Source organism: Mesoplodon densirostris, chromosome 2 (assembly GCF_025265405.1).
Source record: "Mesoplodon densirostris isolate mMesDen1 chromosome 2, mMesDen1 primary haplotype, whole genome shotgun sequence".
NCBI lineage: Eukaryota > Metazoa > Chordata > Mammalia > Artiodactyla > Ziphiidae > Mesoplodon > Mesoplodon densirostris.
In genome coordinates, this window is record NC_082662.1 from 70,485,176 (window position 1) to 70,557,264 (window position 72,089).

Here is a 72,089-nt window from a genome sequence, read left to right on the forward strand (position 1 = left end):
ACAAGTTCAAACATTATTATGATACGTTTATTTCTTTTAGGAATTAAGGATGATGCAGCCTACATAAACAGGATAACAAGAGCCACACAGTAAGTTAGTTTCTTGGACTATCTATTACTCATTTCATTACTCACCAACTGTATAAATGGCCCGACAAATAGTAAAATTGAAAATTGTATCACTTGGAGTGATAAAAATCGGTTATAGTGTTCCTGACATAATGTGTTCAAGACAATTTAGAACAGCGACAAAAACAAAACCACTACCAACTGAAACTTTTAAGATCCACCTGATGACAATTTGACTTCATGTTTCACTTTGGCCCTGTTACATTCAAAGTTTACCAGACAGAGTTGAGATGACCATTTTAGATAATTCCTCTGAATCCTTTCCTTGAGAATAAAGTTTTTGGGGAATCTCGAAAAATTTTAAAAACAAAGTCCCTTCTCCCAGTTTATAGATAAACACCTGCATTGCATATATTTTATTTTTATTTCTCCTTAATATAACCTTTTTACTGAAAATTTATCTTCAGTGTTCCTGTTATTTCTTATTAGATTTATATGGTCTAAGGCTAACAGTTTAGCAATGATTTGGTTGCTGGTTAATGTTTAGCTTAGATATAGACAAGTGCATTTTCTTCAAGCACAAAATGTATAAACTTAGACACTTTCAAGTCATATGATAGATGTTAATATCAAAATAATAAGTAAGCATTAAACCATACTTTTCAGAGGGAAGAAAAGTGCCAGGAGAATTGTATTCTTCCTTATGGAAATTTGCCTGTTGTATTTAACTACTGCATTTTTACAGGCACAGAAATAGTCTCCTAGCAGACCTCAGAACCTACAGGCCCTATGCAGACTTGGTTTCAGAAATCTGTATTCTCTTGTTGGGTCCAGTGGGGTCCGGAAAGTCTAGTTTTTTCAATTCAGCGAAGTCCATTTTCCAAGGCCATTTGACTCACCAAGCCATAGTGGGGTCTGATGTCACCAGCATTACTGAACAGGTAAGTTATTTCAGGATTTCCTGAGGATTTTGTTTTATGGATTACAATTATTATTTTATAAGAAATGACCATGAGAAGCAAAACAGTGATTTAAACCTTCACAGGGGTAAATCAATCTATCAATGCTCCTATAAAGACTATCTTATTTGTAAATAAATAGATTTAAGGAAATAAGTATAATACTAACACCATTTTTTAAAATGTTACCTGAAAGACCTACCAATTACAGTGCAATATTTATCTAGAAACTTCCATTCTGTGCTTGTCAATGTTATCATACAAACAAAAAGAATAAAGGGAATGAATAGAAAATTTCATAATCAAGCTGTGTTTTTCTATGTTTGCTACAGTCTAATATTGTTATTTTCTGATTGGGAATATGCTGTACATTGTCAATGCATAATTTAGCATAAGACAGCAATAGCTCATTTTAGTTTTGTGTCACATTCAATAACTGAAAGCATTTTCTAGGACTTTCAAGAATCACATCTTATTTCTTGATGTTGGCTATATTCTATCCATTTGAGTGGCTTTATTATGATACATCAGTCTAGCCTTAGGAGCCAAGGCAAGATACCACAACAGCAAGTCAGTACATTAAGCATTGATTGAAATGTTTATGTTTGCCAAATACTGTGTTGCAATAGAGACCTAAGTGCAAATAATACTTGGTCCCTTTGCTGAGGGATCTCAGGGACCAATGCAGGTAATAAACAAATAAGTAGTATTCAATGTGATAGATGCTATATTAGTGGTACTCATCAGGACAGAATTTCTCTGCCTTCTTTTTATGTTGAAAACTCCAAAGGCATTGCTTTAAGAGAAGATGTAAGTCCTGAATTCCAAATAGAATGCAAATACTATATACACTGAAGGAAAACAGGACAGAGTATTTTGTGAAGGAAATTGAATATTTTATTGTTCAGAGACCCTTCTTTCTGAAGAATTGAAGTAAAGGAAACAGGTTAATGGTTAAAGGCACTATGAATGTACCTATTGATCTTGAAATTTTATAATGTACTTTAAGTATCTAACTCTAATGCTTCATGTAATTCCTTTCACGTTGAGGTACCAGTAAACTCCATTCACTTAGATCAAAATCTCCAGTGGGATTGCTCCTAGGCATTTCATGGAGCAATGGGAGATTTGACTCCATCACAAATTACAATAGGTTGAGATTCTTGGGAGAACTGAATAAGTGATTGGTTGGGCTGTTGAGCAGGGAAAGAAAATAACCGCTAATTTAAGATATTAGTCATTGTTCTGCCGAGGTGTGGCATGGCTTTAACTCCCGATCTGAAGAGTCTTATCTTGAGCGGTACAGACTATTGAATACCAATTGTTCAGATAAATTTGGAAAAGGAGTAAACTCGTGTTATGTTGGTCTCCACTAACTCACATCAGGTTGAAAGGATCGTTGACAAAAGGAAAAACAGAAAAGGGAAGACAGAATATTTGGTTCGGTGGAAGGGCTACGACAGTGTGGATGACACCTCGGAGCCGGAGCAGCACCTGGTGAACCGAGAGGAGTATATCCACGATTTTAACAGGCTCCACACCGAGAAGCAGAAGGAGGGCACCTTCACCAGAACCAATCGGACCCCCTCGAACAATGCCAGGAAACAGATTTCCAGACCCACCAACAGCATCTTTTCCAAGGCCTCTCCTAAATCACTAGTGGTCAGCAAAGAAACGAGCCCAAGAGCAGCCCGCTGTTTGCGGCCGGCCAGAAGTGCAGGAAGAACCCAGCCCTGTCCCTCTTGAACCAGAAGAACATAGACCTGGCCATGGCAGGTATAAAGATCCTCGTGCCCAAGAGCCCTATCAAAAGCAGGACCGCAGGGTACAGCTTTCAGAACGAGCGCCCCGAGAAACTGGACCCCGCCGAGCAAGGGCAGGAGGACACGGTGGCTCTGGAGGTGGCGGCCACAAAGTCGGTCGGGGCTCTGCCGGGCCCCAGTGCCGAGCGGCCTCGTATGGGGGGGCCGGCCTGGGATACACCCACTGGTGCCTCAGGTGTCCGGCCCCCTGACCGCGGCCATGACCACGGGGCTAGCCGTGAAGGGGAAAGGTTTCTCCCCATTCACGGACGCGCTGACGGCCAACAAGACCACCAACTTGCAGACGTCGGTCACGGGAGTGACGGCCGGGAGGAGGAAATTCATCGACGATGGACGAGACCAGCCCTTCGACCAGCCCTTCGACCAGCAGCAGTGAGGCAGACGGAAAGCACCTACAGGTACAGGGACATTGTCGTCCGGAAGCAGGAAGGCTTCACCCACATCCTGCTGTCTACGAAGTCGTCTGAGAACAACTCACTCAACCCAGAGGTGAGGACGGAAGTGCAGAGTGCCCAGAGCACAGCCACTGCCGAGACAGCAAGCCGGTGCTGCTCGGCAGCCCGGGCAGCGTCTTCTGCTGTGGCCTCAACTTCATCTACTTCATCCGGCGGCGCCTGACTGACGACCGGAAGAGGGAGAGCACGAATATGGCCGAGGCCTTCAGAAACTTCCTGAACACTTTCATTCAGTTTAAGAAGCCTATCATTGCAGCCGTCAACAGCCCAGCCATTGGACGAGGAGTGTCCATACTGCCTCTCTGTGACGTGGTTTGGGCCAATGAAAAGGCTCTGTTCCAAACACCCGATACTATCCTCGGACAGAGGCCAGACCGCCGTACCACCGTTATGTTTCCCAAGGTAATGGGAGGAGCATCTGCGAATGAAACGCTGCTCAGTAGGCAGAGGCTGACGGCGCAGGCAGCGTTCGGCAAAGGCCTGGGTCCTCAGGTGTTCTGGCCGGGGACGTCCTTTACCCGGGAAGTCATGGTCCGCCTTAAGGAGCTTGCCTCCTGCAATCCGGCTGTGCTCGTGGAATCCAAGGCCTTCGTGCACTGCAGCAGGAAGCTGGAGCTGGAGCTGGAGCAGGCCAAAGAGCAGGAGTGCGAGGTGCTGAAGCAGATCTGGGGCTCGGCCCAGGGCATGGACTCCATGCTCAAGTACCTGCAGAGGAAGATCGACGAGCTCTGATGGCCGGGCTGCCCCCAGACGACCCTGGAATCGCATGGCGCAGGGCGGCTGGGGCTCCCCGGGGCCCGGACCCACCCTCACAGCCTGAAACATGTTCACTCGGTGCTCACGCTTGGAAGCAGCACTTGAAATAGACAAGCAATTAATTACCAAGGAGTTTCTAAGTACTGTAACTTTAAAATAAATAACTACAAAGCTCCTTTGTCCAAATGTCATTATTTTATACTTAATACACACACAAATATAAAAGTATAATGGAGAGCTCTGGGCTGCTCTTTGAGACTCTAATTTTTGTTATCTTTGGCTAGGACTATATAAAAAAGAAGGGTGTTTTCCTGGTTTGGGTGTCAGAAAAGTCTGGAATAATGTTTGTTTTCTTTGTTTTTTCCCCTCTAGAACACAGAATCTAAAGAGGTGTTAGCCAACCTTGCCTCCCTTGCCCCAAATAGAAATATAGAAAAAATCTGAGGTATGCCCTTGTCTCCAAGAAGGTACAAAACCTTAGAGATGGAAAATTCTAAATCAGTAGGAAGACTTATCTTTCAAGATAAGTATTTCTGATTAAACACGCACTGATGAACATACCCCCAAGACTAAAACGCACGTAGGATTCACGCTGAGAAGTCAATTGATTCTCCCTTTTTTTAAAAATATGTCCGAGTTTTACCCAGTTGACAGGAAGAAACCACTCTCTCTAGGGGAAAGCTTGTTTTGCTGTATTAGTGAATCATTGAATAGCGGTAAGTATGATATATAAGTTATAAGTTAATCTTAGTGGGTTTATAATTAGTTTTTTCTGACCCTTTTGAAAAATAACTATATAAGGGGCTTCCCTGGTGGCGCAGTGGTTGAGAGTCCGCCTGCCGATGCAGCGGACACGGGTTCGTGCCCCGGTCCGGGAGGATCCCACATGCCGAGGAGCGGCTGGGCCAGTGAGCCATGGCCACTGAGCCTGCACGTCTGGAGCCTGTGCTCCACAACGGGAGAGGCCACAACAGTGAGAGGCCCGCGTACCGCCAAAAAAAAAAAAAAAAAAACCTACATAAGTGCTTCTTGTTGCTGGGTGAAGACTACTACTTTATATACAGTTTTGGTTTTCTATTTACAGATATGATTGATGTATTACACCAAAAATAAAAGTATTTTTATGTTTATAAAGTGTAATTTTTAGTTCACTTAGAATATATTTTATTTAATAAGTTAAAATTCTTTTGGCACACTATTAAATGCAGAAACTCCTTTTTAAGAGAAAGAACTACCTTATATCGACGTTTAATGTTCTTGGTCTCTGCTTTCACGTCAACACAATATACCAAGTACAGATCGCTGTTCAAAGAGTGCCGTGTGTAAATAAACACCCTCATTCCTGCCTGGAGTGGGGACTGATTCCTGATTTCAGATGTCTACCATTCAGTAGGTTTCTGAGCTTGCAATCGTATGGAATGTATGAAGAATGAAATAAAATCAAAACCTTATTTTGTACAGTTTTGACATTTATACTTAAAATTGACCACCTCCTGGCTTCGGAGAGCTGTACAGCATGTAAATCTGCCTTTACCTTGGATTGGTTGGTGCTGTAATTTTGCATCTTTGGGACCTACTTTTTTCGTTCAGTAGTTTGAACTATATATAAAATGTACAATCAGTAAAGTTTTTATAGAATAAATATTCAGCTGTGAAACCTGGTTAAATGAAACTAATATTTCTTAACACATTTGAAAACAAACAAAAACACAAATTACAATAGGCTACAGGGGGATTCTCCACTTCCTCGTTTAGAGTGGGAGAATGGAGATTATTGTCTGGTGTCTCTGAGAAGTCCTTTTCTTTGTGATTCTTCCCAAATCTTCCACAGTTGTGTCTATGTTGGAAGTGTATTTGACCAATAAATAAATTTTTTTCAGAGTTTTCCTGAAAAATAGTCTTGGGATCAGATTGAGTGTGTCTAGAAAAGAAGCTTTGTTAAAGTAGTGCTTCTTAAAGTGAGGTTTGTGGACACCTGAGAGTCCCTGAAACTCTTTTAGGGGATCTGTGAGCTTAAAACTCTTTTTAAAACACTAAGATGCTTTTTGATCTTTCTAGTGTATTAACATTTGAACTGATCAAACAAATATAATTTTATCTGTTGGCACCTTAGCATCAATCAAGCAATGACACCAAACACTACTACAGTCACTGTAATCTTCCCTACCACTGAGTTTGCAGTAAAAACAAACAAAATGCCAGTTTCACTTAAGAATTTCCTTGATGAATCAGTAACGATTATTGATTTTATTTAAACTCAACTTTTAAATGCACATCATTTAAAAATTTTGTGTGATGAAATGGGAAGTGCATATAAAGTGCTCCTAATGCATGTCAAAATATGGTGGTTGTCTAGCAAGGGCATTAGTGCAATTGAGTTGTAAGCTGAACTTTTCTCATGTAACACTTTTGATTGAAAAGACAACTGAAAGACTTGCTGATTCATACTTGGGTATTTGGTAGGCATTTTTGGGGAAAATGCACGAAATGAGCCTGTCACTTCAAGGACAACAACTCACAGTGTTTGTTACCAAAGATAGCATTTGAGCTTTTAAGAAAAAATTAGAATGTTGGGAAACTTGTATCCACCACTTTGAGATTGGAAACTAAAGAACTTAAAGACTTATCTAATGAGATTGATGATGGTATTAACAAATATGATGTTTTAATATTGTACAATGAAATGTGCCAATATTTGGACCATGCAGATAAGCCAGTGAACCAATATTTTCAAATGACCAATGCATCAGGTTACAAAATCATGGATGGATAAAAGATATATTCAAAGTGTAAGATAGATCAACGAACTTAATGTAATAGTATGAACACGTCACGGATTTCACATTGCAGCTAATCTTTGAGAAATTATCACTTGTTCATCTTTGATGTATTATTAATGAGGAATGTCCATAATTCTCTGAAATCTGTTAAATTAAATACTCCCTCCTTGCCTACTACATGTATGTGTGAGGCCAGATTTTTTTCATATACTTCAACCAAAACAGTATATCACAACAGATTGAATGCAGAGGCAAATATGAGAATCCAACTGCTTTCTATTAATTTAGACATTAAAGAGAATTGCAAAAAGTAAATCAATTCCACTCTTTTCTATAATTTTTTTGGAAAATTTTTTTTTGTAAAATTGATAATTAGGTTAACATGTAACAGGTTCATAATTGTATTTTTAAATGATTTAAGAAATATTTAAAATTTTTGTTTTAATTTCTAGTATGTTACATGTCAATAGATATAACTCACACAAATAAAATAACTTTGGGACCCTCAATAATTTTTAAGAGTCTAAGTTGATCCTGAGACCAAAATGTTTGAGGACCACAGTTTAAAAATATTAACCAGTTTCTATTTTTCCTATTTTCATGTCTTGAAGGCTAGTTGAAGAATGAACTTTTATACTTGATGTGTTTTGTTTTACAGTATAGGATATATTCTATTAAAGATGTAAAAGATGGTAAATCTCTGCCATTTATGTTGTGTGACTCCATGGGCCTGGATGAGAAAGAGGGAGTAGGCTTATATGTGGCAGACATACCCCACATCTTAAAAGGCTGGTGCCAGACAGATATCAGGTAAGAATCCTTCAATGTCTAAAACATTTCAAATCATTTTCATCAATGCTTTTCATTGACTTTTTACCCCAGGCAGTTTCAACTGTCATAAAGTGGTTTTAACACCAACCAATACTACTGTACTTTAATAAGTATTCGAGTAAGGAAAGTAGATAACAGCTCTTATTTTCTATAGCATTAAGAAATATAGCCAAAAGGCAAGATTCTACTCATATAGGTTCCAGGAAAAGTTCAGGAGGAACTGTGTTTATATCATTCTTTATAATGATGTAAAATAGTAGGAAAGTAGTAGTATAATCTCTTGAACTTTAATAATCACTTAGGTAAAATATTGAAACAACCACTTTTTGTTGAAGTGTGATGTTATACTGAAAGTAATCAGGCTTCACTACTTAAATACTTAGATTCAAAGGTTGGCTCTGCCACCAATTATGTGTGTACCCATAAGCAAGTTACATACTTGTCTCTGTAAGTCTTAGTTTTTTCATGTGTGTGTGAAATGTAGATAATGCTAATGCTCATCTCACAGGTGGCTAAGAAGATTAAACGAGAAGATGTACTCTAAGTTCTCAAAAAGTTAACCATTATTATCACCTTTCTTTTAGGCACAATAAAATCAGCCTCAGTTTCTAAGCAGTGACTTCTTTTGCCTCTCAATTGTGCTTGATTGGAAACCTTAACTATGCACTTATTTATTTAAAAACTGTTGATTAAAAACCTAATTTGTGTCAGATACTACACTAGTTTTGAATATGAACATAATCCTATCCTCAAGAAGCTCACAATCTAAAAAGACATAAAGATACAGGGTGGAGGAGCAGGGTAGAGAAATGGGAGAAATCATGGACGTATGAGCACCTTCATTTTTCACAGCACAGAGTCAATCAATTCAGTCCAACACTGAAACATATAGTTAAAAAAATAATGAACCCAGCCTTGTATTATGTTTTGTAATTATTTTCTTAACCCTGGAAAGATTATTGTCTTGTGGTAAGGAGATGGTAATTTAAAATTTGGTATTTTTTTCACTTTAGTTTCTTTTTCTTCTGTAAAATTAAAAGAAATTATAGTGTTTTAGTTTAAATGACATTTTCAATATATTTTTCTCTTGCCTTTTCTCTCAGTTAGTCCATTTAAGTATGCAAGAGTTTTGAAATTAAGTTTTAAAAAAAACATTATTTGTACTTTTCTGAAATATTTCCACTATGGATAATTAAGTTATAATCACCATTTTTGCCAAAGCAATGGAGTGTGTTGTTTTATAAAAAAGACATAATGGCGCCATGCTAACAGTGGAGAGGAAGCATGAAAGGGGTGCTACTAACTAATCTGGGGAAGGAGTATTGGGGGGACGGGAAGATTTTGGGTTGGAGGTTAGTGGTGGGCATGTTTGAAACATGAATTTTATCTGAAAGAATTCAGCAGAGACTCTCTAAATGTTACCTTATGTTTCTATAACAGATTAGTCCCCATAAACCAATTACACCCAAGCATCCTACTTTCATCACCTCTCCATCACTGAAAGACAGGATTCACTGTGTGGCTTATGTCTTTGATATCAACTCTATTGACAATCTCTCCTCTAAAATGGTGGCAAAGTTCAAACAAGTTCAGAAAGAAATATTAAACTGCAGTGAGTCTCATTGTACTTATTAAAAATATTTTTACTTGGAAATAATGCTATATTAACAGGAAATTGCAAAAAGAGTACAGCAAGGTCCCATACCCCCTTCATCCAATTTCCCAAGCCCTGGGTTAGTTGGTGGCAACAGCAGATGGAGATCATCCAAAGGCTTTACTGAAAGCAGGACCCTAAATCCTAGTCTTCATTCCTTAAAGATTAGAAAGGCCATAGTTTTTTTCTCATGTGTGATTTTCCTGTGGCTAGATAGAGGAGTCACCTCCCCACATTATGTGTCTAGACCAGAAAGATTAAAACCGGGAGATATAACACTCTTATAATGTGTAGTATAGCTTTGTCATTTTGTCACATGTGTAGATTCATGTAACCGCCACTACAATCAAGATACAGAACTACTCTATCACCACAAGGTCTTTGTCATGGTATCCCCCAATCCTCACCATCCATAGTTTTTGGCAGCAACTAATCTCTCCTCCATCTCCATACTTTTGTCATTTTGAGAATGTTATACAAATGGAATCCAACAGTATGTCTGATTTGAGACTGACTTTTTTTGCTCAGCCTAATATCCTTTGAATTCCATTGAAGTTGTTGTGTATATCAATTGTTCATTCCTTTTTATTGTTGAGTAGTAATCCATGGTATAGATATTCCACAGTTGCTTTAACCATTCTTTATCAAAGGACGTTTTGATTACTTCTGGTTTTTGGCTATTGCAAATAAAGCTCCTTTGAATATTAGTGTGCAGGTTTTTGTGTGGACATAAGTTTTCATTTTTCTGGGATAATTCCCTGAAATTGTGATTGTTGGGTCCTATGCTAAGTGTGTGTTTAATTTTTTAAGAAACCACCAAACCACTCTTCAGAATTACCGCACATTTTATATTTTAACAATATATGAGAGACCTAGTTTCTCTGTATTCTTGCTAGTATTTGCCATTATTGCTATTTTTTTAAAAAATTAACTCTTCTAATAGGTGTATAGTGATAGCTCATCATGGTCTTTATTTGCATTGTCCTAATGATGAATTACATTGAACATCTTTTTTTTTTTTTTTTTTGCTGTACGTGGGCCTCTCACTGCTGTGGCCTCTCCCGTTGCGGAGCACAGGCTCCGGACACACAGGCTCCGCGGCCATGGCTCACGGGCCCAGCCGCTCCGCGGCATGTGGGATCTTCCGGGACAGGGGCACGAACCCGTGTCCGCTGCATCGGCAGGCGGACTCTCAACCACTGCACCACCAGGGAAGCCCCGAACATCTTTTAATGTACTTATTTGTTTGTATATGTATTCCTCAGGGAAATATCTCTTCATGTCTTTGACCTATTTTCTATTCGGACACTTTGGTTTTTTACTGTTGAGTTTTAAGAGATCCATAAATTCTAGATATGAGTCAATTATCAGATATATAGTTTGCAAATAGTTTCTTTCTCCCAGTGCTCAGTTGTCTTTTCATTATCTTAACGGAGACTTTCAAAAAACTAAATTTAAAAAATTTTGGTGAACTCTAATTTATCAATTCTTTCTTTTAAGGATCATGCTTTTCATTTTGTGTCTAAAATCCATTACCAAGCTATAAGTCCCCAAATTTTTTCTTTGTCTGAAAGTTTTATAGTCTTAGTTTTTACATTTGAATATATGATTAATTCTGAATCACTTTTTGTGTAAGATGTGAGGTATAGGTCAAGGTTTATTTTATTTTATTTTGCCTATGGATATTCAATTGCTCCAGCACCACTTGTTGAAAAGATTATCATTGCTCCATTGTATTGCTTTTGCACTGTTGTCAAAAATTCATTGTCCTTGCTTTTGTGCATCTATTTCTGGGTTCTGTATTCTGTTCCCTTGATCTATGTGTTCATTCTTCTACCAACACCACACAGTCTTTATAACTGTAGCTATATAATAATAAAAATATAGGTCTTAAAGTGGGTAAAATAATTCCTCCCATGTTATTTTTATTTGTCAAAATTGTTTTAGCTGTTCTAGTACCTTTACATTTCCATGGGAATTTTAGAATTACCTTATCTATTTCTACAAAAAAATCTTGGTGGGATATTGATAGTTTGTTAGCTCTAGGAAGATTTTTTGTTGAGTTCTTAGGATTTCATGACATCTCAGATGGGGACAATTTTATGTCTTCCTTTTCAATTTGTATGTGTTTTATTTCCTTTGCTTGTCTTACTGTCCTGGCTAGGACTTCCAATACTATGTTGAATAATAGTGGTGAGAGCAGATACCCTTGCCTTGTTTCTGATCTTAGGAGGAAAGTATCTAGTGTTTCACCACTATGATGTCAACTATAGGTTTTTAATAATAGTTCTTTATTAAGTTGAGGAAGTTCTTCTTTATTCCTACTTCTCTAGGAGTTTTTTTTTTTTAAATCATGAATTGGTGTTGAATTTTGCCAAATGGTTTTTCTCCATAGATTGATATGATCCTGGGAGTTTTTCCTCTTTAGCTTGTTTGTATCATGGATTATATAGACTGAATTTGAATCTTAAGCCAACTTTGTCTCTTTAGGAAAAAAAATCATGTGTTCATGGTGCATAATTCTTTTTATGTATTGCTGAATCCTGTATGATAATATTTTATTAAGAATTTTTGCATCTATATTTATGAGGAATATTGGTCTGTAGTTGTGTTTTTTTATTTTTATAATGAGTTGGGAAGTGTTCCTTCTTCTTTCATTTTCTGGAAAAGATTGTGTAGAACTGGTATTAATTTCTTTTTAAATGTCTGGTAGAATTCTCCAGTAAAGCCATCTGGGCCTGAAGATTTCTTTTTCAGGAGTTTTTAAAACCACAAATTCAATTTAAAAATAGTTTTAGAGTTATTAAAATTATATATTTCATATTAGATGAGTTGTGGTAGTTTGTAGTGTGTAGTTTTAGTATTTTTCTTCTAAGTTGTCAAATTTATGCATGTAAGGTTGTTTGTAGTATTTTCTTATTCTTTTTATGTCTTTGGGGTTTGTAGGGATATCCCCTCTATCCTTCCTGGGGAATCAGTTATTAGTAAAGCAGAACTTTGATTCCGTTAGGAGGCGAGTGTGATTTACTCATCTGATCTCTGCGGTTTGAGGGAAAAGGCAAGAGGTCCTTAGTAGAACTGTGAAATCAGTGTACTTTGCTTTTATAAATGCTCACACACAACCCTCCTCACTTTCTCTTTCTTGGGGTTCTTTTGTAGTCTTCAAGATTCAGCAACCACTTTTACCCCCTGGACACTTTAAAACACACTATTTGAATGGGATAGTAGCTGATTGCAACTTAGTGTGAATTTAATTGCATTTAGAAATGATCTCTCACTTTGGAAGGAATCATTTCTCCTGTTAGAAGAACTTCAAGTCTCATATTGAGATTTCTTGGGGATATTGCATTCTCCTGATCTCAAATTTACGTTACAGAGTACTGTTTTCACACATATTTAATTACCTTGTTGACACGCTTCTGTTTATGATATAAAATAACTGATTTATCTATTTGATATAGGTGTAGCACATGTAGCATTGGTTACTAAAGTGAATAATTGCTATGTGGTTCTTCAAGACAACTTCTTAAAGATGAATAAATCTATGATTTCTCAAAGCCAGGTGAGGAATACTTCTTGCAACTAGATAGTATTGTAATAGTGTTGTACTGTGTGTGTGTGTGTGTGTGTGTGCTCACACTACATATTCACGGGTAAATGAAGAAATGGATCAATTACCTGGTTGACTCAAGTTTATACCCCACTTTGAAATAATGATCTGAATTATAATTATATTCAGAAAATACTTTATTAAGCCATTGCTTTTTCTGTTTCTTGAATTATATTTAAATCAGTCAAATTTCAGATATAAGACATGCTTATTAAATTGATTTTTCCACAGATACAGAATGCCAACAAGATGCTAGGCATTCCTCTTTCTAATATCTTGGTGGTTGAAAAGTATGCTTCAGAGCAGGAGATGGATCCTTTAAAGGACATTTTGATCCTCTCTGCACTGAAGCAGATGTTCCGGGCTGCAGATGACTTCTTAGAGGATTTGCCTCTTGAGTAAACAGGTGATCTGGCCCCGTTCTGCTCCTTTCACAAGCTTTTGGAAAAATTCTAAGCTATGCCTCAGTTGGATGGCTGGTACCATCTGCCTGTTCTAGTCCTGACAGCCATGTTACAATATGTGCTTTGTTTTCACTCTTTTTATGTTTTGTTTTCAGGGGCAATTGCGGGAATGTTCCAGCTCTGCATGTGACATCAGTTGCCTTGATTCAGACACTTGGACCAAACCAGGGTTGCTGACAGCCTCTTTGAGACTCTGCTTCTATTCATGTTTTACCTTCTGTCTCTGACAACATCTAACTGATGGTTCCTTCTAGGATCAGTCACACCTCAAGTGCAAAGGCCAACCTTGAGCAGTGGTGGGCCAACATACGCTCTATTGCAAACCACCCTTTGTATTTCTGCACTATTTACAATTTAATTTATATGACACCTTTCTAAATCTCCTCAGCAAAATTAACTATTCCCTTATTATTTATCCATAACACTTAATTTAAAACTCTATGCAAGTACTAATCACATTGAATATAAACTGGTTACATAGTTATCTGCTTTTCTAAATAAATTGTGAGTCTTTTAAGAAACAGAGTTTCGATTTTACTTATCTTTGTATTCACAGAAATTAGCATAGTGCCTGGCAGGGAGCAAGCATACCTGCTATTAAGCATCTCTCTCAACCTCCCCAGAGTGATACCATGTATTTAAAATTTTCTCCTTATAGAGGAGAAGACTAGGAGAGAATGAAATGCTGGAGATAAATAAAGGAGGGAGAATGTTTCACTTATCTCTGGATGACAATATGATTTAAGTTAATTAAAAAGAACAAGTATTTCTAAAGGACTTGCATTTTGTTTCTGTAAAAAAAAAAAAAAAACACTTTTTCTTCTAATGAACCCATGCCTGATTTTCATTAATTGAATTCCAAACCATACTAGCCATGTTTCCAAAGTAGAGTGGTCAAATATGTTTACTAGTGCAAGTCAATAACACAGTTGTCTTATACAGGTGCTCCCAAATGATTCTAAAGTTCTCTGGGTGGCTGAAGAAGTTAGAACTATTAATAAAGATAAAAAAATAATTCCAGAAAATAGGTTTCAGTGTTTTTTTTTCCTCTCTTTTTTCTCTTAACTCTCTTCTTCAAATTTCTAAGTCTTTTTCAAATGAATATGCTTTGGCTCAATAGTTATTAATATTAAAGCAGTCTAATTTACTTATAATCAGAATTATTATCTTTTTTAGGGAAGTCCTGAGTATTACAAGGGCAAGAATTCCTTAGGGATAGTTAAGGAAAAAGGAATAATTCCTAAAGCAAAGCTGTAGGTGAAGCTGTGCTCAAATGAATGTCCAGGAGCCATGATTCAATGGAAGAGATGGATGGGGTCTTTCAAAAAGATCTAGGAATAGAAAGGTCATAAGTATTGAGGAAGAGAGTCCAAAGTAGATATTGGGAACAAAATTAGAGTGGCAGCCAGGATGGCTATGATATGTATGTAGGATGCAATGGGTCCAAAAAGTAAGGTATGTTTTCTCTATGTAATCCAGGGAGAAAAACAAGACATGGCCGTTATTGGTTGGGAAAGACTGAAGGTGATTGAAGACCCACCATTGTTTTCACAAACTATAGGGCCATAACTCATCTTTCTCCAAGGTGGAGTCAGCAAAAATCTGGGCAGAGGAAAGTTTTACTAGATGTAAAGTTAGATTCAAGGTAGAACTTCTTTACTCTATTTGAAGGGGTAGCATGTAACACCCTTATGAGGGAGATGGAGACACTGAAAAGAAGAGAAGTAATGGAATGATTAAGAGAGATAAACAATGAGGGACTGTCCAGGTGAACCAACATTGTTTGAGAGTACAAATGTTGAGGCTAAGTTTTTCTTTTCTTTTTTTTTTCTATAAAGGTGTTAGATAAATGATGTCACAATTCTGAATCCTCTGGCTGTACACTACTTTGGGAACACTTAAACCTCCAATGGAGCTAAATGTATATTTGGAGTTTAGGTTGGAAAAGATTGGTGAGGGGAGCTTCAAAAAGGGATAAGCTTCTCTTTTATCTGAGAGAGAACCTTCCCTGACATTGTGGATTCTGCCAATCTTTCTCTACCATCCTGAGAGTCAGTGGGATTCACCACTTTGCTACGTTTTAGAGGCCATTCAGGAGTTTTGAATAATTTGCAATTCATCTTGATGTACAATCCAGCCCAAATCACTAAAATATTTGTTAGTAAAATCGTGCTAAGGGACACAGTAGATGAAACATAAGTGTGGTGTCAAGTAGAATATCATCTTAAAGTGAGAGGGATGTTGTAGAGACAGTTTTGCTAGAAACTTTGCCCAGTGGGTGGATGAGTGAGTGGGTTGGCTGTGACATTAAAAAGTGACTGTTTCTTAACCTACGTGTCCATCAACAGATGAATGGATAAAGAAAATGGAATATTATTAAGCCATAAAAAGAAGGAAGTCCTGCCATTTTAAACAAAATGGCATATGCTAAAAGAAATAAGTCAGATAGGAAAGACAAATACTCTATGACATCACTTATATGTGGAACCTAACAAAGCTGGACTCATAGAAACAGTGGAATGGTGGTTGCCAGTGGCTGAGGGGTGGGGGAAATGGGGAGATGTTGGTTAAAGGGTACAAATTTCCAGCTGTAAGGCGAATAAGTTCTGATAAGCTAATGTACAGCAAGGTGACTATAGTTAACAATACAGTATCATATACTTGAAAGTTGCTTAGAAAGTAGTTCTTAAATGTTCTCACCACACATACAAAAAGTGTAATGATTTGAGGTGATGGATGTATTAACTAACCTTATTGTAATCATTTCACAATATATATGTTTATTAAAGCATCATGTTGAACACCTTAAACTTACATAATGTTATATATCAATTATATCTTAATAAAGCTTGAAAAAAAGTAAAAAACCAAAGTGTTTCTTTCTGACAGAAATTGGTAACATTGTACAAATTCACCCAGTATCTACCTTAGTAAGAGGGGTAATTGTGGTGGGTGATGTGTAAGGCTGTGTCTTCTTTAGAAAACTAATCTTAAAGGTTATCATATTGCTTCTTCATAAAAAAGGCAGGTTCATAACTAATTTCACAAAATTGATTGGGGGACTCAAGTAAGTCTCAGGTGCTTCAGAGACCAGCTGATGAGTAATCATCTTGTAGGGACAAAATTCCATCTGATGCTAAAGTAGCCACTTGATAGCAAGGCTGATCAAAGTCTTTAGGTGTTCCTAAAAGCTGTGGGAATTTGGATGTCCCCAAATCCCAATCCTAATGTGATGAGTGTCTGGGCTGATTTATGGAGGAGAGTAGATTAAGTACATCTGATTTTTGCCATCAATCTAAGCAAGATGGAATCTTGCCTACCAGTTGCAAACCACTGCAAATTTTTTTTCTGGTGTTGAAGAAAATGCAGGGCACTGGGGTCAGCCAGACAATAGTTTGGATAATAGCCAATATCCAGCTGCACGCCCCTCACATGGATAGATTCAAGCTATTCCAGGCCCCAGGGAAGAAATGTCAGTGTAAACAAAACTGCAAGTATGGGTTGCAGGAATTGGGATGGGGTGGGGAAGAGACTAACAAGCTGTGCTCAGTGGTGGATAGATCATTATAGTTTTAAAAGGTTTTTAAACAATTGATTTCTTTGAAATATTTCATGATAACTCCAGTCTGACATCAATAAAAAATACAAAACAACCCCATACATTTAAGCCTTTGAGTTCATTTGTCTTCTATTTTGGTTTTATATTGTGAAAGTAATTCACATGTGAGTGGACCACTACAGTTTAAATAAGCATACTAAGATATATACAGTTATGGTATTCTGAGTGTATCAGACTCTGTTCTGCCTGATAGGCAATCAGTGGTTCTGTTCTCAGTGCAGGTTTATGGTGGGGGGGGATTGTCAAATCCCCATGACTGAAGAGTCCAGGGAGTAAAAGAAGTAGCTCATCTGCATGGTAGGACTTCAGATATTTCAAATGGGCAGTACATGAAGCTAGATAACTTCTTAAAATAGCAAATTTTATATATATTTTTTGTACTTCCCTGTGTATAGTTTGTCCCTCATTTCCCAGAGTCACTTACATTGTCTTCTTAAGAATTAAGATTATTTAAACCAGGGGGTGAAAAAAACCTGAAACAGTGTTCAGACTTTTTTAAGTTTTGTAGTAGACCCTTGGGAGTCCAGGCCATGAAAGGATCTGAACACAGAATTTATAGAATTGCTATGTATTAAAAAAGTAATAGAGGGACGCAGTTCTGTAGAAACTATAAGGTAGTCACCCATCCTGGGAAGAAAGAGGGAAGAGAAATTGTCCATAACTCTGGTGGAAGAATGAAAGAAAGAGAAACAGAATTGAAGGGACCAAGAGGAAGAGTGGTACACAAAGGGGGAATTCTCAGTACCATGTGAGCAGTTACGACACTGACTGGAAGCCAGGGCAATGTGTCCAAAGTCTTCATTCCCATTTGAAGAAGCCCCACACTTCACAAGGTAAATAAGAAATGTTACCTGATGGTCTTCTCAATGTGGCCTGTGGGCCTTTCATTAATAATGGACTGACTGTCATCTGTAGACTATCCAACAGAAGGACACACCTCTATTCTGAAATTTAGCTGGCTGAGACTCTCTGAATAGTTGGAGCATATCTGCTTTATAAAGACCTGAGACACTCAGAATACTCCCAACATATAAGGTTGACCCTTGATGCTAAAAGGACCAGTGGGAGTATGCAAAGGGGGGCACCAACACAGGTTTTTGGATGGGACCTATCATACCTCTGAGGTCGTATTAAGTATCTATGTCTTCCAAAGACTCAAGGAAAGGAAAGCTGGGAATATCAATTTCTTGAAGGGACTGGTTCATTCAAATAACATAATTTATGAGCAAGGGCTACCTAAGTTATTCGGTTATTTGTATGTGTTGGGAGTGGGAAGGTAGGGGGCAGGTTTGAAACTACATCTTGATAAATGCCAATTCTACAGTATCTCTTAAAAGGATTTGGGGTAAGTGCTGACTACCAAATGATCTCTCCTCCCATCTCCATGTCTTGTTTCTTTACCATTAAGGAGCTAAGCCTTACTTATTTCAGTTCCATTGATGATACAAGGAATGTGTCAAATATTACCCTAAGATTCCTAGCTTTCTAACTGAGCTGACAGCTGTTTTCCAGGTGATGTTAGACCAACTGGCTCCAGTCTGAGTTCTTAAGGCAGTCTTCAAAATGGAAGAAGAGAAGATCTTCTGCTCTTTTGAGCCTTTCAGGGAGCAGTGGAACCTGACCATAGAAGGAATTCAGACAGTGATGACACTGTGTTTAACCCTCGCTGATCTCTGCAAGCCTTTTGTTTTACCCAGTGTTCTCTGCTTGAGGCTGCTCCTCCCATCGTAGCTTTTCAGAAACCTTCCCATGTTTCTTTGCTGGAGTCAGCTTTAAAGTCTTCCTTAACACCAGCAGCATATAAAGCAGTGGACCCTGATGCACTAAGACCCTCAGGATTGGCCAATTTGGCAAGAGACCTTCTCCACTGACCATGAAAATAGGGAAATGGAACTGCTCACCCTTGAAGACTCACTGAGACCAGCGTGGGAGACCTCCCTCCCTGTTGAAGCATGGACCACAGCCTCACTCAGTGCTGCAGAGTCAGCTTCTCTGCAGGTTCACATCTTTATTTGCAGTGGAGCTACATTCTTTAGCACTTTCCAGCATTTCCCTAGCAGGAGATAGTCACCACTACCTAAATGCCCTCTCCCCATAGTACGACAAGACCATCCCTCAAATTCCCAGCTCCTGAGGAAGAGAGTGAGTCTTTCCAGATGTATAAATGGAGGAGGTGCAGAAGGGAATCTCTCCATCATTTGATGCAGCTGATCACTTCCCCCTTCCTCACGTGAGTCCTGGGATAGCTGACTCTTCTAGCTTTTCTCTACTTTTCTGGCTTTTCTCTACTTTTTACTTTTTTATTAGTCTTCTTGGATAGACCCTTTTAATAATTCTGACCTCTGGGTATTGGGGATAAGGGCAGGTCTTTGTCCATAGGACCGCTCTTATTAATTTAAACTCATTCTTAACATATATATATATATATATATATATATATATATATATATATATATATATATATATATATATATATATATACTGATCATTCTCAAATTCATTGCCCATCCCTGACCCCTTTCCTGGTCTCTGATCTCATATACCTAACTACCTGTATTATGTATGCACTTACAGATTTCAGTACATTTAGATTCCCCTCAAGAAATCTTCTCCCAGTGTACTCATCTCAATAAATAGCTCCACCATTCACCCAGTGTTCAAGTCAAAATCTTTGGCAGTCATACTAAATTCTCCTTTTTCCTTCCTCCCCACCCTTCTCCCCACATCCAGTCCAGCAATAAGTTCTCTTCTTTTTTTTTTTTTAATCCTTAAAGACATCCTGATTCTGACCACTTTTCATAAATTCCCCCACTATCATTCTAGTCTACACGACCTTCACCTCTCACCTGATATTGCAATAACCTTCTGGTTGCCCTCTATTCTTCCTCTTTCAAGAGTGATCACTGGCATCATTCTGCTCCATACCTACTTTACTGCAGCCTCATTGACCTCCTTACTGCTATCCAAGGTTGTCTGTGCTTGCTTTCTCTGCCTACAATGCTCTTCCCTGGATGTTTCAATGGCCCTGTCCCCACTCCATTTAGGTCGATTATCCAATGTCATCTCCTCAGACCTTCTCTGATCACGTGATCAAAAGTGGCAGATACCTTCTCACATCATTCCTTTCCCTCTCATTCCCATTTATTTTCCTCATAACACTTTTCTCTAGATGACATTTGTGTTGATTGCCTGCCTTCCAAAGAAGAATATAGGTTTATGAGGACAGGAACTTTGTCTGTCTTGTCTACTATATCCCTAGCCTCCAGAACAGTAGTAGGTAGGCACATAATGGATATCGGATAAATATTGAAAGAAAGAATGAATGAAAGAATCTCAGTTCACAACACAAATAGGAAGCTTACCTTGCATAGCTAGAGACATTGGACTTAACAGATAATTAATAGCTTTTGAAAAAGAGCCTCTATTCCAAGTGGAAGATGAGAGATCTCATAGATGTTATTTTTCTTACTTTTATTTTCATATTAATGAATTATTTAAGTATATTTATGTATGTCATTGCCCTTAAACTGTTGCCAGGCAGTTTAATAGTATTACAAATTTCCTTACAATACAGGGAAAAAGAGGATAATATATTGTTTGGAAACTGTGAACTTTTTTTTCTTAACAGCTATAGTAAGGTACAACTAAGATACTTTTAATTGCACCTGTCGAAAGTATGTAATTTGATCCGTTTTGACAAATGTATGTACCTGTGAAACCACTATCACTCTGCTTTCACTTAGATTATGGTTCAAATCTTGGCTATACAATTTAGCAGTGGAGTGAAATTTGGCAAATTATTTAACTACAATATTCTGTTTATTTATCTAAAAACTGGAGGGAAGATTGGTATCTTTCTCATAAGATTATTATTGTTATTATTATTATTATTTTTTGCAGTACGTGGGCCTCTCACTGATGTGGCCTCTCCCATTGTGAAGCACAGGCTCCGGACGCGCAGGCCCAGTGGCCATGGCTCACGGGCCTAGCCGCTCTGCGGCATGTGGGATCTTCCCGGACCGGGGCACGAACCCGTGTCCCCTGCATCGGCAGGCGGACTCTCAACCACTGTGTCACCAGGGAAGCCCTCATAAGATTATTGAAATAAATAAATGAGCTAACATGGAAAGTACCTTGCAAATAATAAACATATGATAACTTCTGGCACTTTTTTAGCTAATTAAATATACTTAAATCTGCTTAAAATATCTTTATTAGATATTGCTTTTTAAAATAGAGTCAAAAACTTAATTCCTTTTTGGGCCAGGCAAGTAATTTAAAAATTTCAGAACCAGGAATAGATTTGTGAGGACACTTGGAACTGGAATGATATAAAAGCATTCAAACTTAAAATCCACTCCCTGGCCCCCAGAAAAAGAAAGAAAGGAAGAAAGAAAGAAGGAAAAAAAAGAAAGAAAAGGAAATTTGTTGGCCTTACAAAACAAATCTGCAGGTTGTGTTCAGCCTATACGACACAAGTTTGTGATCCCCAGCAATGTGAAGTCAGAGAAGGGGTTTTAGTGTGAAATTTACATATTTTAGTATGTATTTTACAAATGAAGTTGACTGGCTTTGTTGAGGAGAAGGAATTGGAGAGGAGGCAAGCAGAAAAATGGAGGGAACAATTAGGAGGCTGTTTCAACAATATACATGTATTGATTTAGAATATATTGATAGCAGAGATGAAGAGGAGTGAATGTATTTGAGATACCTTCTGGAGGTAGAATACACAGTGCTTTCTTGTATGTCCATATACAGAAACTGATTGAATTTTCCTTAAAATATTTTTAAGTCATTTTAAGAAAAAGTAGAGAGCTATTAGGTTTTTTTCCTTCTGACTTCAATTCCTTGATTCTTCCAATATTATTTTTATATGACTTTACTATCTAAAATTAGCTGGATTCCTTTATGCTTGCTCACTGGAGCGAAATGGGCACACTGCCAACAGGGCTGGGCCACACTGAGTTTGTTTTCTTTTGTCTGAGTCTCTGAAGCCTCAAGGTTGCTGAGAAATTTTCTGCTCCCAGTTTGCACCTGCCTACCTGTCCAGAGAGAGCAACTACTCTCAGCTTCAGCCCTTGTATAGATCCTCCAAACAGGTAAGTGACTTACTGCTTTCCACTTTTCCCAGCCTCCTGCAAAGAAGTCTTTTCTGTTTTTAACTTAAAAAGTAATTATTTAGGGCTTCCCTGGTGGCGCAGTGGTTGAGAGTCTGCCTGCCGTTGCAGGGGACACAGGTTCGTGCCCCAGTCTGGGAAGATCCCACATGCCGTGGAGCGGCTGGGCCCGTGGGCCATGGCCACTAAGCTTGCATGTCCAGAGCCTGTGCTCCGCAACGGGAGAGGCCACAACAGTGAGAGGTCCGCGTACCGCAAAAAAAAAAAATAAATAAATAAAGGGGAAAAAAAAGTAATTATTTAGAATGAAAAACTAGCTAATGACTTTTCTTGCTATCTTTTCACCCTACATTTACTCATTTCATTTGTAATGTAAAGTAAATAAAAGGTATAAATGCAAACTTTGTGGCAGTACATATTATCTGTTTTTCAATATTTAATGGAAAATGGATTTGATTTTCCACCAGATTGAGAAGTATGACAATGACAACTTGTTTGACATGGATGCAAGAAAAAAAGCTGCAAAATTATTTTGGAGAAAAGCAGTTTAGCCTTCTCTATAAGGCCAGTGTCCATGAATTCTCTAGTGAAAGTTTGCTTCAGAGATGCTCTAAACAAGGACCTACTATAACAGTGATTTATAGTGAAGATCACATTGTTGGGGCATATGTGCAAAAGAGCTACCCGGAAGACTATTTCATTATCCTTTTTGCCTTTCAAGAGACTACAATTTCAGAATGCAAGATAGGGCCATTTCAACTATCTATGTTGCTTTGTGAAAGTGATAGAAATTCTGAATTCAATATAAACCTAGAGAAAAAAGAGGTGGCTATTAGCATAAATACAATGGACAAACTTGGACTACCTCAATGTTGTATTTCCTTCCAGGAATGTGAAGTTTTTCGATGTGAAAGTAGGTTTAACCAGATAACGCTATATAGAGTTCTCTTTATGTTTGGAGGGTTCTAGCTGACTCATTCCTGTAAGAAACAATAACTTTTATACTTGTCCTTATCTCCAGGTGGCCCAGACTGAAACCTGGCCACAAATTGTTTTCTACAACACAACCATGGTCAAAAGGAGAATATACAGGGGGCTTCCCTGGTGGCGCAGTGGTTGAGAGTCCGCCTGACGATGCAGGGGACACTGGTTTGTGTCCCGGTCTGGGAAGATCCCACATACCGCGGAGCGGCTAGGCCCGTGATCCATGGCCACTGAGCCTGCGTGTCCCAAGCCTGTGCTCCGCAATGGGAGAGGCCACGACAGTGAGAGGAGTGTGGGGAACGGGTGGGGATGAAGCGGTAGGGTGAAAGGAAGAGAGAGAGAGCACAGAAAGCAACCTTGAAGACTGTGAGCCTGTCAAAAAGAAACCAGAGCTTGAACTTCTTTTGACTGGTACTCAATCCTTTCTGCTGCAGTTTCCTGTCATATCCATATATCAAAAGACCAAAGTTAATTTACCTATTTTTCTACTAAAGGACATTTAAATTGTTTCTTATATTTGCTGTTATAAACAATGCTCCTGTAATATCTGTATGCATATAACTGTGCACAAAAATACTTCTCTATGGTAACTTCCTGGTAGTGGAATTGCTGTTTAAGACTTATGTACATTTGCATTTCAATAGATCCCTTTCAAAAGCTTCAGTTGTCTGCGCTATCCCCAGGAGTGTTATAGAAATGACTCTTTCCCTGTATCCTTGCCAGTCTTTGCTACTAGCAATATTTAGAATCTTCACCAATTTGATGGTCAAAAGATCGTTTCTTGTTTTATTTTTTGCTTATCCCTGATTGTTAATGAGTCTATGTGTATTGCTTATTTATATTTCTTCTACGAAATACTTGTTTATATCTATCCACTTAAAAGAAGGGCTCCTGGGAGTAGTATTCCCTGAGCATTTGCGTTTGCAAACTAATTGTGGTTTTTATACTTAAATGACTAGCAGAGTACATAATTCATGGATCACATTTTATTCTGGGGGATACTGTAATGTTTCCACAGCTTTGGTGTTACTGTGGAAAACCTTAGGCCAGATTTATTTACTTGCAGTATTTTTTTTTATTGTTTCTCTTTGAGTGATCTGATCTTTCTTCTGGCTGCCCCAAACAGCTTAAAGCTTTTTGTTGTTGTTGTTGAAGTCTGATAAATTTACATGGATACATCATGATGTTGACCCTAACTGATCAGTTAAGTAAACTTTTTATTGAAGTATAATATATAAACAGAAATGCACAATTGATCAGTGTACCAACTGACAAACTTTTATAAATTGGATACAGTCATGTAAACAGTACTCGGATGAAGAAATAGATTATTACCATTGTTTCAGAAGACTCCTTTATGACTCCTCTCAGTTATTACTAACCAAAGGTAACGATTATTCTGGCTCATAGTAACATTAATTAATACTTATAATTTTTCAATTTTATATAACTGGAACTATACCAAAGTGTTTGTTCTTCTGTGTCTGGCCTCTTTCATTCAATATTATGTGTGAGAGGTTGGGCTAATACAATGGATTGGATTATAAAATCAGACCTCTGCAAATCAGATGTCTTACCGAGTATCAAGTTTTACTAATAATTTCAAGAATAAAGGCTATCAAAAATCTCAGAGAAGTCAGGAAGAGTACCAAGATATTCTGTGTGGCTCCTAATTTTTTCCTTCCCATATTAGACATACGTTTTCTGGCTAAGAACAGAAGGCAGGGTTTTTAAATGAAGTTTGTGGGCCACCTTACATATTGAAGAGTGGTTAGATTATGGAACATTTATATGCCAGTGATATGGGCTCCCAAATTACGATTAAGGCATGTTGAAGCCCTAACCTCCTGTGTGAGTATACATGGAGACAGGGTCTCTAGAAAGTAATTAAGGTTAAGTGAGGTGATAAGAATGGGACCTTAATCTGATAGGGATAAAGTAAGTTTCCATATAAGAAGGGACACCAGGGAGCTTTTTCCCTCTCCCCACGAATCCACAAGAAAATGACTTGCAAGCACATAGCAAGATGGCAGCCACTTTCCTACAAGCCAAGAGGAAAGGCCTCAGAATGAAACCTGCTTTGCCCACACCTGGATCTTGGACTTAGCCTCCAGAATGCGAGAAATAATTTTCTGTTGTTTAAGCCACCCAGTCCATGGTAATATGTACAGCAGCCTGAGCAGACTGAGACAATCAGCTTATGTGACATTTCTGGGAAGACATGCCTCATAAATCCATAAAATCTGGATTTATTTACTGTAAGTAATTCTTAGCCAGGAACATCCTGTCAAAGACATTCAATAGATAAGTACTCTCCTTGTAGCAAATATCATTAGTTTATTTCCCAGGAGACAAGATTATTAGCATATTTATAAGAAAATTAGTCCCAGTCACTTTTTTTTTTTTCTTTCCCTGGTAAAGTAAGTGAATGTATCCCAGGACAGCTATTTTAACTTATAACTCCCTAGTGATTCATCCATAGTATTATATGTAGTAGTAATTTTTTCCTTTTAATTTTTATATAATATTCCATTGTAATGATTCCATCACACTTTAAAAAAAAATCAAATCACTTTTGGTGACCATTTGGGTTTTCCAGTTTGGAGCTATCACAAATAATACTGCTATAAATATTCTTCTGCGTGTCTTTTGGTTCATGTATATACATAATTTTTTAAAGAGTATAAATATGAAATTTCTGGGTCATTGGGTATGTATATTTTCAGTTTCGGTAGATACTGATAAAGTTTTCCAACACTGTCATACCATTCCACTACAAGCAATGTATGAGACTTTCTGTCACTCTAAATCTTTCCCCAAACCTTTTATCACTGGTTTTACAATATGTAGCCATTCTGGTATGTGACCTGTGGTGTGACATTTTGTGAATTTGGCTTTCTTTGATTAGACTAGTTAGTAATTTATTTATTTCATATTTTAAATTAATTAATTACTATATTAATTTATCCCTTTTTTCAATTTATGAATTTGTCTTTTTGTTATTAATATATTCTTATATTTCTAAGGTTTGTTCCCCTCTATTCTTTTCTATTCCTTTCCTTCTTTCCTGGTATTCATGAAAGGTACTTTTATCCCAAGATTGATAAGAAGCATTTATATTTTTGTTATTTCCTACATATTTACTATTGTGATTTTTAATTTCCTTTTGGATGTTAAAGTATCTAAAAAGTGATTTGTAAAACCCTAAGACATTGCCCTTCTCTTTGTTTATGCTTGTCCTTTTCCAGTTTTATTATATTGCAGTCATTGAATGCAGTTCTTCACTATTTCTACTTTTGGTAATTTAAAGAGGCTTTCTTTGTAACCATACATACAGCTATATTTATAAATGTTCCACACAGTATTTTTTTTTTTGTTGTTTAGAGAATTACCAGCATCTCTACACCTAATCCTTTCAGTTTTAAATCCACCATAAAAGAGTATCTCTTTTCAGGGCTTCCCTGGTGGTGCAGTGGTTAAGAATCTGCCTGCCAATACAAGGGACACGTGTTTGAGCCCTGGCCTGGGAAGATCCCACACGCCGTGGAGAAGCTAAGCTCGTGCGCCACAACTACTGAGCCTGCGCTCAAGAGCTCACATGCCACAGCTACTGAAGCCTGTGTGCCTAGAGCTCGTGCTCTGCAACAAGAGAAGCCACCACAATGAGAAGCCTGTACACTGCAAGGAAGAGTAGCCCCACTCACCGCAACTAGAGAAAGCCTGCACACAGCAAGGGTGACCAAACACAGCCAAAAATTAAAAACAAACAAACAAACAAATAAATTTATTAAAAAAAAGATTATATCTTTCCAAGAAACAAAAGAATTCTGGGCCTTAGTCTCATTGGTTCAAATGAAGACCTAAGCCCACCCCTGAACCACTCACTGTGCTCTGATTGGCTATGCACAAGTACTACATTCTTTTCTGTACCAAGAAGAAAATCAGTTGGATTGGAAGTTCTAGGAAGCCCAGTTGTTGATAGTAGGTTTTGGAGAAAATCTGGTGCCTGTGGTTTTTTGATTTGTGTGTCCTTGCTCATTATCCCTTTCAGACCTATTGGATTTATGGAGGAGAAAATATTTTAGAGTGTTTCCAGTCTTTCCCTAGCCTGTCGATGCCTCTAGACCTTGCTTCTCTGATTCAGAGAGGACTCCAGCCCTCATCTCTCATGTTGGAGTGGGCCACCCATTACTGCTGAGTAATTTGGTGAGAAAAGATCTGCTGACACTATAGTCTTGCAGTGCCTACATTGAGTCTAGTTCTGGACTCTTCAAATGAAATATGTTAAGATTTCCCATAATTTTCTCCACTTGCTTTTCATCATACTGCACTCTTCCTACAGAAAGGCTATTTTTATATTTTTTCCTAGTGAATTAATGGCATTCATTCATTGCCAGTCGTTCAACAACTTGTAATCTTCATTATTCTTTGATTATTTCTCTAGATTTATTGGACAAAAGGAGGATGGATGGGATCACTGAGTAAGTCAATGTTCTTAATGTTCTATTATTCTATTCATTATCTTAGACTTATTCTATTATAGGTTTTGTCAATAAAATTCGTAGCACAAATTATAGCAGATAACTTGTGGATCACCAAGAACAAGTTATATTTATAATCATAAAATATTTCATAATAGTAATGTTAAAACAAAAAGAATACTGAGTGTATGTAAGACATTTCTAATGTTTTTATATACTTGAAAGGAAATAATTATTTTTCTGAATGTCTACACTTTTGCTTAGAATTCTTACAGCTATGGTTGGTTTCAACTACTTCAGAGCAGGGGTGGTTGGCAGGTGAGGAATACCTATCATGAACTTCAAGAACATGTTAGAAATTTTCTACCTCTATAAACCTCAAAAGTCACGTATTATGTTGTGGTTTTTGAAGTTTATTATTGATAATTTATCTTCATGTTTAACATAATTGCTGTTTATTCCAAGGTTTATATATGCTTAAATCTGAAAGTTTTATGTCTGATTGGCTTTAGTTAAAACTGTTACTTTTACTTCTTTTACAATAGGATTTGAGATAGATATTTTCATGTCTTTTTATACAAGATGTTAATCAAAAATAAATAATAACATATGAGAAAAGAGACTGAATTCTAGGAAAATTTATGGTCGAGGCTTGTGACCTAACCTTAGTCAACTGTTAAAATTGTCTTGTCTAAACAGGCTCAAGGAGAGCTTATTGTCTGCTATAAGAACTTATGAACCATATGGAGGCCTGGTTCACCAAATACGAATTCTGCTTTTGGGTCCAATTGGAGCCGGGAAGTCTAGCTTTTTCAACTCAGTGAAGTCTGTTTTCTGAGGCCATGTAACAAACCAGGCTTTGGTGGGGTCTAAGACAACTGGGGTATCTGAAAAGATGAGTCTATTCTAGGTCACTCAGCCTTTGCTTCTTTGTTCAAGTTAATTATATTTGAAGTCTTTTGCTGATCAATTTCATTACATGTACACTTCATTTCAATTTACAGTTTTTTAGAAAATGAACTTTTAAAGTTGCTTTTTTTCCCTCTGCAGTACAGAACATATTTCATTAAGGATGGGAAGAATGGCAACACCCTGCCATTTATTCTGTGTGACTCAATGGGGCTGAGTGAGAAAGAAGAAGGGCTGTGCATGGATGACATACCCTATATCTTAGAAGGCTGCATTCCTGACAGATACCAGGTAAGATTTGACTAATTATTGAGAAAGTATAATTGATACTTGAAATGTTTATTTTTGCCCACTATCAACAATATTAGACTCTAGTTTAGTGCACTGGCATTTATTTTATTAAACTACACTTGTTCAAGATATTTTTCTGCTTTTTGATATTTTATTTTATAAAGAATTAAAACATCCATAGGTTTCTTCTCTCATAGTTGTTATAACAACTTTGAATGTTGTTATACATTCAGTTGCTTTTGGCTATGTGAAACAGAAGTCTAACTACATCAATTTACTCACAAGGGTGATTTTTCTTATGTAACAGAAAGTTTGAAGGTAGGCCACTTTGGGCAAGTGTGGAAGGTTATTAACCTCATGTGTCCTTCTGACTTTCTGTTCTGAGATCCTCAGCATAAGGCTATGGATGTAATGTTTGCCCCCCACCCTCCATTCACATGTTGAAGCCTTAATCCATAGTGTGAAGATGTTTGGAGACAGAGCAAGTTTGGGAAGTGATTAGGTCATGACGGTGAAGCCCTCATGAATGCAATTAGTGCCCTTGTGAGAAAGGACACAAGAGAGATGACCTCTCTTGCAGCCATATGAGGACACATCAAGAAGGTGGCTGTCTACACACCAGGGTCTAACCACACACAAAATTTACCAGCACCTTGATCTTGGATTTCCTAGCTTCCAGAACTATGAGAAATAAAAGTTTGTTGCTTAAGTAACCCAATACGGTAACTCGTTATAGCAGCCCAAGCTGACTAAGACATCTGGTTTTCATCTTTATGTTCTCTAGATGTTCATGCTAAGCACTGTCGGTGTTCCAGGCAAGAGGAAGGAAGAGATTAAAGAGAAAAGCTACTTTAGTCTGCCTTTTTAAAAAACTTTCTGGTTCCTTTTTATAAACATTTAGATCTTAAGTTAATTATTAATTCACCTTGTTCCAAATGAATAGGTGAATGTGCTAACATCTTTTATTGAATGTTGTATCTTTCCCTTCTAAATATGGGTATTTATTTTTGCAATCTATAGTTTGTCCTTTAATGTATTTTTCAGTTCCTTTATAATATTGTTTTTATTACCGTATTGTCTAATTGTTTTAATTGCCATAGCAATCAATTATGTCTTGATAACCACCTGGATGTCATATTCATTATTCATTTCTCACATGTTTTGGACTATTTTATACATATACTTTTCCTTTTCTAAATGAACTTGTTAGTGTTTTATTTGATTGTTTGTATTTGTGTTTGATTTGTTGGTGCTTTGATTGAAATTACATTAAAATTATATATTGAATGTTGATACACAACTTTACATATCCAGTGTTTTTATCCAGAAACAGAGAATGCTTTATTTTTATATTCATGCAAACTTCTTTCATTCTTTAATTTAAAGTTATAATGTAGAGGTAGTTAAGTTTATTTTAAAATATTCTTTAAAAGAAATATTTATTTAGAGAATGTTAAACCTATGCAAAAGTGGACAAAACAATTTAATGAATTTGAATTTACATAGTTTTAACAATTTTTTATCTATAGTCAATCTTGTTTCATCTGTGCCTACCCACTTTCTCCTCTCCTGTATTATGTGGAAGAAGATCTGAGAAGTCATAATATTTCATCCATAAATGAATATGCATTTAAATACATATAAATACATATATACACATAAGGTCATATGTGTCTTTTATTAAACATAGCCATGATACGCTTATCACATTTGAAAGTAATAGCTGCTCTTAATTTATCAAATATTACCCATTTCTATATCTCATTTAAGTATCATGCACCTTTTATAACAGTTTGTTCAAAAAATTTTTCAAATAAATCTATCCAGCCTCTCTTATTTTTTTTATTTCTTTTATTTTTTTGAAGGAACATGATAGGTTTATTAGAAGAGTGACAAGAACAGAATTCATAATTACATTTTTTAAAACGTTTTAATTGGAGTATAATCACTTTACAATGGTGTGTTAGTTTCTGCTTTATAACAAAGTGAATCAGTTATACACAGGGGACAGGAGGAAGAACTTAAGAAGTTGCATATGTGAATATTCCCTGGTTAATCAGTGTGATTCAATCAAATCAATCACTCACTAGCTGTGTGACTTTCTGCAGGTGGCTCAAACTGTGCCTCAATTTTCTGATCTATAAAATTAGTACAATAATAGCTCCTACCTCAGAGATTTACTGTAAAGATTAAACAAAATAATATAGATGAAGAGCTTAGTGCAGTTCTCACTATCTGCTACCATGGCATCCCAGCATACATTTATTTACCAAGAGTCCTAAATTTCCCCTTTGTGTCTGAAAGGATTAGAGAGTGGAAAAGAACATTTCAGTAAGAAAAAGAGGCAGTAAAGTAAGATGTTGAGTAGGGAGAGGTAGCATAAAGGCTTTGGAGAAGGTAAATAGGATTAGGGAATTAGGGTGCCTTACTAGCATTTCTTGGCTCTGTTATCCATTCTCTTTGGGACATTGGAGCAATTTATTTGTGATGTTTTGACAAATTCCATCTCCTTCTTGAGGCCTCTTCTCTCCCATTTTGTTTTTTTAGAGTCCTTTTGGTCTTTTGTCTAGTTTCCATAAAAACACAACTGTTTGGACAGGATATGAAATCAATCAGTAATATTATAGCATATATTTTAGTTACCTATTCCAAGAGGTGGTTTCATTTGAAGCCTTGTCTTTTCCCATAAGAGGCAATGAAGGAAACTTCCTGTGTCAAAGGAATTCCAGCTATGAATGAGTAGTTAAGGGGGATTGTTTTTGTGGGGGATAGGGAACCTTCCCAAGTCTCTGAAATTGCTCCATAGATAGCCTATCCCATAACAGATAACTGATTAAATGAAAACTACTGATGTTTTCTATAATAATGAAAACAATATGGATCTTTTCAGCATAGGTGTGGTCCATGTGGTGTTGCTCACTCATGTGGATAACTTGGATCTGATTACAAAAGGTGACCTTATAGACATATACAGATGTGTGCCTGTGAAACTCAAAGTAATGGATGATGCCATTTGTAAACACATTTTCTGGGGTACTATGTCACTATAATGATATATTACTGCATATAAAAATAAAAATAAAAATAAATACCTACTGAGTTTAAGAAGAATTAAAACAATTGCTTGGGATAATTCAGATTCATTTCCGAAGTTTTAAAAGTTAAATATATATTTATCTTTACACTGACACAGATAATTCCATTTATTATAATTTAATTCAGTTAGGTTCAATTCAACTAATATTTATTGATTACCTTGAATGATCAAGCCAGTGTGGTAGTCTCTAATCAAATACACAGATAATTAAAACAATTTCCCTGTGCTAAAAAGCATATGATTTTATAGGTAGAGGTGAAGGGATGGGGGATAGTATAAGAAAAAATTGACAAAATAATATGATATGATTGAGTATGATAAATAGAAATGATTAAAAATAATATGCTTGAAAGTTTAGAGAATGAAAAAATTGTATTAAAGTGGATGGGGGAAGATTTCATTACTTGGGTGGTACTGGGAAATGACTTTCAAGGACGAGGACTACTTCAGGAAGTGAAGGGACAAAAAGGTGAAAATATTGAGGCCCTGGGGGCAGCATAAGTCAATACATCAATAAAGGAAAAAGCAGCGTGTATGGGAGGCATGGAGTCATTTAAAAATGGCTTTAGGGGGCTTCCCTGGTGGCGCAGTGGTTGAGAGTCCGCCTGACGATTCAGGGTACACGGGTTCATGCCCCAGTCTGGGAAGATCCCACATGCCATGGAGCGGCTAGGCCCGTGAGCCATGGCCACTGAGCCTGCGCATCTGGAGCCTGTGCTCCGCAACAGGAGAGGCCACAACAGTGAGAGACCTGCGTACTGCAAAAAAGACCAAGCAAACAAACAAACAAACAAAAATCCTTCTATCAGAGTAGTTTGTATGGATCTATTATCTTTAGTTTGCAATTCATATTGAATCTATTATGTGTGTTCTAAATGAAAATTAGCAGTGATATTAGAACTTGACTTGCGAAGTTCTTGAAGAAATCCCTTTATGGGGCCAGATCTCTGTCTCCACATTCTCCAACAGGACAAGTATTGCCAAGTTCCTACTTTTTGATATTGCTTTCATAATTTATATCAACATAAAATTGTATTTTCCACTGTTTTAAGATTTCTGGGTTTTAAATTCTGTATTGCAGCTAGAGGTAGTTCACAGAGAACTTGGATTTGCTCTTTCTGACATCTTTGTGGTTAGTAATTATACCTCAGAGTGGGAGCTGGAGACTGTCATGGACGTTCTGAACTTCTCTGCATTGAGACAGATGCTGTGGGCTGCAGTTGACTTCTTAGAGGATTTGCCTCTTGAGGAAACAAGTAGATGTTCTTGAGGTGTAGAAGCTTGAAGGTGTCAGCTACATGGCTACTTCTGGTTTGGGTACATCCTAGAGGATCTATACTACTTCTCATCCCCCTTGTCTTATTTTAAAATGAAATATTTGAAATGATTGACCTCAGTCATTCCCACTGTCTGAACACCCCAAACAGTATCCTTGCCCTCTTCTGTTAAAACGGGCTTTGCTGCTTGGGACCCAGAATGGGATTGGCTCAGCATTGTTTCTGATCAGATGTGATCTTTGATTATTGGTTCTTCCTTCAGACCTTATACTTCCACTGTTATTGACTTGACTTTTCAATGCCTCTCCCTTGTCAAAGTCCCTCTTAATGCAGAGTGGTCAGTTCTGGGTAGAGGTGTGTGCCTTTACTGTTTACGACCTCAGATTTTAGTGTTATGTGTATTTTCTGTTATCAGCCTGTGCATAGTACACACTACACTGTTCCAATCAAAGATCAGACAGAAGTATCAATCTAAACTCAAATCTTATTTTAGCTTGTGGCAAATCAGAGTATCATATCATCTCTAGATCTCTCTCACTCACAAACTCCTGCGAAACTCTCACACTACTACTATTGCTGTCCTGACTCTGCCATCTTGGTTTTTCTATTCCTTCTCTTCCTCATGGTGCATGAATTCCCAAAGTCAGGGTTGGCTTAGACCTCCTGTAGCCCAATGTTTCTTCTTCCTGCTGGTTGATTTTCCCTAAATAATCCATGAAGAATACTTTGTTTCTCTTTACTAAGAGATCAGAGGAAAGAAATGATCAGGTGTAAGTAAAGAAAATAAGTGAATGCTTTGCATATTAAAAAGTTTTTAATCTCATCATAGAAGAGTAAACAGTATGAGATGAGGAAACATAGGAAAAAGAGAAGTAGTTGAACCTGAGGGGGGTATTTTATTTAAGTCTGGAATGAAGTTACACATACAAGATCATAATACCTACAAAGAGGAACAGGACAATTTAAAGTCATTAATTGTAAAAAAAATTATAATTTCTTTTAAAATTATGTGCTGTATCTGTGAAAAATTAAAGTTTCTTTTTGTAAAACCCGAGTCTCACTTGAGTGTGTGTGGTATGTGCATGTGATTCTGACAAAGCTTATTTTAATATGACTTGTCAGCATCTTCTGATCTTCAACCAAGTCATCTTAATTTTGCTTTCTTATGTTACTTCTTTTTTTTTTTTTTTTTGCGGTACGCGGACCTCTCACTGTTGTGGCCTCTCCCGTTGCGGAGCACAGGCTCCGGACGCGCAGGCTCAGTGGCCATGGCTCACGGGCCTAGCTGCTCCATGGCATGTGGGATCTTCCCAGACTGGGGCACGAACCCATGTACCCTGAATCGTCAGGCGGACTCTCAACCACTGCGCCACCAGGGAAGCCTCCTAAAGCCATTTTTATTTGAATATCTGAACACTTCTTCAAGGATGTGGCAATTAATATTAATGAGTTCCAGAGGACTAAACTGAGAGGGACTATAGTTTGATTACTCTGTCAATTACGACTATTTTAATTTCAAGTGACAAAACTCAACCTGAACTACATGAATAAAAAAGAGGACTATAGTACTGGATCAAGTAATCCAACAACAGAAAAGGCTGGGATTGAATTGAATTGGCGTCAGGAATTGTTGAATCTAAGGATTCAAAAGCTATTCAAAAGCTATTCTTTCTTTCTCTCTCTCTCTCTCTCTCTCACACACACACACACACACACACACACACACACACACACATATACACCACAGCCTTTTGATTCTTTCTTTCTGTATATTACTGTCATTCTCTCACACTAGCAATCTTGATAAATCCTTCATCTTTTGAGTCCAAGTTTCAGGCTGACATTCATTCAGTCTTGTGACCTGAAAAGAAAGGACTTTTCTTTTCTAGTTTCATTGTGAAATACTCCCCCAAAACGACTGCAATTGATCTAGCTCAAGTCATGCACCTAACCTCCCTCCCCCAGGAAAAATTACTTTACCAAGAAGAGCAAGGAAATATGATCAGCCCATCTTAGGTCATGTCTGACCAGGAAGAGTGATTTATTATTAGAAGAAGAAATTTAATCATGGACATGGCTACTGTTGGATTAACTGAGCTGGAGAGGCACCATAATATGTATCTCATAGATCAGGAAGTTTTGTATCTAGTTCCTCATTTAGATTAAAAAGTTTGCTAAAAGATCTTATTAGTAAGTCTAAAATGGTTAAATTAAGAAAAACTTTTTAAACTTTAATAAAAAGTATTTTATTAAAGTACCATATACTCATAAAAAGTGCATGGTTCAAAAGTGCAAGGATATATTTTTACAAACTTTACAAATCCATGAAATTAGAACTCACATAAGAAATAGAACATCACCAGCACAAAATAAGTCCCGTTTATGCCAGGTCTAGTTATCTAGGATATCCACTGTTCAGACCTTTAATTGCAACATTATCTACGATCATACCTAGTATACCCACTATTCTGACTTTTAATTGGGTAGATTGGTCTTGTTCTTATTTATTCCTCACATAAATAGTATTATGCACTATTTATTCTTCTGAGTCTAATTTTAATATGATAATGTATTTGATTTATATTATTGTACAATGATAAAGATTATTCATTCTCTTCTATTCTACCTTTGATGAGCAGCTAGGTAGTTTCCAGTTTGTCACTATTACAAATAGTGTCACTATAAACATTCCAGCATATGCCTTTGGAGAACATATGGAAACATTTCTGTTGGGTATATATCTAGGACAGAATTGCTGTGTCATGGAGTGTGTACATGTTTAGCTTTAATCGATAATACCAACTCCTTTTAAAAGACATTTGAAAAAGGTTTTGTTTTTTTCTAAAAATTTAATGAGTCAAGACTTCCAAATTTTTAAAACTTCATCTCAAATTTAATATATTTAATTTCTTATTTTATCAATTCTATTGTTTGATCAAATCTTCCTGAGTACTAAAAGATTCTTATAGATCTAGTATCTTGGTCTTAGAATCATAGTGAACCTAAAGTTATTCTAAATTTCCCAATATATGATGAAAATGTATTAAGATTTCAACTTAAATCCACAAGTTCAAATTAAGTACTTAATTAAATATTTTAAATGAGAGATATAAGAGATTTGACCTATCAGTACTTTATTTTTGGTTAACTCTCAGTGCCTAAGAAGCCACGTCAAACTTTAGTGCCTTCAATAAGAATCTCTTATTATCATCTGTGTCTGAGTCTGGCTGAAGGTTGGTTATCCCAGCTTGGGCTCAGCTGAAAGGTTATACTTCAGGCTATGGCTGCTGGGGTAGGTTGGCTGGGGCTGTTCCACTCCATATCTGTGCATTCTGAAACTGATAAGACAGTAGCTTCCTAGGGACAGCTCTTCCTGTTGTGTGGCAGAATTGCAAGAAGGCAAGGGGAGCCATGCAATGTCCCTTAAAGCCTAAGCATACAATGAACACATCATCACTTCTGCCCACTTGCCATTGGCCAAAGCAAGTTATATGGGCACACCAAAACCAAGGGGCTGAAAAATTCCCCCCTCTCTCCCAGTGAGGTCATGGCAAGTGTGTGACCGCAGAAGAGAGTGAAGAATTGAGACCAATAATAATGTATGTATATGTCTATCTAATATATACATATAATATACCATATTATATATATAATAACAAATTATACAATTTGTTTTCCATTCCCATATCAAAAGAAAGCCAGGATTAGTTTACTTGCTCATGGGACTAACAACAGTATACATTCTCTATCCTCCCTCAAAGATACTTATATTCTCTAGTATACTGTCATAACCTAATAAGATTTATACTTGATCATTATCAAAAGTCAGTTGCTTTATAACGATGATACTACCATGATAGCTTCTCTATAAGAAAAGAAAGCCAGGGAAAAAATGAGAATTGTGATAGTTTATTCAGTTCAATTTTGAGTGAAAAACATGGGCTGTAATCACAAGAGACTTTCCAAAGACAGTACATAATATATGCCAGGGCTTACTACTTAGAATGAGGCTCAATGGCTTTTAAGGTTATTTGAATCTTGGAGGGTACATATGTTGTACCTAAGATGTTATTATCCTTTATATATCAAATGACCAAAGAGAAATCTGAGTTTGAATGGGATCTGGAACAAAAGAGACTGATATATTTACAAAGGAAGAGCTATAGCTCAAGTAGCAAAATCAAGTCCATGTAATGTTGTCACATGAATTATTTTGAAAATATCTACTATGAAGACATATGTAGACTAAATTCTCAGGAAGAAGTCTATAACTGCTCTCACTTGGTGACTACTGAGATATTTGGACCTGCAAGTAACCTGATGGCAATAGCTAGATGTAGTCACTCCAAGAGACCTTTGTTGTCCTGAAATTGGGCTTTGATAGAAATAGCTCCCATCACTGAAAGACATGAAATATCCATTATATTATAGGTAATGTCAGAGAGCTATTCCAATAATGATGGATCAGATCCAATGATGGATAACATAGAAATAGAATAGTAACTAGATGTGACTCTGGGAAAGTACATGGTATCCATGAACAGGTTGCAGCCCCACCTTTGGAATAGAGGACAGAACGACCAGAAGAATTCTTAGTTTCTGTTGTTAAAAATGGTGAACCTATGAATTTTATCCTACTGAAGTAACACTTTAGGATTGGATAATTAAAAATACCACTGTGAGGAAAATTAAATTATGGACATATGTGGAAATTCTGTAGAAGAATTACAATGGGTCATATCAATGACCACCAGATAAAACCTGGCTGCTGGCTCATACGGGGTTAGAATACAAAGACTGATGCATTGGTCTATTCCTTGGATGTTATCTCCTTGGGTACATAAAATAAATGGGGATATTTTTACTTGAGCTATAAATATTGGATGGAACAATGACATCCTCCTTTACAGAAATTGCTGATGTGATAATATGCTATCCGGATTGTGAATGGGAAAATAATTTCCAAAAGATGACTTTGGGTAAGATTCCTCAAGAGCACGGAATGGCAGTTGACAACACTGGACCCTTACTGGTAGCCCAGGTGGCTTCAACTGCATCCTGACTAGAATAACCACATATTAGGCTTTGACTTTGCTTATCCTTTGGGTGTTAGACTTTGACTTTGCTTATCCTTTGGGTGTAACCATGGCTGAGGATACTATTAAAGATTTGGAACAATACAACGTGAATAAACTCAGTCTCCTAAGTTACAATTTATCAATCAAAGTATACTTTTCACTGTTGCCTGTGTACAAAAATGAGCTAAGAGACATAACATCATATGGACTTACCAAATTCCGTATCACACATATAGCAGCAGTTTGAAAAAGACCTGGAATGGGTAATTAAAATATATGTTGATAAAGACTGGTGATGCCAAGGGCATGAAGAATTGGCTGACATGACTGGGTCAATCTAACATAGAAAAACCATTGGGGGGTGGTTCCTATGTGTATATAGGGGTAAAGATAACAGTGATGATGCAATCACACAACTCCAACAGAAAAATTTTTTCTTTTCTTTTCTTTCTTTTCCCTTCTCTTCTCTTCTCTTCTCTTCCCTTCTCTTCTTGTCTTTTCTTTTCTTTAATATGGAATGCTTCACGAATTTGCCTGTCATACTTGCACAGGGGCGATGCTAATGTCTGTATCGTTCCAGTTTTAGTATATGTGCTTTGAAGTGAGCATCCAGCAGAAAATTTATTTTATCTTGCCAGATTCACCTGTATTGTGTTCAAGACTACACTACCATATCTCACCAAAGGGAGACATTGATACTCAGAAAACTAGTTCAATTTCTCTGAATTTGACTGGCATCTTGGTAAAAAACACAATGGACTTGATAGTGACGCCCCTCATGTATCCTTAACTAAGATTGACTGTAAGTGCTGCCCTGCTGGTGACACGTAGGACGGTCCCATCACTACTTGTCTTTCCTTCTTGATGGGAGTGGACAGAAGGGGAAGCCTTGGCAGAGTGATTCCAGCTATCTGCCCTTGAGGTAAACAGTATAGAGACACACCCAGGGAATGAAATATGGTAATAAGTAAGTAACAAATGAAAGCAAAGGGGGAATTGTGGCAGATGGAAAGAAAGCACACAAAATCTATAGTGTTGCATCACTTTTTTCCTGAATGTCTCAGAGCGAGAGAAAAACACTTTTAACTGTTTCTCTCAGATATAATACCAACTTATTGCTAATTCAGAGAGAAGAGCCTGGATTTTTCCCCTCTCTGGGAAAGAGAATGACACTGAAGCCAAACTACAAGACTAACCTAAGAACTCTGATTTAGTTATTTACTGAAAAGACATCAACTACCCTTGATGATCCACCTCAATAGTAGTTAGTTGCAATTCTAATTTGAGTCACATTTTGTTGATTATATTCATCATATTGGTTTTATCATGTCTTGGAGAAGGAGCCTACCTTTAAACTGAGAAGGATATGTTGTGACTCTAAGCTCGGTGTGGGTCTGAAGGGAGATATGCCACCACTGAATTTCCAGTAGGTCAGAGTCTCCTTTTCTCTTTTGACTAAATCAGATATGAATGTGGAAGGAACATTAAATAAGTAGGGTAGTCAGGAAATCAGAATGATGTCCAAAAGAGTGAATTATGCCTCACTTGATGAGTAAGTATCACTGATGGAATTTGTCTCTGAAACTTTGAAAAGGATGATTATGAAAAGCCTATTCCTATTAAATTGAACTGCAGCTAGGAGTCAACAGTTTCAGCTGATGATCTCCAGGAATAACAATATTTTAGGTGCCTATTATATATTTGAATTACACTCATAGCACAAGCAGTTAACGGCAACTATACTTGTAATGGATTAACTAAAACTGGTCCCAACATACCAAGAGAGATTTGGGAGCCTTGGGAATTAGACTTGGTGTGTTGAATCGAGTGCAGATGGCTTTTCTGGAAGCTCACCGCCATACTGAGAGGAATTTTAACTCAGATAGGGACACTGGAGTCCTCTCTCAGGAAACTTGTCTTGCTATGTAGGCCATCTAAAAGATGATGAATCTATCTGAAATTGAAAGAGAAGAAAAGGGGTTGAGGGAGAGGGAAAGGAGTAGCTGGGCGGAATAGAGGCTTAGGCTATGGAAACACTAGGGTCAACCTAGTATGGCAAGCCATCACTGGGAATGCAGTCTTTTACTGCTGCTTCCTCATAATCAGTGTACCCACTTTTAAAACAAGGTCATGTCCCTCACAATAAAATTGTTTGAGATTGGACAGGATCAGGATCAACCACCTCCTCCTAATGGGAAGCAGATGCTACCTAGAAGCTTCTATCAGTAAAAACTTATTTTTATTTATGGTATTTTTTTTTGATGGCTGGCATATACCTATATGTATTTTTATCCAGACCAGAGGCAACCAAAATTTACAGAGCAGTGGCCTCTGGTGACTTCTCCAGCTACCGGAAAACATATGGCATACAGAAAACGTCATTTTTACTGGGAAGGGTGGTAAAATGTCACAGTAGTATTATTAATGTGTGGTGTATTAAGCATCATTTAAAACCCTACCATAACTATCTAGTGTAATAAAGGATATGCAGGCTTATTTATAGATGTAAATGAAAATAAAACTTACAAAGACAATGAACCTCCAGGATGAAATGATTCCCCCCATCCTAATTTGGTGTATTACCCATGGAAACTAATTACCCATGGAAACTAATTTTTCATTTTGAGAAGGTTATACATTCAATATCTATCAATACATATAAAAATATAGTAATATTGTATTACAAGTAATAGTGGATAAAAGAATAAAATAGTCCACCTGGTTCATCTATGTTGCTGCATGAGTCAATAGTTCCTTCTTTTTACTGCTGAGTAGTATTCCATTGTGTGGATATACCACATCTCTTTGTTTATTCACCTGTCAATAGACTTTTGTTTCCAATAAAGTTGAAGATATGCAGACAGACCTGATAAACTAGCAATTTGACTCAGTTATATATCTTAGGGACAATTTTTATATGTGAATCAAAAGATGTGTGTAAGAATGTGTGTAGTAGCCTTATTTATAATAGTCCCAAACTGAAGACAACCCCCATGCCTATGAATAGTAGAATAGATAATAAATTATGGTATACTACATAGAGCATTTCATTTTATGTAGCAATGAAAACTAAAGAACTGTAACTATGTACAACAGTATAGATAAATATTACAAATATAATATTGACCAAAAGGAGAAAGACATGAATGAATCTATACACTATGAATAGATTTATATAACTCTCACAAAATTTCTAAACAAAAGAAAGGGAATGATGATCATAAAAATGAAGATGGTAATTACCTTCTAAGGTGGAGGGGGTGTTGTGAAGGGTGAGTAGCTCATCTGGTGCTTCTGCAAGAGTTAAACGTGTCCTTTGTTTGGGTCAGGGTGGTGGTGAAATGGATATTTGCTTCATTATTATTTTTAAGTTAAATACTTATATTTTATGTACTTTCCTGCATGTACTGTATATTTCATAATTAACACAGAGAAAAAGAAGTAATATCACACACAAACTTTGGAATTAGACAAAACTGGGTCTAAACCCTTATTATGCCACATAATTTGTGATCTTTTAAAAATCTTTAATTTCCCCATCTTACAGATGAGGATGGTAACACTTTATTCACAGATGTGTTGTAAGAATAAATTTAGGTAATATATATATAACTAAATTATTAGTGTAGGCAATTAGAAATACAAACCTAGGTTCTGAAGGACATTGCCAATCTTATAACAAAAAGTAATAATTAACTATCTGTCTCTATTGTAAATTTAATTTTATTGTAGTTGAAAACAAAGATAAGATTTGAACTTGGTAACTCATAAGAAAACAAAAGAGACTTAAAATTGAATTGTTAGTTTTTTCTTTCTTACTTTTTCTGTTTGTTTGATATGCAGTTTTAAAGAAAATATACCTTTGGCTTCAAGAGCATACTGCATCTCGATTCAAAATCTGAAATAGCAAATAGAAACATATTAAATGGCTTGGTCATGTCTGCCCCCTAGTGGTCAATGCTCTACTAAATGAAGAGGCTGCTGAAGGTTGAATCTGGAAGTTGAATAAAAACAAAGACTACTAATTCTTAAAAAAAAAAACTATCACAACAGAAAAATTTTTAAACGTGTAATTTTGTTAAAGGTATGCAATATTGAATTGGAAGATAATTTTCTCCTGGTGTTGAATATATGATAGTATTTGGAAATGCTGTGTTCTGTGCTACATTTTGTTATTCCTGGCATTATATCAGACATATTATTGATGTATATTTGCAATTTAAGCTACTATTAATCTGTCCTATTTTAGTATGTTTGTCAACCTGTAGAATATAAATTTGAATGTATAGTACTCAAGGCTTATGGTGATCATGAACACATAAAGTGGGTACTTTTGTCTTTTGCTTTTCAAAAATGTTATCTCCAATTACATTACTTTTGGTTAATGAAGTTTGAACCCGTGTATACATGAGTTAATTTGTGCAGTCAAATTACACTCCTGTAGAACAGAAGACACATTATGCTTCAAGAGCCATGTTCCTCCCATTTTAATTTATATTTGATTTAGTATTATTCTATATGAATAAAGAGTTTGCAAATTAGGTACTATAGTACCTTGCTACAAAAATCATGACAATGTGCCTTGTTTCCCTGGCAATTCTTCATTCAGAGATTTACAATGAATTCCCTTCAGCTACATGGTATTATGTCCAAACTTCTTAGGACAGTTTTCCTAAACTGGTCATATTTGATCTCAAACAATAAAGCAAGAGCTCCACTGAGTGAATTCCCCTTCCTGATTATTTTACATGCATTGTCCTATCTCCCATGCTGTTGTTTATACTTTGACTTTGTTTATACAGTGACTTAATTTATATTTATAATACATGGTTTTCTCATCTGGCAAATGGGGATAATTATAGTACATACCTCAGAGAGTTGTTTTGAGGATTAAATGAGAGACTATATATAAAGCACTTTTTGAAAAGTGTCAGAAACACAGTAAGCAGTAAATAAATGCCTATTATTATTCATCTTTCCCTTCTGTAATATTCCACCCCATACACCTCTCTACCACCTGACAATCAAGAATTGATTTCTTGGAGATATTGGTTCAAGATGGCGTAGTGGAAGGACGTGCTCTCACTCCCTCTTGAATCACAACTAACGGCTGAACATTAATCCACAGAAAGACACTGGAACTCACCAAAATATACCCCACATCCAAAGACAAAGGAGAAGCCACAACGAGATGGTAGGAGGGGCGCAATCACAATAAAATCAAATCCCATAACTGCTGGGTGGGTGACTCACAAACTGGGGAACACTTATACCACAGAAGTCCACCCACTGGAGTGAAGGTTCTCAGCCCCACGTCAGGCTTCCCAACCTGGGGTCCTGACAAAAGGAGAAGGAATTCCTAGAGAATCAGACTTTGAAGGCTAGTGGGATTTGATTGCAGGACTTCGACAAGACCCCACTCTTGGAGGGCACACACAAAGTAGTGTGCGCATCGGGATCTAGGGGAAGGAGCAGTAACCCCATAGGAGACTGAACCAGACCTACTGGCTAGTGCTGGAGGGTCTCCTGCAGAGGCAGGGGGTGGCTGTGTCTCACTGTGAGGACAAGGAAACTGGCAGCAGAGGTTCTGGGAAGTGTTCCTTGGCATGAGCCCTCCTGGAGTCTGTTACTGACCCCGCCAAGGAGCCCGGGTAAGCTCCAGTGCTGGGTTGCCTCAGGCCAAACAACCAATAAGGAGGGAACTCAGCCCCACCCATCAACAGACAAGCAGAGTAAAGTTTTACTGAGTTCTGCCCACCAGAGCAACAGCCAGCTCTACCCACCACTAGTCTCTCCCATCAGAAAGCAAACCACATTCAAAGAAAGATAGACAAGATGAAAAGGCAGAGCTATATACCAGATGAAGGAACAAGATAAAACCCCAGAAAAACAACTAAATGAAGTGGAGATAGGCAAACTCCCAGAAAAAGAATTCAGAATAATGATAGTGAAGGTGACCCAGGACCTCGGAAAAAGAATGGAGGCAAAGATCGAGAAGATGCAAGAAATGTTTAAAAAAGAACTAGAAGAATTTAAGAACAAACAAACAGAGAAGAACAATAAAATAACTGAAATGAAAAATACACTAGAAGGAATCAATAGCAGAACAACTGAGGAAGAAGAGATAAGTGACCAGGAAGAGAGGATGGTGGAATTCACTGCTGTGGAACAGAATAAAGAAAAAAGAATGAAAAGAAATGAAGACAGCCTAAGAGACCTCTGGGACAACATTAAATGCAACAAAATTTGCATTATAGGGGTCCAAGAAGGAGAAGAGAGAGAGAAAGGACCTGAGAAAATATTTGAGAAGATTATAGTCAAAAACTACCTTAACATGGGAAAGGAAATAGCCACCCAAGTCCAGGAAGCACAGAGAGTCCCATACAGGATAAACCAAAAGAGAAACACACTGAGACACATACTAATCAAATTGGAAAAAATTAAAGACAAAGAAAAATTATTGAAAGCAGCAAGGGAAAAACAACAAATAACATACAAGGCAACTCCCATAAAGTTAACAGTTGATTTCTCAGCAGAAACTCTACAAACCAGAAGGGAGTAGCATGACATATTTAAAGTGATGAAAGGGAAGAGCCTACAACCAAGATTACTCTACCTGGCAAGAATCTCATTTAGATTTGATGGAGAAATCAAAAGCTTTACAGACAAGCAAAAGCTAAAAGAATTCAGCACCACCAAACCAGCTCTACAACAAATGCTAGGGGAAATTCTCTAAATGTGAAACACAAGAGAAGAAAAGGACCTACAAAAATAGGCCCAAAACAATTAAGAAAATAGTAATAGGAACATACATATCGATAATTACCTTAAACATGAATGGAATAAATGCTCCAACCAAAAGACAAAGGCTCACTAAATGGATACAAAAACAAGACCCATAGATATACTGTCTATAAGAGACCCACTTCAGACCTAGGCACACATACAGACTGAAAGTGAGGGGATGGAAAAAGATATTCCATGCAGATGGAAATCAAAAGAAAGCTGGAGTAGCAATTCTCATATCAGACAAAATAGACTTTAAAAGAAAGACTATTACAAGAGACAAAGAAGGACACTACATAATGATCAAGGGATCAAACCAAGAAGAAGATATAACAATTATAAATATATATTTACCCAACATAGGAGCACCTCAATACATAAGGCAACTGCTAACAGCTATAAAAGAGGAAATCAATAGTAACACAATAATACTGGGAGACTTTAACACCTCACTTACACCAATGGACAGACCATTCAAAATGAAAATTAATAAGGAAACACAAGCTTTAAATGATACAATAGACCAGATAGATTTAATTAATATTTATAGGACATTCCATCACAAAACAGCAGGTTACACTTTCTTCTCAAGTGCACAACAAACATTCTCCAGAATAGGTCACATCTTGGGTCACAAATCAAGCCTCAGTAAATTTAAGAAAATTGAAATCATATCAAGCATCTTTTCTAACTGCAATGCTATGAGATTAGAAATCAATTACAGGGGAAAAATATTAAAAACACAAACACATGGAGGCTAAACAATACGTTAGTAAATAACCAAGAGATCACTGAGGAAATCAAAGAGGAAATCAAAAAATACCTTGAGATAAATGACAATGAAAACACAATGATCCAAAACCTATGGGATGCAGCAAAAGCAGTTCTAAGAGGGAAGTTTATAACAATACAAGCCTACCTTAAGAAACGACAAACATCTCAAATAAACTATCTAACCTTACACCTAAAGGAACTAGGGAAAGAAGAACAAACAAAACCCAAAGTTAGTAGAAGGAAAGAAATCATAAAGATCAGATCAGAAATAAATAGAAAGAAAGAAAACAATAACAAAGATCAATAAAACTAAAAGCTGGTCCTTTGAGAAGATAAACAAAATTGATAAATCATTAACCAGACCCAAAAGAAAAAGAGGAAGAGGACTCATATCAATAAAATTAGAAATGAAAATGGAGAAGTTACAACGGACACCGCAGAAATACAAAGGCACCCTAAGAGACTACCACAAGAAACTCTATGCCAATAAAATGGACAACCTGGAAGAAATGGACAAATTCTTAGAAAGGTATAACCTTCCAAGACTGAACCAGGAAGAAATAGAAAATACGAACAGACAAATCACAAGTAATGAAATTGAGACTGTGATTAAAAATCTTCCAACAAACAAAAGCTCAGGACCAGATGGTTTCACAGGTGAATTCTATCAAACATTTAGAGAAGAGCTAACAACAATCCTTCTCAAACTCTTCCAAAAAAATTACAGAGGAAGGAACACTCCCAAACTCATTCTATGAGGCCACCATCTCCATGATACCAAAACCAGACAAAGATACTACAAAAAAAGAAAATTGCAGACCAATATCACTGATGAATATAGATGCAAAAATCCTCAACAAAATACTAGCAAACAGAATCCAGCAACACATTAAAAGGATGATACACCATGACCAAGTGAGATTTATCCTAGAGATGCAAGGATTCTTCAATATATGCAAATCAATCAATGTGATACACCATATTAACAAATTGAAGAATGAAAACCATATGACCATCTCAATAGATGCAGAAAAACCTTTTGACAAAATTCAACACCCATTTATGATCAAAACTCTCCAGAAAGTGGGCATAGAGGGAAGAAGCTACCTCAACATAATAAGGGCCATATACAACAAACCCACAGCAAACATCATACTCAATGGTGAAAAACTGAAAGCATTTCCTCTAAGATCAGGAACAAGACAATGACGTCCACTCACACCACTATTATTCAACATAGTTTTGGAAGTCCTAACCATGGTAATCAGAGAAGAAAAAGAAATTAAAGAATACAAATTGGAAAAGAAGAAGTAAAACTGTCACTGTTTGCAGATGACATGATACTATACATAGAGAATCCTAAAGATGCCACCAGAAAACTACTAGAGCTAATCAATGAATTTGGTAAAGTTGCAGGATACAAGATTAGTCACAGAAATCTCTTTCATTCCTATACACTAATGATGAAAAATCTGAAAGAGAAATTAAGGAAACACTCCCATTTACCATTGCAACAAAAAGAATAAAATACCTAGGAATAAACCCACCTAGGGAGACAGAAGACCTGTATGCAGAAAACTATAAGACACTGATGAAAGAAATTAAAGATGATACAAGCTGATGGAGAGATATACCATGTACTTGGATTGGAAGGATCAATGTTGTGAGAATGACTATATTACCCAAAGCAATCTACAGATTCAGTGCAATCCCTATCAAATTACCAACGGCATATTTTACAGGACTAGAACAAAAAATCTTAAAATTTGTGTGGAGACACAAAAGACCCTGAATAAAAAAAAGCAGTCTTGAGGGAAAAAAATGGAGCTAGAGGAATCAGTCTGCCTGACTTCAGACTATACTACCAAGCTACAGTAATCAAGACAATATGGTATTGACACAAAAACAGAAATATAGATCAATGGAACAGGATAGAAAGCCCAGAGATAAACCCACACACCGATGGTCAACTAATCTATGACCAAAGAGGCAAGGATATACAATGGAGAAAAGACAGTCTCTTCAATAAGCGGTGCTGGAAAAACTGGACAGCTACATGTAAAAGAATGAAATTAGAACACTCCCTAACACTATACACAGAAATAAACTCAAAATGGATTAGAGACCTAAATGTAAGACTGGACACTATAACACTCTTAGAGGAAAACATAGGAAGAACACTCTTTGACATAAATCACAGCAATATCTTTTTTGATCCACTTCCTAGAATAATGGAAATAAAAACAAAAATAAACAAATGGGACCTAATGAAACAAAAGTTTTTTCACAGCAAAGAAAACTACAAACAAATCGAAAAGACAACCCTCAGAATGGGAGAAAATATTTGGAAACAAATCAATGGACAAAGGATTAATCTCCAAAATATATAAACAGCTCATGCAGCTCAATATTAAAAAAAAACCAAACACCCAATCCAAAAATGGGCAGAAGACCTAAATAGACATTTCTCCAAGGAATACATACAGTGAGCCAAGAAGCACATGAAAAGCTGGTCAACATCATTAATCATTAGAGAAATGCAAATCAAAACTACAATGAGGTATCACCTCACACCGGTTGGAATGGGCATCATCAGAAAATCTACAAACAACAAATGCTGGAGAGGGTGTGGAGAAAAGGGAACCCTCTTATACTGTTGGTGGGAATGTAAATTGATACAGCCACTATGGAGAACAGTATGGAGGTTCCTCAAAAAAGTAAAAAGAGAACTACCATACGACCCAACAATCCTACTACTGGGCATATACCCTGAGAGAACCATCATTTAAAAAGACACATGCACCCCAATGTTCATTACAACACTATTTACAATAGCCAGGACATGGAAGCAACCTAAATGCCCATCGACAGATGAGTGGATAAGGAAAATGTGGTACATATATACAATGGAATATTACTCAGCCATAAAAGGGAATGAAATTGGGTCATTTGTAGTGACGTGGACAGATCTAGAAAGTGTCATACAGAATGAAGTAAGTCAGAAAGAGAAAAACAAATATCGTATATTAACGCATATATGTGGAACCTAGAAAGATGGTACAGATGAACCGGTTTGCGGGGCAGAAATTGAGACACAGATGTAGAGAACAAACATATGGCCACCAAGGGGGGAAAGTGACGGGGTGGTGGTGGTGGTGTGATGGATTGGGAGATTGGGATTGACATATATACACTAATATGTATAAAATGGATGACTAATAAGAACCTGCTCTACAAAAAATAAATAAGATTAAATAAAAAATAAGAATTGATTTCTCTGTCATTTGCATTCTGCTGATTTTTGTAGATACTGTTCAAGCATTATCACACTATATGTTAATTATTTAGCTATATGGCCATGTCCCTGGCACTCTGCTCTTTGTGGGCAGTTCAATTAGTATAGTTTCTTCACATAATAGATGTTCAATAATGTTTGGGGAGTTTAAATGAAATGATTAGAAAACATGAAGATTGATGGGATGTGAACCTGATTCATGAAAATCAGTTGAGAACAACAACAAAACAACTACAATAGACCCTTGAACAACACAGGTTGGAACTGTACAGGTCCACTGATATGCAGATCTTTTTCAATAAATATACTGGAAATTTTGGGGGAGATTTGCACCAATTTGAAAAAACTTGCAGACAAACAGTGTAGTCTAGAAATATAAAAAAAAAAAGAAGAAAAAGTTAAGTATGTCATGAATGTATAAAATATATATAGATACTAGTCTATTTTATCATTTACAACCATCAAATATGCACAAATGTATTATAAAAAGTTAACATTTATCAAAACTTATTCATAAAACACTTACAGACTCTACTTGGTGCCATTTGCAGCCGAGAGAAATGTAAACAAATGTAAAGATGCGGTATTAAACTGTAACTGTGTAAAATTAACTGCAGTACATACTGTGCTATCATATTAATTTCATAGCCACCTCCTGTTGCTGTTTAGGTGAGCTCAGATGTTATGAGTATTGTGTAAAATGCCAAGTGATGCTAATCATCTCTGCATGTGCAGTTCCTCTCTGGTAAATTTTGTATCATGGTAAAAAGTGATCTCTCCCAGTTCTTGCATGGTTTTCATCATGTTTAGTGCAATACTGTAAACCTTGAATAACACCATAGGATCCATACAAAGTGCCACTAGTGAGGCTGGAAGTGCTCCCAAGAAGCAGAGAAAAGTCATGATATTACAAGAAAAATTTGAATGGCTGGGTATGTACCCTAGATTGAGGTCTGCAGCTGTTGTTGCCTGCCATTTTAAGATAAATGAATCCAGCGGAAGGACCACTGTAAAAAAAGAAAAGGAAAATCATGAAGCCATCGCTGCAGCTACATCAGCAGGCAGGAAAACCTTGCACTTTTTGCAAAATACCTTTTTATCTTGTATTGAAAATGCAGATTTATGTGGGTACAGACATATCTACAGACTCTAAAGTGATTTTTTTAAAAAAGCTAAATCATTATATGACAACCAAAAGCCAAAGGAAGGTGAAGGATCTAAAGCTGTAGAATTTAATGTCAGCAAAGGATGGTTTGATAATTTTAGGAAGAGGTGTGGATTAAAAAATGTCAAGATAACAGGAGAACCAGCTTCTGCTGACCAAGACGCAGCAGAGGAATTCCCAGATGCCATTAAGAAAATCATTGAGGAGAAAGGATTCTCCTGAATGTTTTTTTTTTCTTTTTTTTTCTGAATGGGTTTTTAATGCAGATGAAAGTGCCCTATTCTGGGGAAAAAAATGTCACAAAAGGCATTTATTTGTAAGGAAGAAAAGCGAGCACTAGGATTTAAGGCAGGAAGGAATAGGCTAACTCTACTGCTTGTGTAAATGCGGTCGGGTTTATGATAAGTACTGCCCTTATCTATAAAGCTGCTAATATCTGAGCCTTGAAGGGAAAAGATAAACACCAACTGTCTGTCTTGGTTGTACATCAAGAAGGCCTGGACCATGAGAATTCTTTTTCTGGATTGGTTCCATCGATGATTTGTCCCTGAAGGAAATACCTTGCCTGTAAGGGATTGCCTTTTAAAATTCTTTTGATATTGGACAAGGTCCCTGGCCACCCAGAGCCTCATGAGTTCAACATCAAAGTTGCTGAAGTGGTCTCCTTGCCACCAAACACAACATCTCAAAGTCAACCTCTAGATCAGGGGGTCGGAAAGACCTTTAAGGCTCATCACACACAGTATGCTATGGAAAGGATTGTCAGCGCTATGGAAGAGAACCCTGATGGAGAGAACATCATGAAAGTCTGGAAGGATTACACCTTCCGCTGAAGATGCTATTGTTATTATAGAAAATGTTGTGAAAGCCATCAAGCCCAAAACAATAAATTCCTGCTGGAGAAAACTCTGTCCAGATGTTGTGCATGACTTCACAGGATTTATGACAGAACCAGTCATGGAAATCCTGAAAGAGATTGTGGCTATGACAAAAAAGGTGGGAAGTAAAGGGTTTCAAAATATGGATCTTGGAGAAATTCAAGAGCTAATAGACACCACACCAGAGGAATTAACAGAAGATGACTGAATGCTTCTGAACCAAGGCCAGACAATTAGGAAGAAGATGTAGAAGAAGCAGTGCCAGCAAACAAACTGACATTGGACATTCCGTTGGAAGTGTTCTGATTTTTCAAGACTGCTTTTGCATTCTTTTACGACGTGGATGGGCCCTTCTATGAAATGGGTACCGAAACCAAAGTGAAAAACAGTAGGGGGATTGATTCCATCTAGAAACAGTTTTAGAGAAATGAAAAAGCAAAAGTCAGACAGAAATTACCATGTAGTTCCATAAAGTTACACAGAGTGTGCCTGCCTCTCCTGCCCTCCCCCTCCCCCTCCTCCATCTCTTCCCTCTCTGCTGCTGCTGAGATAGCAAGACGAACCCCTCCTCCCCCGCAGCCTTCTCAACGTGGAGACAACAAGGGTGAAGACCTTTATGATGATCCACTTCCACTTAACGAAGAGTAAATGATCATCATGCCGTACAGTTAATGAACTTATCTGCTGTGTGTGTGTGAGTGTCTTCATGTGAAAATCTAGTAACCGTATGACAAGAACCATAGGAAAGCTTTTTGTGTCATCACCATCAACATCACCTAAGTATTCATCGGGTAGAACATGGTGCACCAGACTTATATTGAAATGGACAGCATATCTTACATAGGCATAAGGTTAGTAATATTTAACATAAAATTGACAGTGTGTTAGTTTTCTTACTGTTTTATAACTTTGCTTTCAAAGAATTACATTACCATACAGTATGCCCCTCTCTCTCATTCTTGGAAAAACTGTGTATCAGGCTATCATCACAGGTAGGTGGTTTCTAAAAAAAAAGTAACAATGTTTCTAATACTGTATTATGAATAAGACTATAGTATTGTATGTCATAAAATTTTATAATGATTCATTCACTAGTGCATAGGCTAGGCTACCATGAAGAAATCATACTGCTGCTTCTTCATTATCAATGCACGAATCATTATACTTGTAAATAAATATGCATTTTTCACATTATCTTTTCATTGTGAAGGCTAGTGATAGTAATACATAGAACATCTATTGTGTTTTGTATCATATAAGACAATATTGATATACATACTGTCAGACAGATGATTCATCCTGTAAACAAACCATGTAAATTTATAGTATTGATAAATACAGTACAGTACTGTAAGTGTATTTTTCTTCCATATAATTTTCTTAATTTCTTTATTTCTTAATAAAATTTTCTTTTCTCTAGCTTACTTTATTGAATGAATACAGTATATAAAACATATAACATACAGAATATGTGTTAACTGACTGTTTATGTTATTGGTAAGACTTCCACTAACAGTAGGTTATTTGTAGTTAAGTTTTGGGGGAATCAAAAGTTATACTCAAATTGTCATCTGTGTGTGGGGTCTTGGCACCCCTAACCCCAGCGTTGTGCAAGGGTAGGCTCTACTTTTAAATGCAGAGGACTAAGGTAGGGAAAGGCAAAGAAAGGTGGAGCAAAGTCAGTCTTAATGGCCATCTGTACTTATCAGACTCCTGGCAGAAAATAGAAGCAACTCTGGGTCTTTTAAGCAAAGTGATGGGAAAGCTGAGAAGTCAAATGAAGGATAGAGAAACAAGCCATAGGTTAGCCATTTAGGGGAGCCAAAGCTTTACCTTTGCTGATCTTAAGTTTTCATCTGGGGTTCCTTAACAAAAAGATTAACAAGAGGAAAATAGTTTATTTACCTGTGTTGTGCATATCATGGAGGAGAAACCTCAATGAAAAGTAACTCAGAACTGTGGCTTAGAACTCCAGCTTATATAGTATCTTCAACAAAGAACAATACATTTGTAGAGAAATGGCAGGACAAAGGAAAGCAGTTTTAGGCTTCTAAGGATGGCAAACTGTGGGAAGGTAAATATTTAGGAGGAAACTAATAAAGTGAGGTTTGTTTGCAGATTGCTCTGGTGCTGTCTCTGAGCTGATAAGAGTATGTCTCCAGTAAAGGGAGAATTTGTATCCTGCCTTCAGACAGAAAAGGGGAGGGTAGAGAGAGCTTTTCCTACTTCTTAGCTGACTTTAACTCAAAATAATTTTTATGTCAGAGAGGCGTATTTGGGGTGACATATCCTGATTTCCTTCAGGTGAAAGAGGAAGCTGCTATCACCCTTAGGGCAGAGAGGACAATGTGATGAGATGGTGTTACCAGAACCAAGAAGCCAAAGCTCTTTGGAGGAAACTCAACTAAGTGGGGGCTTCCTGGTGAGAAGTGAAACTGCACAGGGTGGACTGTCCCATGGAAGATGGAGACATGAAGACATAGTTGCTGTCAGAGGTCACACCCAAGAGTGAGAAAGGAGCCGACAGAACCCAGATCTCTACACTACTGCCCTCCAGTCTCTAGGAGGTATCTCCCACTGGCCAAACTCAGCTGTAAACTAGATGAGGTAGGAGCCTTGATAAAGCAGTCTGCAGGGGCAGGCTTTTCTATGATATGCAGTGGAATTGGATGCAAGCCTGAGGAATAGATCTGAAGGCAAAAATACAGCTGACCATCTTCTAACTTCTTTTCTTCCTCACAACTTACATTCCTACTTCTGTTTTCCTGGCCATTCCTAAACACAGGGTAACTGTCATGCCTTTACTACTATTCCTGCAACACAGAACACAATCTCTATGCTTTTTTCCTGTTAGAATTTAACCAATTGTTTAAAACCCAGTCGGAATGCCACACCATTTTAAAACTTTTCTCTTACTATCAGTTAAATAGAGTATTCCATCGGTACTTTATAGTACTTTGATTATGTTTATCTTGTAGCAGTAATTTTTGCCTTACATTATAGTGATTTAAGTATAGGTCCTTTTCTCTTAATATTAAAAACATATTTGGCTATTGCTTGACTAAAACTCCCCACAGGTTCAACACTTTCTTTAGTGCCAAAATCAGTGTGGACTGTGAACTGTGAGGACATTACCTAAGATGGTCTTGCCTCCACTTATAGCCCAGGGACCATGGCATACACTATCTCCCTCTGGACACCAGGAAGGACTTCCATTAGCTCAGAAATGGGAGCTAACTTTCTCCCTGAGGCATGGAGAGATTGAAACTACAATGGATGTCAAGATTTTGTTCTCACCCTCTTTGGAGAATTCACCATCCTGACACGAGTCTAATTTATTTAGGGGAAAAAAAAGTGCATTGAATTTTTTTTAAAAGATCATTTTCTTCTTCTAAATATAGAAGGTTTCCATCTCTTTTTCAGAACAAGGCTACAGAGGGTGAGAATGTTATGACCAGTATGCTTTTCCTTAACCAGTGGTTATGATTTATTAACACAAATGTTAGGGTTGGTCAGTAACCACGGTATCTGTAGCTTCAAACCACATATTTCCCAGTGCATCGAACTTCAATTTTCCCAACATTGTAGGAGGAGATAAATTCACCTGTTTAATACCATTCTTTATTGAGCATCCATGTACCATGAACTGTGCAAGTGTCTTGGGTAGGTCATTCTGGACAAAGTTCGGTCACGCTGATAGCTGGATGGTGAGCCAGTTGCTTTCAGGGATGTGGACTGGAGCTGTTGAGGGCCCAGCTTAGTTTAAAATGACATAGTCTAACTGCATCACAGCAATGCCAAGGGCATGCATTTCAACATACAGTCTTCAGTCATTCCAAGATCTCAGTATCTAGAAACTTGAAACTATTCTGTAATCTCCACAAACTTGAGATATTCTTCAGGAGTCTCAGACTATTTGTTTTTGAGACTTATTCCTTTACTGTTCTAATTTTGCTCCTTTCCCAGGCATATTTTGTTTTTAAAACATTTAGCATTCATCTGGGCTACATTTTCTATGCATTCCATATGCATGTAAAATATGCTTACCCTGAAAATCATGTAAATCGTAAATTATAAGAATGGGCTCCTAGCTGTAGTCAAGAAAATTGATTCCTTCCAACCTTCATGATTATTATTCATTAGAATCTCCACTGTGTAGGGTATTGTTCCAGATTCCAGAGTTTGAGGGGTGTAACATTAAAATTGTACTCTGGAAACATAGAGTCAACATTTTGCTCTATTGTTAAGTAGCTCTGAGATTTGAGGTTAATTTCTTTACTTCTGTAAGATTTAGTTCTTTCATTTGTAAAGTTAGGAGCTTGGACTTCACAAGATTAATTGTGAGCTCTTTTCCAGGTCTGAAAATCTGTGACATTATAATGATAAAAATCCTGATATAAATATTTTCATATATGGGACAGGCAGTTAAAACTATAAAGTATATCCCTCTGACACATGAGGTTCTAAGTGATATAACTTGATGTTGAAAGTATCTTCACTGTGCGAGAGATGGGAGAAATCCTTAAAAAAGGACATTGACACCTTAAGTTGCAAACCATCCTTCTGTGACTTTTCTCTCACCTTTTCATAGTTTTCTATTCGAAACAAGTGTTATCACAATTTTTGGCCAAGTAGAATCAAAGTAGGATATAAAAATCGATCCATGTTTATACTGTTTTCATACATCATTTAAAATTACCAAGTGATGCACCAAATATCTGTAATTGGTTCCAGTCTGTCATTTTTGGGCTCAAATTACATCACTGTATGTCCAGAGAAGCGAGAATATCATATCATTACTTCAACCAGGTTAAGGCTGTGACCAAGAAGAGACAAGTTCATAATTGGCAATGAGACCTGGTCAGGGGGCGGAGAGGAGAATGACAGTCCATGCGGAGAGTGAGAAGAAGGCAGAGCAGTGGGAGAGAGGACTGGGAAACTGGGAACCCGATTGCACTGAGAAAGAATGATCTCACAGCTCCCTGGGAGCTTCAACAGTGATCGTTGATCAGGATGATGGCTAGGTGGCTCTGTTCAGCTGCTCATTTCATGTTTTCTCTTTTTTGCTATTAGTCACAAAATGAATCGGTTGCATTAGAGTCAGTGTAAATAATAAAACCACAATACATTAACTATGTTTTCCCTGCACAACATTTATTATTGTTGTTTTCCCTTAATGCCAGTTATTATACATATATTTCAGAAATTTAGAATAATATACAGGATTTTGAGACAAAGACTCATAAGGTCTAATTGTAATCCATCCACTCTTTTGAATCATCATTTATTAATTTACATGACACTTCAGGGTAATCAAATCCCTTTACCAAAATCAAAGTTAAGGAAAGTAATCAGTGCACTGTAAAACTAAGTTTAAAATATCTGAAGAAAAACATCATTTACTTCATTCTTCTCAGGTGCCTACCACAAAGTACCTGCATATGCCAGCAGTGGAGAATCAGGGATCTTGGCTGTATCAGCCTTCAACAAAAACTGCCTCCATCTCTGAGAGTCCTTCCTAAAAATGACTCATTTAAGAGGGCTTCTACCTAGGCTCAAATGGGTGACTCACTCTTGTAGTGTGATATTTTCTTGCAGGAGTTATGAAAATGCATCAGAAAAGGCACTCACACTTAAATGCTCAAGTGATTTCCACTCAATGTTCCAAAATTATTTAATGGGAAAATATAGCCTTTTAAAAAACAATCCTGGAATAAATGGATAAACAAATGCATGGGGAAAAGAAACTCTACCTCACCCCATATGCAAACATGAACTCAAAATGAGTCATAAAGTTAAATGTTAGAGCTAAAAGTATTAAATTTCTAGAAGAAAGCTTTAAGACAAAATCTTTATGATGTTGGGTTAGGCAGATTTCTTAACAGGATCCAAAAATCACATAAGAGAAAAAAAAATGGAAAACTGATTAGATCAAAATTTGTTCAATTTCTTTGAACCTTATTAAGAAAGCCACAGACTGAGAGAAAAAAATTGAAACTATATCAACAAAAGGCTGATATCCAGAAAAGTAAACAAAGACCTTATCCAGAGCATATAAAGGACTCTTAAAGAGAAGAAAAATTTTAAATGGGCAAAAGGTTTGACAGACACTTCACAAACGTGGCCAATAATCACAAAGTACCATCCACATCAGTAGCCATCAAGAAGATGCAAATGAAAACTTTAGTGAGATACCACTACGGACTCACCTGAATGACTCAAATGAAGAAGATGGACAATACTTCTGACAAAGATGTGAAGCAACTGAGACTCCCATACCTTGCTGTGGAAATTCAAAATAGCACATTTACTTAGGAAGATAGTATGGTATCATCTTATGATATTAAACATATATTATTATCTGATCCAGCAATCCCACTGTAGGTATTTATCTAATGGAATGAAAACATATGTCCATACAAAGACTTATATACTCATGTTTATTGCAGCACTTTTTTTTGGGGGGGGGGATACGCGGGCCTCTCACTGTTGTGGCCTCTCCCGTTGCAGAGCACAGGCTCCGGTCGCGCAGGCTCAGCGGCCATGGCTCATGGGCCCAGCCGCTCCGCGGCATGTGGGATCTTCCTGGACCGGGGCATGAACCCGTGTCCCCTGCATCGGCAGGTGGACTCTCAACCACTGCGCCACCAGGGAAGCCCCTACTGCAGCATTTTTTATAATATCAAAACCCATCAACTGATGAATGAATAAACAAATTGTGGTATATGTAGCATATCTATATATGATAGTTCTTTTTATGACTTGACTGGATCAAGAGATGTCCAGATGTCTGGTTAGGCGTTATTTCTGGTTATGTCTGTGAAACTATTTCAAGAAGAGATTAGCATTTGAATCAATAGACTGAATGAGGTGCATTGCCCTCCGCAACATGAGTAGGCATATTCCAATCTATTGAGGGCTTCAATAGAATAAAAAGGTGGAAGAAGGGGGGATTTGCTCTCTCTGCCTAACTGAATCCTTAATTAAGCTATTAAATATTTAAATTTTGAAAAGTAAACTCATCCACAAAGAAAACTCCATTCCCAGGTGAATTCTTCAAAATATCTTACATACTTTTACACACAGAAAGTATAAAGTGGGAATACTTCCAAACTTGTTTTATGAGGCCATAACAAAATTAATTTCAAAATCTGTCAAAGATAAAACAATAAAATTAAAGACCAATATTTGCCACTATCACAGTATATCTATTTATATCTTCTTTAATTTTGCAAATTATTATAGTTTTCATTGTACAAATTTGGTCCCTTATTTTTGCTTAATTTATTCCTAAGTATTTCATATCTTGATATTCTAGTAAATGATGTTAGTTTCTAATTTTACTTTAAAATTTTAAATTGTGATTATACAGCAATAAAGTTGATTTTTGTATTATTGACTGTGTCCTTGCTAACTTTATTTATTAGTTCTAGTACCTTTTGTATAAATTCATTGAAATTTACTGTGTATATGATAATGTCCTGGTAAATAAAGACAGTTTTTAGTCTTCCTTTCCAATATTTATGCCTTGCCTTTATCAATCAATCCTCTATCTCTATCTATCTATCTATCTATCAATCAATCTATCATCTATCTGTCTATCCATCCATCCATCCATCTATCTATCTACTATCTATCTTTGCCTGGTGAAACTGGCTAGCTAAGACCTCCATCACAAGGTTGAACAGAAGAAGTGAGATAGATATCTATTTGTGATCTTAGCTAGAAAGTTTTGAACCTTTCACTTTCAAAAATATTAGCTTCAGGGTTCTCAAAGATGCCTTTTGTCATGTTGAAGGAGTTCCCTTTTACTCCTAGTTTTCAAAGTTTTTTCTCATAAATGGGAATTGAATTTTGTCTACTTTTTCCCCCTGCATCTATTGTGATGATCATATGGGGTTCTTTCCCCTTTATTTTATTTATATGGTGACTGATTTATTTTTGAATGTTGAACTGATCCCTTATTATCAGTATAAGCCATTCTTGGCCATTATGCATTTTTCCATTTATATATTTATAAATTTGTGTCTTTGTTTATGGGAATTTGGTATGTAGTTCTTTTGTCTGATTTTGGTACTGTTACACGAATTGGAAAATGTTCTCTCCTCTTTGATTTTCTGAAACAGTTTTTATAAGATTAGTATTATTTTTCCTTAAATGTTTGATAGAATTTACCATTGAATCCTTCTGGGCCTGGAACTTTCTTTGTGGTAAGGATTTTGATTATAAATTCTAATTCTGTAATTGTTATAGCACTATTTATGTTTTCTATTTCATTTTGGATATCTTTCCATAAGTCATATCTTTCAAGTATATTGTCCACAGGCCAACTTTACTGGCATAAAACTGTTCATAATATTTCCTTATTATTCTTTTAAAATGAAACTAAGGTCTATAGTGATGCATCTCTTATTACAAATAATAAGCTTTGGTTCTACTGATTTTCTCCTTTGCTTTTCTATATTCTATTTACTTGGTTTGTACTCTTATCTTTTGTTATTTATTTACTTTTACTTACTTTGAGTTTAATTTATGCTACTTTTTCTTGGTATGTATCACTAGGGTTTTATCAGTTTTATTAGTCATTTAAAAAATTAGCTTTTGGTTTTGTTGATTTTATCCATTATATTTTTGTATTCTATTTCACTTATTTCTGCTTTTATCTTTACTATTTCTTTCCTTATACTTCACCATGTATGAGCCTATTCCTCTATTGGAATAGTGACAGATCTATTCCATCTATGAAAGTATTACTTGTTGTGGAAGATGTTTCAAGTTAACAGCCTTTTTATAAGGTTAATTAAAGAGTTTCTAGAATTTCCATGAATCAAAACACTCACTGCCTATGACTAGCTTACAGCAAGGCCTGTCTTTAAAAAATCAACTAACCACATATTGAAGTTTTCTACTTCCACAATTTGGGGAAATAAACATCCTATGGTTACTGAAAAGTAGGAGGTAATAGTGAAGAGGGAAAGATGGAAGTAATTCAGTTTTGAGTACTTTGTCTTGGAGCTCAATATCTGCATGAAAACATGATAGAAGGGACAATTGAGGGTATCCAATGGCAATTCAGACATGAGTAGTTATCACAGATTTATAGTATCTCAATGGTATTTTACTTTCTAAAGGTGTCCTTGGGACAAAATTCTGTTCTTATGTAGGTCATAGTTTGGACTCTTCTGTGGCACACAATTACATTATCTCTGCTATTGTAAAGTGTATTCCTTGGATACTCTGTGAAAATATACTTTATACTAGGAAGACACCTCCCAGGATTTCCAGCCTAAAGTCACTTTTTGTTGGAATGAAGCAGACAGATTTATCATTTGGCAATCCTAGTAGAAAAAGACTTGAGACCACTATTTCCTTTAACAAGAGAAAAAAAACCAGTTCTACCTCTGGTTTTAAGAGAGTACCTTGCATCAGAACAAACTTCCTGTCTTGGAACAAACAATAAAAATTGGACACAATAAGAAAAGAAACAATAAATAAAAACACCTATTTAAAGGCACTGGAGAGAAACCATGTCAAACAGAAATAAGAAAAAAATATACCAAGGTGAGCTCTTCTTTCTCTGCATCTTTTACCCCTTGAGGTACTCGATGATTAACAGTTTTAAAAGTCAAAAGCTAAATAAAAGCAGAGGCTTAAAGCTTGCTTTAGTCTCACTGGGCTAGTAATATAAAAAGGAATTCAGAGATAATAAGGAACTCATCACTTCATGGGAAATGCCCTGAAGAAAATGGAACTATGGAGAAGTGAAACCGTCTATCTGCTTGGCTTTTGGCCTCATACTATATTACACAGTGAAGAAGGATCCTACTTTGAAGAACCTTAGCTTGTTTTCTGTGTATATACCTGGAGCTTTTCAACTCTTTGTTTGGACCTAGCCTCCAGAGACCTGAGATTTGTAAGGGGAATACCTAATACAAGCCATCCCTTTTTTGCATGTGTAGCTCAAGGTGAACTAACACACCATGGAAACAGCAATAAGGGAACCTCAAGATTCTTGAGAGCAGTGTCTGACGATGAACGTACTAAATGTATGAGGAAGAAAGAGCTGTAGATTTTGAGTGAGGGTCTGGTTGCACAGGTTCTGTTTTCCCTGGAAGCCCATTCCTTGGTGTCTCGGGTTGGAGACTCTACCAAGGATTTCGAAGCACCTCGCCTCTCATCAGTTTTGACCTTCAGGTAGGAGTCAGCAACCTTTTCTTGTAGAGGTCAGTTAGTAATATTTACAGCTTAATGGACCATGTAGCCTCTGTTGCAACTGCTGAGCTCTGCTGGTGTATCATTAAAGCAGCCAGAGACAAAAAGTAAATAATTGGGAATGGCTGTGTTCTAATAACATTTTATTTATGAACACTGATATTTAAATTTCTTATAGTTTTCATGCAAGATGAAATATTCTTCTTCTTCTGATATTTTCCTCCACCATTTAAAATGTAAAAAAAAGTCTTCACTTGCAGGCTGTACAAAATTGTCCCATGGCCGTTGTTTGCTGACCCTGTCTTAGGGCATCAAGTCCTTCCTGATATTCAGGGTCCTCAGGAGATTCAGTACTCTTTTCCCATAACAACAGCATTATGGTAATATGGGATTTCGGGGAAATATTCTGCAATCTGTTCCTGGAATCAATTTCAGTCGCTTAATAACCACCTCGTCATCAAGGAAGAGAAGATGGCTTGTCGGTTTCGTGGTTATTCTCAGCGTTTGCTCCAGAAATAACTTGCTTGATATTTCTCCTTCTTTAAGTGGCAGACACTGAACATGAATGAGAAATGATTTAATATGATGTACTGTTCTGCCAAGAAGGGAATGTGGAATGAGACATGATTTTTTGGTTGTTGTTGAAATTTTACCATTGTTAACGAATGATTTCTACTTATGAACAAGTTTAAGACTTGACTAGATTCTTTCACACGTTCAGAAATGAAGTAAGTGACTGGCTGTCTGGCTGAAACAGCACTACGAATCCCGACGTTTATCCTTTCTCTATGAGTCGAGCCAGAGAATAGTCTGAAATATAAGGAAATTAAAACAGAAAGACAGGGGAAATGACAATAAAATTATAAAGGCATTTGATAATACACATCCAACTGTGAGTAAGGTTGTTATATTTCAGAAATTTACATGACAGTTAAAAAAAAACTAGAAATTCACCCCCAAGATTATAATCAGTTTATGCAAGTCTTTTTAATTCAAATGGGAAAGTGTTACAAATGCATTTTAGGTGTCTATATGGACACCCCAGTTCCAAGACATGTTTCCAGCTTTGGAAAAGGAAAATCAAAACTGATGTGTATAGCAAATTTGGGAAACGGTTTCCTTGCCTCTATCAGAAACTGCATTCAGTTTCTTCCCTGAAAGAGTACTTCTAGCAAAGGAATTAATTCTGCAGAGTTTCTCTAACAGAAAAAGCTTAAGATGAAACATACTAGTATGGGGGCAAAGGTTGCTTCAGAGAAGATACCTTTAGCAAGAAATGGAGTATTTGAGTGAAAAGACTCACAACTGGCTCCCAAATAATTATAAAGTCGTCCAAGTCAAGCAAGAGTTTTAGAAAAGCTATTAATTGCAAGGACCAGTAGATGGCATCAATAAGTCAGGATAGACTCAAGGCTAAGGAAAGAAAAAGGGCAATTTGGTAACTCCTTACTTTCATGTCTAACCCTTCTGTCTAAGCTAGTGCTATTTGCCTCGCTGATCCTATTTGACACTCTGAGCTACTGCTTCAATTTTAGTCCACACTCAGGAAAGGTCCATGAGCACATGCTGAGGGACTTAGGACAAAAAACCCAGTGAAATGCTGTGCTCAGAAGAGAGTTATATTTTCCATTACAATTTTCCTGCTTCTGTCCCCATGCTCATTTTCCTTTCTTCCTCCCTGCCTTCCTACATCTCTTCCTCTGTACCTTAGGTGCAAATATCTGACTTATATTCTGCTCACCATCATCACAGGTTGAAAATCCCTCTCTCTCTTTTTAAAAAAAATTTTCCCTCTTTTCCTGGACTTCCAAACTGATCTCCCCATAGGTATTTATGGAATGCAGTTGATACCTATGCTTGACAGTGTACATACATATGTAAAATATGTAATGTTTTGTGCATGTATATATTTTTAATTTTTATGAAAATTATTATATTGTTGATTTTTGTTTCTTGTTTTTCCTTTTACACACAATACGTTTCTAAAAAATGTTCAAGTTGCTGTTACTTCTAACGGCTACCTACTATTATTCCATAGTATTTACCTGCTATATTTTAATTGGCTATTCCTTTAGTGATGGACAAAACTAGACCTCTTCTATTTTTCTCTTTCCTTCTCTCAGGGCATGGTCAGACTTTAGAAAAAATACATTTTGTAAAACAGCTTCTAAAAATGTGATAAACAGTGAATAAAACTGAGGAAACACGGTGTTTGTTGGGAAAAGCATTCTCAGTCTCTGCTACAGATTGGCTCAGTTCCTTTAAGACTTCTAGAAGAGCTTTCCGATTCTCATTATTACTAATTTTTACATTTTTTACCAAGTACTAGTATAAAAACCAAGGAGGTATTTGAATTCATTCTACTCTTAGATTTATTTTCTCTTGTTCTAACAATGTATTTTGAAGAGAGAACAAAAATGAGAATGTTACAAAATTAACATAATTGGTTCGTGTTTTATAATCAACATCATGGGTATTTCTAATCTTACTCCCCTCTACATATATAACAATTTTTAATGGAAAATGCAGCATTAAACACTGGTAAACTATCTGTGCCAGAGAGAAAGGCAATACCGTATTCTTTGATAGTACAAACTGAACTGTGCTCCACTAAATTCGTGTTGAAGTCCTAATTCTCCATGTGACTGTATTGGAGATAGGGCATTTAAGGAGGTGATTAAAGTTAAATGAGGGCACAAAAGCAGAACCGCAGTTCTCTAGAACTGGTACTCCGATAAGAGGAGGAGGACACACAGAGTGTGCTCTGCACCGTGTGAGGACCCAGCAGGATGGCAGCCTTCTGCAAGCCAGGAGGAGGACCCCCACCCACCCAGCATCTGACTTACTGGTACCCCGATCTCCGACTTCCAGCCTCCAGAACTCTATGAAGATAAATTTCTGTTGTTTAAGCCACTCAGTCTATGATATTTTGTTATGGTGGCCCAAGCTGACTAATGCAAAGGCACAGATAATAAATATTTTAGGCTTGTGTGCCAGGACCAGCATTACAAGGCTTACTCCGGAATGCCTTTCTAAGAAGGTGACAGTTGTCTGAGAAATCAATCATGAGCAGGATCCAATTATACAAAACTCAAGGTGTTCCTGACAGTGTAAACAGTAAGTGAAAAGTCCTCAAGGTGGCAGAGGTGGCATCCAGCTTGTGGCAGGGGTTCGGGGGGCTCAGGACAACAACAAAAGGACCAGTGTGTCTGGCTTAGAATCTGGTGTAAGAGTGTGAGATGTATGAGATAAGGAAGGATAATGAGGAGGGTGAGATCATGGTGAGAACTTGGAAAGGAACTTGGATTTTAGCCTAAGGGTTGTGGGACACTTTTGGAGTGTGTGTGTGTGTGTGTGTGTGTGTGTGTGTGTTTAACTTTGTATTTCTTTGGAGCACTTTAAAGTCTGAAAGTAACTTGATCTGATTTATGTTAAAAAAATCACTTTGGCTACTAAATGAAGTGGAAACTGGGAGTCTAGTTAGTAGACAATTGTAAACTTGGAATATCGATGCTGGAAAGCGTGGGTAGATTTCAGACATTATTTATATGCTAAATCATCAGGATTTGTTGATAGATTATGAATAGAGGGCAAGAGAAAGACAGGATGACACATCGTATTTTGGTTTCAATAACAACAAGAGAGGTGGGAAAAATAGAGAAGGAATAGAGTCTTTTTCGAGGGGAGGGAGGCAAGAGTTTATTTTGGAAATGTTGCATATAAGATGCTTATTAGAAATGCATGGAATTATTGTGCACGTAGTTATATATACAAGTCCACATCTCAGTAGAGAATGGAGGTTGGTGTGTTACCTTCAGCATAGATATGGAAGAAAAGCCATAAGACTGAGTGGAAGCCCTTAGGGCAGGAGTGAGCAAGAGAAAAGAGAAAAAGAGGGCCCAGGATTGAGCATGGGGGCATTTATAGGCTGAGCAGTGGAGGAAGAGCCATCAAAGGGCACCAAGAAGAAGCTTCTAGGAAGGTAGGAAAAACACTTATCACAAGATGGCAGTCATTTTGGAAAAGGTCAGAGAGGGTTTCAAGAAGGAAAAAAGGGCTAATTGCTTTGGATGCTGACAAGAAGTGAAGAATGAAGACAGATAGTGACCATTGGATTTGGCAATGGAGGTGGTCAGTGGACCTGACAAGAGCTGCTTCTCTAAGAGAAGAGGATGGAAGCCCCAACGGACCATGTTTAGGAGAGAGTGAAGGTTTGGATTTGGAGGTTAAGAAGGAAATAAGGTGAGCACTGAACTTGCCTCATAAGATCTGAGACTGAAGTTGATCTCCGCCATGTACTAACTGAACCATCTGGGAAAAATCACTTAATTTCTTTGAATTTCATTTTGCTTCTCTGTAAATTGGGGATAAAATGCTACACACAAGGGTAGTTATGGGGACTAAATAAATCAATGTAGGCTAAGTGCACATAATAGACACAAGTATTTACCTTTTCCTCTCACATTCTATTCACTTGATCTAACCCTTCTGTAGGTAATGAACATTTCCAATGTAAGGATCCACAGGTGGCTTTTGCAAGTGCCAGGAAACTCTGGGGTTGTGAGTACAGAAACTACTAAAAAAGACTTTGCTGCTCTAGTTTCCTCACCTGTGCTTGAGGTGCAGTAAGTATAAAGGTCTATACCTTGGTCTCTGAGGGCCACCAACCTAGGAGAGCAGGAGGATATTTGCAACATATCCCGACAACTCCACTTTGGATCTATTAAAACGTTCTGGTCTAAGGTCTATCCACATCTCAGATGGACCTTCCTACAGTCTATGAGCGACAAGAGAACATGTATAAGTCAAGGATGATGCACTTTCGCCCAGAAAAGCAAGGTTGACATTGTTAAGTGGGAATTTGAGGATTTCTAGGAGCTTGTAGTATGTTGCTATCTAGTTGCATTGCACATGCCCTTACCCCCATAGTAGAAAAATGCGTTTAGAGGAACCATACAATGGTCTTCCTTGAGTCTTCTACAGTGCTGCTTCCCCCAGGAGATTCTGTTTCCTAGCAAGTCACAATCAAAAGAAAGTGAGTTATAATGGAAAAGAATATAAAAAAAAAGACACCCCCCCCACCGGACTGGTGAAGCGGCTTCGCCCCTTACTTTGGACCTCGAGCCTCACTTCTCCAGATGGACCCCAAATGCTCCCGCCCCACTGGCGACTCCTGCAGCTGCGCTGGCTCCTGCACCTGCAAGGCCTGCAGATGCACCTCCTGCAAGAAGAGCTGCTGCTCCTGCTGCCCCGTGGGCTGCGCCAAGTGTGCCCAGGGCTGCGTCTGCAAAGGGGCCTCGGACAAGTGCAGCTGCTGTGCCTGATGTCGCGGAGAGCCTGCCCCAGGTGTCAATGGAGGACCACGGGCCGACCTGTGTTTTTATACAACTCTGACTTGATTGTTACATTCCCTTTCCTATGAAATATGTGAGTTGTAATAAAAGTTGTTGACACTCTTCCGAAAAAAAAAAAGAATATAAAAAAAGAAATGTATATATGTGTGTAACTGAGTCACTTTGTTGTACAGCAGAGAGTGGCACAACATTGTAAATCAACTATACTTCAATTAAAAAAATAGAAATAAACTTTTAAGGAGATAGGAAAAAAAAAAAAGAAAGTGAGTTATTCCAGTTGAGGGACCTGCCAACATTTTACCTTCCTTGAAGCATGTCTCCTTCTTTCTCTCTCTTTCTCCACCCCTGCACCTGTCATTAGGAAAAACTATTCTCTTTAAGCTTCACAATTTAAAAAATGCTTTACTAATTAAAATATTTGTTTGTGTAATAACAATAACTAATTACACCCAGCCTGATGAGTTGTATATCACATTTCAGCCAAGTAGAACTCAAAACAGCTGAGCTATTAAATCCTGATAAGTGATAATGGAAAAGACTGCTCAGCCTTAACCCTAGTGATGCTACCAGCAGCACTATAATTATAATTTCCTCTTTCATTAAGGAGCATAATTTGTCATTGATTTTTATGTAAAATGCCATTGACTTCAATGGGAATTCCTTATGAATAGCAAAGGGAAAATATGGCCTTTGTTATTTCCTGGAATGTTTCTAAAACTTTCATTCTTTATGGTATGATTGGATGCCATATCACAAATTTTTATCTTATTCTTTATATTTTATTTTCTGTTAGAAAGTATACATAAAGTTACTACAATTCAGCTTAGAATGTTTGTCATTTTTGAAAAAAGTTAGTATAGGATCAAGTTCCCAAGAGAATTATAACACAAGTCATGTCTGTTTGAAGATAGATTTAAGTTCAAGAGAACAATCTTTACAGAATCTGCAGAATCCCTTTTCCCAATTTCATGACACATTTTGCCCTGTTTTATTGTTGTTTTTGTTTATTTGTGCATATGTCTGTGTGTGTGTGTATTGATAATGTCTGAAGTCTGTGAACTTCCTGGGTTATTTTTACATGGGACATGAGACACGTTAGAAAGAAGGCAAATTCCCTTTTCCTCCCAACTACCCACTCACCATTCCAGACAGCCATCCTTCCACAGCCCCACCTCCTGGCTCCTCTTAAGAAACACAGATCCTTGCACCTAGATGCCTTTTATTACAAGGGCACAACCACAAGCATGGTGCCAAAAATACTATAATGACCATCAAGTTTTTGGTCCATTTCATTTGCTATCAAAGCAGTAGAGCTGAAGAATGGTAACATTATATTCTTGTCAGTATTCTTTATGTCCCCTCCCTCTTTTACTTTACTTTTTTATTTCTTTTCTTTTTCCTTTCCTTTCCTTTCCTTTCCTTTCCCCTTCCCCTCCCTGTCTCCCTTCCTCCCTCCCTTCTTCCCTTCCTTCTGTCCTTTCTTGCTTTCTCTCTTTCCTTTTTCCCCTGATAAGTGCTTGATTCTCACTATTGAGAGTATTATACACTCTCACCTTGTTAGTTAAAGCCAAGGAAGGAGTAATCTTCCCTGTGCGAGGCAGCACCCACTCTCTAGAGCTTACTGACCATCGTATAAGAAGATCCTGGGGATTACTGTTGGCTCTGGATCCCACATTTAGGAGTGATGCTGGCTCCAGGCCCATGCACTGTGTGGGGGGGAATTGAAACATAGTTCTCCCTTGCTTATGATATTCTAAAGCAAAGCATATCCATGCAGTTCAGGGAAATGTGGCTTCATGAGCATGTATCAGTCCGGGTATGCACAGAGTTCAGCCCTGCCACTGTCTCAACAATGAATGCGGACAAGTTACCCAAACATTCTGGGCAAATTTACTGACTATTATTACAAGGTACGGGTTAAGAATCAAGTGACTCTAAGGTCTTAGGTCATCAGCTTTTGTTGTTTAACAAACCAATCAAAAATATAGGTGTCAAACAATTTATTCCTGCCCATGGGTGGCCTGGGGATGAACAGATCTAGGGTCAGTGCAACGGGTGGCTCTGCTTCAAGCTGTGGATGCCACTGGAATTGGCTGCTCTCAGAGAGCTTAACCCAGATCTGCTCCATGTGCGTTTATTCTGGGCCCAGGCTGAAGGGGCAGCAGCTACTCTGGGGAAGCTCTTCTTATGGTGATATCAGAGGCACAGTGAGTAAGCACAATTCCCCAAGTGCCTGCTCAGCCTTGTTGTGTCACATCTGCTAACGTACTGTTGGTCAACTCAGGTGGTGTGGCTTTTCCTGAAGTGGGACATGGAAGAAAAACAACTATTTGTTAGCAATGAGATTAAAAGCAGAATTAATTTTCTCTAGATATTTATGTTTCCATTTTATATATTGGTACTATCAGAGAGGAGGGCTTCAAAAGAATACATTTTGGGGGGAATTTCTAAAACTGTGGAGATGGGGTGTTGAGAATAAATGAAAAACAAGGTTTTCAAAACATGAATTAAATAAGAACCATGGAAAATTTCCCTGTAATGATTTTAGTGTTTCTTTCTTTCTTTTTAAATTTTTTTCAATTGTTTTGATAATATTCATGGACTAGGTAAATCATTAGAAGCCATGCTAATGGGTCCAGAGAAGATAGATGCACACAAGAAATTTGGAGTAGAATTTTAGAGTGAAGCATTAGTATCCCATTTTATATAATGCTGTCTTATGAGAAACAGCAGCATAGCAAATATTAATTTTAACAGAATATATAATCATTTGTACAAAAATATAACTTCCTTTTCTTATAGCTGATCTTAATTTCTATTTCAAGCCATATCCCATCTGAAGACAGGGAAGGTTTTTCTTTTCCTCCGTACACTTGCAGGTAAATTCAGTCCATTTTAGGGATTCTTTTGAAGATCATTTCAAGTTTTTTTTAACAATTTTTTTGGAGTATAATTACTTTATAATGGTGTGTTAGTTTCTGCTGTATAACAAAGTGAATCAGCTATACATATACATACATCCTCGTATCTCCTCCCTCTTGTGTCTCCCTCCCACCCTCCCTATCCCACCCCTCTAGGTGGACACAAAACACCGAGCTGATGTCACTGTGCTATGCAGCTGCTTCCCACTAGTTATCTATTTTACATTTGGTAGTGTATATATGTCCATGCCACTCTCTTACTTCGTCCCAGCTTACCCTTCACCCTCCCTGTGTCCTTAAGTCCATTCTCTATGTCTGAGTCTTTATTCCTCTCCTGCCCCTAGGTTCTTCAGAACCATTTTTTTGTTTTTCTTTTAGATTCCATATATATGTGTTATATGTATAACATATGTATATGTTCTATATAGGGTATTTGTTTTTCTCTTTCTGACTTATTTCAATCTGTATGATAGACTCTAGGTCCATCCACCTCACTACTAATAGCTCAATTTCATTTCTTTTTATGGCTGAGTAATATTCCATTGTATATATGTGCCACATCTTCTTTATCCATTCATCTGTTGATGGACACTTAGGTTGCTTCCATGTCCTGGTTATTGTAAATAGAGCTGCAATGAACATTTTGGTACGTGACTCTTTTTGAATTACGATTTTCTCAGGGTATATGCCCAGTAGTGGGACTGCTGGGTCGTATGGTAGTTCTATTTTTAGTTTTTTAAGGAACCTCCATACTGTTCTCCATAGTGACTATATCAATTTACATTCCCACCAACCATGCAAGAGGGTTCCCAGCATCTTTTGGGGGCATGCTGGAGCTCTGTAGGGAAGCCTTGAGTGTTCTTCTTGGGTATTTCTATGTAGCTGCTCTGCCTGCTTTCCCCCATGACTCCAGTACAGTAATGAGACACATATCTCTCTGTCCATAGGTCCTCAATTTATTGTGTTGGCCTTTGTTCATTCCTCCCCAGGGACTCTGAGGCTATAGGCAGGGCATAGGCCACCTGGCCAGTTACTAAGGCTCCTTCTTTTCCAAATCTTTTTTCTTCCATGCTTGGATGATTTTTATTAAGTGGGCCATGGAGGCAGAAGGAAAAGTGTTTCCCCAAGTTATTTTAAATATTTCTACTCTTTCCCATGGATTTACCAAAGGACTGGGCTTTTTGACCTTTAAAACCAGAATTTGACATTTTTCTCCTCTCATACTTCTTGCCCTTGAGGTGATGAGCTACCCTAAGGAAAGATGATCACAAGAAAAAAAGAAGGAAGAGAGAAAATAACACACCAATTAATATCTCACCATATCATCACATCTCAGCGGTCTTAGGAGATGAGAAAATTATATTTTAACAACAATAATGGTTTACAGTGGTAAGACTTCTCAGTGTTTTCAAGTATTTTCATAACATCATCTCATTTAATTATCACAATGACCCTCTGGGGCTGAGCACATTTGCAGCTCTGGAAGTGTGAATATATTTCATCATTTAATGAGCTGTGCCTCTTGGGACCATCACTTTAGCAGGGTTAGAAAATACAGGTATCCATGAAGCTGGAGCCACCCTAGGGAAAATGCTGCACCTTTTCATACATCGTTCTTTCTATTTGTAAATTTGAAATTGCTAAATAGCAGTGGATATTTATTGAGTCTTTGCCAGCTCTACAGAAAGATGCTTCTATTCACAGATATTTAGCTTGTTGGAAAACTTCAAGGATTCAACATAAAAGGCACAGCTATTTAAGTTCACAGGAATACTATGCTTTCTTCTCTACTTTATGCTTGCCCACTATATTAGCTTACAAATGGGGGTGTCCCAGTTGAACCTAATCCTAAGTTTGGAGGGGCTGGTCCATTGACATGTTCGTCCCCATATCCTCCATTTTGCTTTTGTTGATATGGGTTAGAGCAGGTGGCCTCTGAGAAAGAAACTTCATGAAAAATCCTGTTATAGAAGTAGGAGAGACAAGAAAATGGAATAGGATGAAACAAGCAGTAAGATGAAAAGGATTAATTATAAAGTAGTCTGTTACCTGGTCCTGCCCCTTTGACTAGTTCTGAGTTTTAGAGAAAGAGAGCTGTAATGAAACAACTGAAGAGAGCTTTTCTTGGGAGGGACTTTGTGAGATTTTGCTTTAGATCCTAGGTGGTAAAATATGCAGAATGGGGGTGTTCTCTCAGTTTCTGCCTGGAGCAGCCTAACTTCATCTTAGCCAACACTCAAAGCTATAATTGTAAGTAAAGCCTAATAGTTTTCATGGAAGTTCATCCTGGGTTCAGCCTCTTGCATAAGTATTGAGACTAAAAAGGCTGCAAAGAAAAACTGAAAGAAAAATGTTGCTTAGCATTGCAAATCATTATAGGGCACAAGCCCATCGGAATTTCATAGAAAGGAAAGCAAGTCATTCCCTTGCTGCAAAGACTGGTATTTAATA

The 72,089-nt window shown here is 37.2% G+C and overlaps 3 protein-coding genes, 1 non-coding gene and 1 pseudogene across 4 annotated transcripts in view; 4 read left to right on the top strand and 1 right to left on the bottom strand.

Moving 5' to 3' along the window:
- Positions 1-13,338, top strand: part of IFI44L (interferon induced protein 44 like) — a 14,310-nt gene extending 972 nt beyond the window's left edge. The window contains 7 exon segments of the mRNA XM_060084741.1: positions 41-89; positions 814-1,009; positions 7,500-7,629; positions 7,632-7,651; positions 9,113-9,284; positions 12,788-12,888; positions 13,168-13,338. Of these exon segments, the coding sequence (XP_059940724.1) occupies positions 41-89; positions 814-1,009; positions 7,500-7,629; positions 7,632-7,651; positions 9,113-9,284; positions 12,788-12,888; positions 13,168-13,338 (839 nt within the window).
- Positions 2,387-4,037, top strand: LOC132483603 (chromodomain Y-like protein; annotated as a pseudogene).
- Positions 13,339-22,613: 9,275 nt separating the features above from the next.
- Positions 22,614-51,359, top strand: IFI44 (interferon induced protein 44). Its single transcript, XM_060119601.1, is given in 9 exon segments — positions 22,614-23,049; positions 27,565-27,601; positions 28,301-28,511; positions 28,652-28,801; positions 29,586-29,616; positions 31,697-31,797; positions 32,980-33,154; positions 49,951-50,040; positions 51,127-51,359. Coding segments are annotated over 9 exon segments (1,464 nt in total).
- Positions 38,760-38,862, bottom strand: LOC132484730 (U6 spliceosomal RNA). The gene has a single exon (XR_009531287.1). It is a non-coding gene; the product is annotated as a U6 spliceosomal RNA (small nuclear RNA).
- Positions 51,360-66,501: 15,142 nt separating the features above from the next.
- Positions 66,502-66,775, top strand: LOC132480500 (metallothionein-1E-like). The gene has a single exon (XM_060084753.1). The coding sequence runs from the start codon at positions 66,502-66,504 to the stop codon at positions 66,685-66,687; it is 186 nt and encodes a 61-aa protein (XP_059940736.1). The 3' UTR covers positions 66,688-66,775.
- The last annotated feature ends 5,314 nt before the right edge of the window (positions 66,776-72,089 follow it).

Coding starts and splice junctions, on each gene's coding strand:
- LOC132480500 (XM_060084753.1), top strand. CDS start 66,502: ATGGACCCCAAATGCTCCCGCCCCACTGGCGACTCCTGCAGCTGCGCT.